General features: G+C 48.8%; 1 protein-coding gene across 1 annotated transcript; it reads right to left on the bottom strand.

The window, feature by feature from the left end:
• Positions 1-4,865: 4,865 nt before the first annotated feature.
• On the bottom strand, positions 4,866-39,426 carry LOC145351327 (SLAM family member 5-like). Its single transcript, XM_080200948.1, has 4 exons — positions 39,300-39,426; positions 7,511-7,831; positions 5,577-5,861; positions 4,866-4,975 (listed from the first exon to the last, which is right to left on the bottom strand). The coding sequence occupies exons 1-4, from the start codon at positions 39,424-39,426 to the stop codon at positions 4,866-4,868; spliced, it is 843 nt and encodes a 280-aa protein (XP_080057074.1).
• Between the last annotated feature and the right edge of the window lie 32,663 nt (positions 39,427-72,089).

Raw genomic sequence — 72,089 nt, forward strand, 5'->3', positions numbered from 1 at the left:
TGGTCACTGGTACTGTAGCTTGTTCGTGGGGTCAGAGAGAGAGAAAGAGATTCTTGGTTGTGCAGCACTCTTTATACTCTGTTGGCTCTCACGCTCCTTTTGGCCATTACCAATCAATCGATCAGGACTTGATTCCCCCGATCGATTAAGTCCAATCAGGTGCTACCACACCAATCTCTCAGTGTGTCCCCAATGGCCATGTCTGTAGGTGCTGGGGGCACGCAGGGTTCACACCACCCTCCCAAATAAGGAGTTACGGTGCCCTTATGTCTGGTAAACAACCCTGTTTGACCAGAAAGTCTCTTTTGTCCTGGAGATGACCCATACCCTGTTTATTCACTGGTCTAAGTTGCAGCCTGTTTATCTCTGTCTTTTAGGCTGCAGCCTGTCGCTTTAGTTCTTGCCCGATTGTCCCAGAGCACTTTACAAATCACCATTTTAGATGGCCTGTTTGGCCACAGATCCGAAACTAATACTTTAAATCAGGTCCAACTCAGCAAGGTGTCACCTATAGAATTAGCTTTGATGATCAATGGCAGAATTCTTAAAATGGAGGTTAGCACTGGAGCCAGAGCCACAGTCATCGGGGAAGATGCACTCAACTGCTTCTAGAAAGGTTTGTAATCATTGAGGTTGAGTAATTCGGAAGCTATTTTGTCTACATATACTGGAGAGACGCTGAAGACAGTAGGGTCAGTTATAACAGAAAACAAACAGCACAGTTACCAGTTCTAATGATTGAGGGACACAGACCTTGTCTCATGGGTGAAAACTGGGTTGAAACAGATAAAATTGGACTGGCTGGAGAGATTGCATATTGGGATGTAGGATTTCAAGAGTTATTGTGCAGAAACTCTGAGATTTTCCAGAAGGAACCAGGATGAAAAAAAGTGCTAAAGCCAATTTTTTCTTTCACCCTGAGGCAATGCCTAAATTCTTTCAAGTCTGCAACGTGCTTTATGCACTCCATCATAAAGTAGAAATGGAGCTAGGATGATTGGAAATCTTGGATGTTGTAAGAACTATACAGTTCTCTGAATGGGCTGTGCCTATAGTCCTTATTTTGAAGCCAGATCACATTTCAACAATCTTGATGATTGTAAGTTAACTGTAAAGTGATGAGTTCAGATAGATAGATACTTCATTTCAAGAATCAAGGACCTCTACACAAAATTAGCAGGGGACTTTAAGTAAACTAAGTTAGATCTTAGTTCATGACTGTCAACAGCTGGAGTTGAATGAAGATTCCCAGCAGTTAGTTACCATCAACACTCACAACCAGTTATACCAGTACATGCATATGTCCTTTGGAATCTCTTTGACCTGTGCTGTTTTCCAGTGTACATAGAAAGTTTATTGCAAGACATTCTCAAAGCAGTGATGTCCTAGTTATGGAAGCATCCCCTGAGGAGCACAGGGCAAACCCAGAAGAGGTCCTAAAAAGATTTTAAAAAGCTTATGTCCATTTAAAAGAAGAGAAATGCACTTTCCAGATGGAGGAGGTTACCTGAGCTTCAGGGTAGATGCCAATTCCTTTGGAGGACAAGGTTAAAGTGATAAAGAATGTACTACGGCCTAAAAATGTACTGAAGTAAACATTGTACTTAGGGTTGGTAAATTATTACAGCAGATTCCCACAAAATATGTTTACAATCTTAGCCCCATTGCACCAGCTTTTGAGAAGCATAGGTGATGAAAATGGAGAGAGGCATTCAAATAGGCAATTGCAAAAGTAAAGCAAGCCTTACAGTTATCAACACTGCTTGTACATTTTGATCCAACCAAACCATTGGTCGTTACCTTTGACACATCATCATATGACATGGGAGCAATCGTGTTCCACAGGATATCAGATGGAACGGAGAGGCCAATCATATTTGTGTCAAGAACCTTATCAAACGTTAAGAAAAAGTATTTTCAAATTGGCAAAAGAGAGATTGGAGATAATTTATGTAGTGAAGAAGTTTCATTCATACATTTCACCATAATATCAGATCACAATCCGCTTTTGGGTTTATTCTGAGAGGATAAACCACTGCCACCAGTCACCTCTGAGATGGTAGAGGGATGGACTTTATTGCTGGCTGCATACTGCTACTCTTTCCAACGTAGGCCAGGGGTGTAGATATTGAATGTGGATGCACTCAGCTGCCTTCTTCTGCTGCAGACAGTACCATCACCACCTGTGCCACAAGAAACAGCGTTGGTGCTGCACCCGATCAAAACTTTGCCTGTCGCAGCTGCCCATAGAAAAACGGGACTAAAAGGGATCTAATATTGTTAAAAATTAAGAGGATGGTGTTACAGGGTTGGCAAAATAATAAGTCAGAGCAATAGGACCTTACCTGCAGCATAATATGGAGCTAAAGTGTGAGGACAGCGTGTTATTGTGGGGGACTTGTGTTATTGTCCACTCCAGGGGGGACCACTTTTATTACAAGAATTGCACAATGTGAAGCCCAGGCAAATTAGGATGAAAACACAAGCCCAAAGTTACATCAATAAAGACATTGAAAGGATGCTCAGGCAGTCTCTGAGTTGTGAAAGCCAGCAGTCACTGCCAGCATACGGGAGTTGCCGCGTCGGCTGCACGTAGACTTTGCAGGACTGTTTATGGGACATATGTTCCTTGTCCTGCTGAATTCTTATTCAAAGCGGCTGGATGTCCAATTGATAAAGTCACCTTCCTGACATTCTCAGCCTTGTCACAGGGCAGATTGTCAGTGATTGTCCTCTGACTGGCGACTGCTACAATCTTGCTGTGAGCAGCTGGGAATTCTGTGATGTTCCCAATGGGATGTCATGGGCAGCTCTCTGGAAATGGCCCAGAATCAGAATGTCTTTCAGACTGTTGGAAAACACCTCTCCTCTCCCTCCTCTCACACACTTCTTCTCCTCTGTCTCCTCCTCAGCCCGTTTCCTCTTTTTCCTCATCCATCCGGCTCAGAGACAGATCCCTCAGTCCCTCCTCGAAGCTCTGTGAGGGAGGCAGGAGTCACAACAAGTTATGACTGTGCATCCAGATGCTGGTTTTTGGGTGCTTCAAGCAGCGAGGTTGTACGGAGGGAGAGGGGGTGAGAGAGAGAGGGAGAGGAGAGGGCAGGGGAGCAGGGAGATGAGAGGGTGATGAAGTGAATGAAGAAAATGGAGAGGGAAGAAGAAGGAACAGCAGTAGGGGAGGGAAGTTCAGAGCAGTGAGGAGATGAGGAAAGGGAAGGGTTCTCTGATATGGGGGAGAGATGGGGAGGGAGAGGAGAAGAAACGGGGGGAGGGGAATGGGAACAGAGGGTCAAGACAGGAGGAAGCAGGCAAAAGGAAAAGGGATGTGGGAAATTGAAGGTGATGGAAAGTGAAGCAATGTGGGGGAGAGGGATACGAGTCTACAGAAAGGATCACCTACCATTTTGAATTTGCCCCTGGGTTCTCCTGGCCCCCAGCTCAGTGCCTGATAGAAGAGAGAAGGACGGAGGTCAGTGATCCCAGTCCTAACACAGAGCTGGATCCCAGTCTCTATCTTTCTGTCTGTTCTCTTTCTCTTATCCTCTCTCTCAATCACTTGCTCTGCATTCAAAATCCCTCTCATTCGCCAACTCTCAACCATCATCTCTCTCTCTCACTCTTTCTCTCCCCATCAAACTCATTTATTAGCTCTATCTTTCCTGTCTCACAATTATTCTCTCTCAATCATTATCTGTCTCATTCTATCTCTCCCTGTCTCTGCCTCCCTCAATCTCACAGTCTCTTTCCCTCTCAATCTCCCTCTCTCTTTCTGTCTCCCTGTTTCCCTTTCTTTCTCCCTGAATCTCTGTCTCTCTTTTTCTTTCTCTGTCTCTCCTCCTGTCTGAATTTTTTGGCTGAGCACCAAATTCTTTGTCTTTGCTTGCTGCAGCGGCAGGACACGGACAGCTGGAAAATTCTCATCTAAGTCTCTCCTATCTTGGTCTTTCTGTCTCTTTCTCTCCAATCCTGTCTATCTCAATCTCTCTCTCTCTTTGACTCTTTAACTCTGGCTCTCTTACCCACTCAATCTCTCATTCTGCCTCCCCCTCTATATCATTCACAATCTCTCTCAGTCATCTCAATCTCTTCCTCTCTCTGTCCCCTTCAATTACAATCTCTCTCGCTTTATCTCTCTTTGTCTCTTCCTCTTTCCACTAACTCCATCTTATTCTCTCTCTCTCTCTCTCTCTTTACCTCTCTCTGTCTTTCTCTAGCTCTGTCTCATTCTGTCTTTAAGGGGTGATCTTATAGCGGTCTATAAAATAATGGGGGTGCAGGTCAGTTAGATAGTCACCATCCTTCCCAAAGATAGGAGAGTCTAAAACTGGAGGGCATAGGTTTAAGATTAGAGGGGAGAGATACAAAAGGGTCCAGAGTAGCATTTTTTTTAAACAGAGGGTGGCGAGCATCTGGAACAAGCTGCCAGGGGTAATAGTAGCGGTGGGTACAATTTTGTCTTTTAAAAAGCATTTAGACAGTTACATGGTTAAGATGGGTAAAGAGAGTTATGAGCCAAACGGTGACGATTGGGACCAGCTTGGTGGTTAAAAAGAAGGGTGACATGGACATGTTGGGGCAAAGGGCCTGTTTCCATGCTGTAAACCTCTATGACTCTATGAATCCTTGTTCCTCTCTCTCTCTCCCTCTGTCTCCATCAGCATACCCATGAATATTGAAAAGTAACACTCAGTATTATGTCTCTATCTCTTCTCCCTTCCTCTAACTCTCATTCTGTTTTTTATCTCTGACTCTTTCTCTAGCTGTCTCATTCTGTTTCTATCTTATCTCTCTCTGCCTCTGTCTCCATCACAATATCCATAAATATTGAAGAGTAACAGTACGATTCAGGAATGAGTTGCTAATACTCAACGTTTGCTGATCACGTGGACGATGACAATGATCGAGAGAAGAATAGTCAGAATGATGACAGAGCTGATGATCTTCACAGTATACGGAAAGCCGCAGGATGGTTCTGCTGGAGAAGGAGAAGGGAAACAATCACTGTTAAAGGGACATATTTCACAGCTCAGTGAAACTATTCATGGTTCATCAATTCACGGCCCATCACTTCACACTCACTGTCTGAGAGTAATAAAAGCTGAGAAAGTGACACAGAGATACAGAGCAGTGGGTGCATGGTGGCACAGTGGTTAGCACTGCTGCCTCACAGTGCCAGGGAGCCGGGTTTGATTCCCGGCTAAGATGACTTGGTGGAGTTTGCACATTTTCCCCATGTCTGTGTGAGTTTCCTCTGGGTGCTCCGGTTTCCTCCCACAGTCTGAAAGCTATACTGATTAGGTGTATTGGCCATGCTGAATATTCCCACAGTGTATCCAAACAGGTGTCGGAGTGTGGCGACTAAGGAATTTTCACAGTAACTTCATCGCAGTGTTAATGTAAGCCTATTTGTGACACTAATAAATGAACTTTAAAGTAAAGCTCCCTCTATCCTGTCCACATCAAACACACACAGGACGTTACAAAATAGAGCCATTTAACATTTGAATGAAGTTGCTTCTTTCTCTTGCTGTGATACTCACTGAGTACAGTTACATTTTTCTCTTTCTCTGACTCACCAGGTTTGTTTCCATTGCAGACATGACTCAGTTTGATGTGTGCAGTGTCTTCACTGACTGGGTTCCTGGTCTCACACTTGTACACATTGCACTCGATCTGTGCTGTGAAATGAAGCTGTAACTCCTGTCCATTTTCAGAGAGATGATGGATGCTGTCATTCCTCAGTGCTTCTTGTCCCCTCCACCAACTGAAGCTGGTGTTGTCGCCTGTGTTCACTGAGCAGCTCAGGGTGATGTTACAGTTCTCCATGATCTGATAGCTGATCTTTGTTCCTGTCACAGGCTCTGACATTCAGATTGAGAGACAAAAGATACATGAGGAAGGAATGTCGGCCCTTGTGGGTCACCTCAATATCCAGCATCCTCACACCCGCTTCAGACCCTCACAAGACAACTCTGAACCCCACTCAACCCTCCATTTTAACAATTCCGCTCAGAGTGTGGGATCATATCCTGGGAATTCTCTCTGGATCAGTCTCATTGGTGACTCCAGTATGTAGTCCCTGTGATCCTTATTATCTGGAGGGCACCCTCTGGATCTGCTGGGGAATTGGTTAAAGAAGATCAGCCTGGGCTCACAATAGAGAGACTCTAGAATTATGATAGAGTTGTCACTGTGAACCCTGTTCAGGGAGATAGTGATATTGTGGAAATGTCACTGGATCAGTAATCCAGAGACCCAGAATAAAACTCTGCTGATGTTGGTTCAAATCCCACCATGGCAGCTAATAGAAATTAAATGAAATTTATAAAATCTGGAATTGAAAACTTATCTCAGCAATGGTGAACATGAAACTGCCATTGATTGTGGCAAAAACCCATCAAGTTCATAATGTCCTTTAGGGAAGGAAATCTGCTGTCCTTACCTACATGTGACTCCAGATCCAAAGCAATGTGGGTGACTTTTAACTGCCCCCTGAAATTGTCAAACAAGCTGCACAGTTCAAGGGCAATGAAAGATGGGAAATATAGTCTGGCCTTGTCAACGACACTCACATCCCATGAAAGAATAAAATATCCCTGACGAATGGAATATATTAGAGGCTGTCCTCTCTGATCTCAGTAACATCTGGACTAGGAGATGGTGGTTGAAGCAACAATTCATTTATTTACGTGGGGCAGGTGAAGGATTATACATGACGGTTAAAATCATTAGTGTGTTTGATATGGTAGATACTGAGAGGCTGTTTCCCCTTCCCTGCCCCGCTTGGAGACAGTAGAATTAGAGGGGTAACAATTTCAGGGTAAGGGGTGTTATAGGATACCTAAGGGGCTTGACAGGATAAATGCTGAGAGTACGTTTCCCCTCATGGGAGAGTCTAGGACCAGAGGGCATCGTCTCGGGATAAAGGATCACCAATTTAAGGCTGAGGTGAGGAGGAATTTCTGCTCTCAGAAGGTTGTGAGTGTTTGGAGCTCCTTGCCACAGAGAGCTGTGGGGAAAGATTCCTTGTGTATATCTAACGCTGCAATAGATCGATTCTTGATTAAGCGAATCGAGGGTTATGAGAAAAGGACAGGAAAGTGGCTGTGAGGAATATCGGGTCACCGATGTTGCAGTGAATGATGGAACAGGCTTGAAGGGCTGAACGACTGACTCCTGTTGCTATTTCTCATGGTCTTGTGGTCAGCCTATTCCAGACTGAGAAGAGGAGGGAGCGATTTCTCACAGGGTTTGGAAAATTCGGAATTCTCTCCTCTCGGGAGCTCAGGTTCCTCACTCGATGAGGATATTCAAGACCAAGATGGAGAGATGTTTTGACAGAAGTCAGATTGAGGGATTTGGGAATCGGATGGGATGATGGAGTTGATGTAGCTGATCCAACAGGATCTTATTGAATGGTGGAACAGGCTCAAGGAGGTGAATGTCCTCCTCTTATTCCTATCTTTCAGTGAGCAGTGAAGCTCAGTCCATCCAATAGAATCTCACTTACCGTACACATCCAGTTTGAATCTCTCTGTAACTTCCACTTCTGAATTCCCTGTTACAACCGTCTCATAATCCCCGGTGTCCGCTCTCTGTAAGTCACTGATTTGTAGGCTGAAGTTCCCAGGATGAAGTTTTATCCGTTTCCTGTAATCCTCAGCACCAAAATATTCAACATCGCCCTTCATGTATCTTGCTATTCTGAGTCTGGGTGAAGATCGTTTCCAGAAAACCTCTTCAATCTTCGATCCATGTGGATTCTCCGGAGTCAGATAGACTGACTGACCCAGGGATCCATTCACAGGGAGGCGGGCAGCCTGATTCTGAACTGAAGTTTAACAAGAGCAGACAGTCAGTGAGTGCAGAATGAGACCAGCTCAGTGCCTGGAGGATATTTCAATTCAGAGCACAACACCGTTCAGGAAGAGGCCATTCAACCCATCGTGCCCATGCTAGTCCTATGACAGTGATCTTATTAATCTCATTCCCTTCTCCTTCTCCCATCTCCCTGTAAATTTACCACCTACAGTGAATTTCTCCAATTCCCCCATTTGAAAGTTGTTATTGAATCTGCTTCCACTGCCTTTCAGGCAGCACCTTCCAGATCACAGGAACTTGCTGTGTAAAAACATTCCTCCTCACCCTCCTCTCTGCTTCTTTTACTGATTCTCTTCAATCTGTGTCTCTTTGTGTTTACTGACCCTCCTGTCACTGGAAACACTTTCTCCTCATTCACTCCATCCAAACACTTCCTGATTTTGAACACCTCAATTCAATCTTCCCTTAACCTTCTGTGCTCTAAGGAGAACAATCCCAGTTTCTCCCAGTCTCTCTGCATTGACTGAAGCCCCTAATTTCCTCGACCTGTTACAATAAATTTTCCACATCCTCTCTGAGGATTTCAGAGTGTTCTCAGGAGAATTTCGACATTAAAATCCCAAATGAGGAAGCAAAACAGAACCGAGAGAGAGAGAGAATCACAAACACTGAATAAAACTCACAGATTGATATGGAGAGAGCCAGCGAACAGCAGATTAACCATTTCCCGAACTCCATCTTCCTTCAGTAACAGGAGTGAGGGGTGACTCTGAGAGATTGGAGACGATCTTGGGGGAATGGGGTTTTGGATGTGACGATGGGACAGGAGAGACAGATCAGAACCCAACAGCCCAGTCACCACTTTCCCTTTACTCCCTACTGGACTGCTAACAGTGAGGTAGATAGTTGGAGTGGGATTTGGTTGGATGGTGGGCTAGGGGAGGCTGCACTCAGATCTGACAGGGTCTCACTATCCAGTCAGTATTGGAGAGCAGACCGGTCATTCGATTGTGTAAAGCAGACGATAGAACTAGGGTAACACAGGAAACCAGGCTGGGAGGAAGTTATTTTGAAATTAGATAGAGGCACATACTGGTCAGAGTTGCGAGTAAAAAAGTGAGTGGAGCTGGATCACACCATATTCCTGCTTTGCCTGGGGGGGTGAGGGCAGCTCCATCTGCAAACTATCAGCTCCTGAGACTCCAGCCTTTTATCTAGGCCGACCCTCAGTCTACCATGTGGGCATTGGTCATGCATGAGGTGAGTCCATGTACCAATCTTCAGAAGACAGTGCAGAGGGGGTAGCAAGTGTTGTACATGGAGAGTTTGGGAACAGGATTCAGGGGCTTTGGAGTGAGGGCAGGGTGAGAGGGTTGTCATCCTGGTTTATGGCTGTGTAAGGGTGAGGGTTAAGGGTCAGCGATCAGGACTCTTTTTCAAGGTTTTTAAATGAGGGGTTTTGAGGTCAGGTTTCGAGGCTCAGAGACACCTCAGTCTGGGAGCATGGTGTGACATCAGTCTGGGGTCAGGGTGTGTGGACAAGGGTCAGAGATTAAAGTCACAATGTGCGTCTTGGGGGCCAGAGGGTGTGTTAGCAGTGTGTAGTGTAGGGTTAGAGTTCACCGACACGTGCAGTAAGGGGTCAGAGATCACTGACCGAGTGGACAGTCAGGGGTCAGAGTTCACTCACCATGTGTAGTCAGGGTTAAGAGTTCACCGATAGTGTTTGCAGTCTGGGGTGAGGGTTAGCTGCCAGGTTGTGCTGCCAGAGGTCACTGCCAGTGGGTGTAGTCAAAGCCCAGAGTTTAGGGTCAGGATTCAGGGGTCAGATATGATTTATGCCCTCCTGTCTTGAGTGGTAACCCCTGGTGTTGTTTTGGATCAAATGCTGTTTGAACAGCCAGTGTGAGGGCCGAGGGTGTGTAGGTCACATGTACTGAGGCAGAGTTTACTGCTTGGAGGGTGCGTGATGAGAGCTGGGAGGGATCATGGGGTCCAGCCAGCCTGAGGAAGATGGGGTGGGCCCTGAGTGATAGGGAGTGAGGCTACAGGGAGCAGGGCTGTTGGATGTTGAGGTCAGATAGGAAGAAGAGATGGAGGAGCCTCTGAGAGAGTGACTGGCTGGAGGAAGGTGAAGGCAAAAGAAATTGAGGAGTAGTTGGTGATGAGGGGGAAGAGAAATAATCAACTACAACCCTCCCTATTGCTATAACCTTCTTCAGCCTCTACAATGCTTCCTATCTCTGTAACCTCCTCCAGCCCCTACAATGCTTCCTATCTCTGTAACCTCCTCCAGCGCCTACATCCTCCCTATCTCTGTAACCTCCTCCAGCCCCTACAGCCCTCCCTATCTCTGTAACCTCCTCCAGCCCCTACAACCCTCCCTATCTCTGTAACCCCCTCCAGCCCCTACAACCCTCCCTATCTCTGTAACCTCCTCTGCCTCTACAACCCTCCCTATCTCTGTAACCTCCTCCAGCCCCTACAATCCTCCCTATCTCTGTAACCTCCTCCAGCCCCTACAACCTTCCCTATCTCTGTAACCTCCTCCAGCCCCTACAACCTTCCCTATCTCTGTAACCTCCTCCAGCCCCTACAAACTTCCCTATCTCTGTAGCCTCTTCCAGCCCCTATAACACTAGCTATCTCTGTAACCTCCTCCAGCCCCGAAAACCCTCCCTACCTCTGTAACCTTCTCCAGCACCTACAACCTTCCCTACCTCTGTAACCTCCTCCAGCCCAAACAACCTTCCCTATCTCTGAAACCTCCTCCAGCCCCTACAAACCTTCCAATCTCTGTAACCTCCTCCAGCCCCTACAACCCTCCCTATCTCTGTAACCTCCTCCAGCCCCTACAACTCTCCCTATCTCTGTAACCACCTGCAGCCCTTACAACCTTCCCTATCTCTGTAACCTCCTCCAGCCCCTACAACCCTCCCTATCTCTGTAACCTCCTCCAGCCCCTGCGACCTTCCCTATCTCTGTAACCTCCTCCAGCCCTTACAAGCTTCCCTATCTCTGTAACCTCCTCCAGCCCCTACAACCCTCCCTATCTCTGTAACCTCCTCCAGTCCCTACTACCCTCCCTATCTCTGTAACCTCCTCCAGCCCCTCCAACCCTTCCTATCTCTGTAACCTCCTCCAGCCCCTACAACCCTCCCTATCTCTGTAGCCTCCTCCAGCCCCTACAACCCTCCCTATCTATGTAACCTCCTCCAGCCCTTACAGCCTTCCTTATCTCTGTAACTGTCTCCAGCCTCTACTACCCTCCCTATCTCTGTAAACTCCTGCAGCCCCTACAATCCTCCCTAACTCTGTAACCTCATCCAGCCCTTACAACCTTCCCTATCCCTGTAACCTCCTCCAGCCCCTACAACCTTCCCTATCTCTGTAACCTCCTCCAGCCCTTACAACCTTCCCTATCTTTAACCTCCTCCAGCCCCTACAACCTTCCCTATCTCTGTAACCTCGTCCAACCCTAACAACCTTCCCTATCTCTGTAAGCTCCTCCAGCCCCTACAACCTTCCCTATCACTGTAACCTCCTCCAGCACTTCCGACCCTCCACATCTTTGTAACCTCCTCCAGCCCCTACAACCGTCCCTTACTCTGTAACCTCCTCCAGCCCCTACAACCTTCCCTATCTCTGTAACCTCCTCCAGCCGCTACAACTTTCCCTATCTGTGTAACCTCCTCCAGCCCTTACAACCTACCCTATCTCTGTAACCTCCTCCAGCCCTTACAACCCTCCCTACCTCTGTAACCTCCTCCAGCCCGTACAACCTTCCCGACCTCTGTAACCTCCTACAGCCCTCACAACCTTCCCTATCTCTATAACCTCCTCCAGCACTTACAACCTTCCCTATCTCTGTGACCTCCTCCAGCCCCTACAACCCTCCCTATCTCTGTAGCCTCCTCCAGTCCTTACAACCTTCCCTATCTCTGTAACCTCCTCCAGCCCTTACAACCCTCCCTATCTCTGTAACCTTCTCCAGTCCCTACTACCCTGCCTACCTCCGTTACCTCCTCCAGCCCGTACAACCCTCCCTATCTCTGTAACCTCCTCCAGCCCCTACAACCCTACCTATCTCTCTAACCTCCTCCAGGCCCTACAACCCTCCCAATCTCTGTAACCTCCTCCAGTCCCTACTACCCTCCCTATCTCTGTAACCTCCTCCAGTCCCCACTACCCTCCCTATCTCTGTAACCTCCTCCAGCCACTACAACCCTCCCTATCTCTGTAACCTCCTCCAGCCCTTACAACCCTCCCTATCTCTGTAAACTCCTCTAGCCCCTACAACCCTCCCTATCTCTGTAACCTCCTCCAGCACTTACAACCTTCCCTATCCCTGTAACCTCCTCCAGCCCCGACAACCCTCCCTATCTCTGTAACCTCCTCCAGTCCCTACTACCCTCCCTATCTTTGTAACCTCCTCCAGCCCTTACAACCTTCCCGATCTCTGTCACCTCCTCCAGCCCCTACAACCTCCCCTATCTCTGTAACCACCTCCAGCCCTTACAACCTTCCCTATCTGTGTAACCTCCTCCAGCCCTCACAACCTTCCCTACCTCTGTAACCTCCTCCAGCCCTTCCGACGCTCCCTATCTCTGTAACCTCCTCCAGCCCCTACAACCTTCCCTTTCTCTGTAACCTCCTCCAGCCCCTACAACCTTCCCTATCTCTGTAACCTCCTCCAGCCCTTACAACCCACCCTATCTCTGTAACCTCCTCCAGCCCTTAAAACCCTCCCTACCTCTGTAACCTCCTCCAGCCCGTACAGCCTTCCCGACCTCTGTAACCTCCTACAGCCCTCACAACCTTCCCTATCTCTATAACCTCCTCCAGCACTTACAACCTTCCCTATCTCTGTAACCTCCTCCAGCCCCTACAACCCTCCCTATCTCTGTAGCCACCTCCAGTCCTTACAACCTTCCCTATCTCTGTAACCTCCTCCAGCCCTTACAACGCTCCCTATCTCTGTAACCTTCTCCAGTCCCTACTACCCTGCCTACCTCCGTTACCTCCTCCAGCCCCTACAACCCACCCTATCTCTGTAACCTCCTCCAGCCCCTACAACCCTACCTATCTCTCTAACCTCCTCCAGGCCCTACAACCCTCCCAATCTCTGTAACCTCCTCCAGTCCCTACTACCCTCCCTATCTCTGTAACCTCCTCCAGTCCCCACTACCCTCCCTATCTCTGTAACCTCCTCCAGCCACTACAACCCTCCCTATCTCAGTAACCTCCTCCAGCCCCTACTACCCTCCCTATCTCTGTAAACTCCTCCAGCCACTACAGCCTTCCCTATCTCTGTAGCCTCCTCCAGCCACTACAACACTCCCTATCTCTGTAACCTCCTCCAGCCCCTACTACCCTCCCTATCTCTGTAAACTCCTCCAGCCACTACAACCCTTCCTATCTCTAACCTCCTCCAGCCCCTACAACCTTCCCTATCTCTGTAACCTCCTCCAGCCCTTACAACCCTCCCTATCTCTGTTACCTCCTCCAGCCCTTACAACCTTCCCTATCTCTGTAACCTCCTCCAGCCCTTGCAACCCTTCCTACCTCTGTAACTTCCTCCAGCTCCTCCAACCCTTCCTATCTGTGTAAACTCCTCCAGCCCTTACAACCGTCCCGACGTCTGTAACCTCCTCCAGCCCCTACAACCCTTCCTATCTCTGTAACCTCCTCCAGTCCCTACTACCCTCCCTATCTCTGCAACCTCCTCCAGCCCCTCCAACCCTTCCTATCTCTGTAACCTCCTCCAGCCCCTACAACCCTCCCTATCTCTGTAGCCTACTCCAGCCCCTCCAACCCTCCCTACCTCTGTAACCTCCTCCAGCCCTCACAACCCTCCCTATCTCTGTAACCTCCTGCAGCCCCTACAACCTTCCCTATCTCTGTAACTGCCTCCAGCCCCTACTACTCTCCCTATCTCTGTAAACTCCTCTAGCCCCTACAACCCTCCCTATCTCAGTAACCTCCTCCAGCCCTTACAACCTTCCCTATCCCTGTAACCTCCTCCAGCCACTACAACCCTCCCTATCTCTGTAACCTCCTCCAGTCCCTACTGCCCTCCCTATCTGTGTAACCTCCTCCAGCCCTTACAACACTTCCTACCTCTGTAACTTCCTCCAGCTCCTCCAACCCTTCCTATCTGTGTAACCTCCTCCAGCCCTTACAACCTTCCCGACGTCTGTAACCACCTCCAGCCCCTACAACCCTCCCTATCTCTGTAACCTCCTCCAGTCCCTACTACCCTCCCTATCTCTGTAAGCTCCTCCAGCCCCTCCAACCCTTCCTATCTCTGTAACCTTCTCCAGCCCCTACAACCCTCCCTATCTCTGTAGCCTCCTCCAGTCCCTACAACCCTCCCTATCTCTGTTACCTCCTCCAGCCCTTACAACCTTCCCTATCTCTGTAACTGCCTCCAGCCCCTACTACCCTCCCTATCTCTGTAACCTCCTCCAGCCCTTACAACCCTCCCTATCTCTGTAAACTCCTCTAGCCCCTACAACCCTCCCTATCTCTGTAACTTCCTCCAGCCCTTACAACCTTCCCTATCCCTGTAACCTCCTCCAGCCCCGACAACCATCCCTATCTCTGTAACCTCCTCCAGTCCCTACTACCCTCCCTATCTTTGTAACCTCCTCCAGCCCTTACAACCTTCCCTATCTCTGTCACCTCCTCCAGCCCCTACAACCTCCCCTATCTCTGTAACCTCCTCCAGCCCTTACAACCTTCCCTATCTCAGTAACCTCCTCCAGCCCTTCCGACCCTCCCTGTCTCTGTAACCTCCTCCAGCCCCTACAACCTTCCCTATCTCTGTAAACTCCTCCAGTCCCTACAATCGTCCCTATCTCTGTAACCTCCTCCAGCCCTCACAACCTTCCCTATCTCTGTAACCTCCTCCAGTCACTACAATCTTCGCTATCTCTGTAACATCGTCTAGCCCTTACAACCTTCCTTATCTCTGTAACCTCCTCCAGCCCCTATAACCCTCCCTATCTCTGTAATCTCCTCCAGCCGCTACAACCTTCCCTATGTCTGTAACCTCCTCCAGCCCCTACAACCCTCCCTATCTCTGTAATCTCCTCCAGCCCTCACAACCTTCCCTATCTCTGTAAGCTCCTCCAGCCCTTACGACCCTCCCTGTCTCTGTAAGCTCCTCCAGTCCCTACAACCCTTCCTATCTCTGTAACCTCCTCCAGCCCCTACAACCTTACCTACCTCTGTTACCTCCTCCAGCCCGTAAAACCCTCCCTATCTCTGTAACCTCCTCCAGCCCTTAGAACCCTCCCTATCTCTGTAACCTCCTCCAGCCCCTACAACCTTCCCTATCTCTGTAACCTCCTCCAGCCCCCACAACCCTCCCTGTCTCTGTAACCTCCTCCAGTCCCTACTACCCTCCGTATCTCTGTTACCTTCTCCACCCCTTACAACCCTCCCTATCTCTATAACCTTCTCCAGCCCCTACTACCCTCCCTATCTCTGTAACCTCCTCCAGCCCTTACAACCTTCCCTAACTCTGTAACCTCCTCCAGCCCGCACAACCTTCCCTATCTCTGTAACCTCCTCCAGCCCCTACATCCTTCCCTATCTCTGTAACCTCCTCCAGCCCTTAAAACATTCCTATCTCTGTAACCTCCTCCAGCCCCTACAACCTTCCCTATCTCTGTAACCTCCTCCAGCCCCCACAACCCTCCCAGTCTCTGTAACTTCCTCCAGTCCCTACTACCCTCCGTATCTCTGTTACCTTCTCCAGCCCTTACAACCCTCCCTATCTCTGTAACCTCCTCCGGCCGCTACAACCTTCCCTATCTCTGTAACCTCCTCCAACCCTTACAACCTTCCCTATGTCTGTAACCTCCTCCAGCCCTTACATCCTTCCCGACCTCTGCAACCTCCTCCAGCCCTCACAACCTTCCCTATCTCATAACCTCCTCCAGTCCCTACAAGCTTCGCTATCTCTGTAACATCCTCTGGCCCTTACAACCTTCCCTATCTCTGTAACCTCCTCCAGCCCCTATAACCCTCCCTATCTCTGTAACCTCCTCCAGCCGTCACAACCTTCCCTACCTCTGTAACCTCCTCCAGCCATTACGACCCTCCCTATCTCTGTAAGCTCCTCCAGTCCCTACAACCCTTCCTATCTCTGTAACCTCCTCCAGCCCCTACAACCTTCCCTATCTCTGTAACCTCCTCCAGCGCCCACAACCCTCCCAGTCTCTGTAACCTCCTCCAGTCCCTACTACCCTCCGTATCTCTGTTACCTTCTCCAGCCCTTACAACCCTCCCTATCTCTGTAACCTTCTCCAGCCCCTACAACCTTCCCTATCTCTGTAACCTCCTCCAGCCGCTACAACCTTCCCTATCTCTGTAACCTCCTCCAGCCCCTTCAACCTTCCCTATCTCTGTAACCTCCTCCAGCCCTTACAACCTTCCCTAACTCTGTAACCTCCTCCAGCCCTCACAACCTTCCCTATCTCTGTAACCTCCTCCAGCCCCTACAACCTTCCCTATCTCTGTAACCTCCTCCAGCCCTTACAACCTTCCTATCTCTGTAACCTCCTCCAGCCCCTACAACCTTCCCTATCTCTGTAACCTCCTCCAGCCCTAACAACCATCCCTATCTCTGAAAGCTCCTCCAGCCCCTACAACCTTCCCTATCTCTGTAACCTCCTTCAGCCCCTACAACCTTCCCTATCTCTGTAACCTCCTCCAGCCGCAACAACCTTCCCTATCTCTGTAACCTCCTCCAGCCCTTACAACCTTCCCTATCACTGTAACCTCTTCCAGCCCTTACATCCTTCCCGTCCTCTGCAACCTCCTCCAGCCCTCACAACCCTCCCTATCTCTGTAACCTCCTCCAGCCCTTACAACCTTCCCTATCTGTGTAACCTCCTCCAGCCCCGACAACCCTCCCTATCTCTGTAACCTCCTCCAGTCCCTACTACCCTCCCTATCTTTCTAACCTCCTCCAGCCCTTACAACCTTCCCGATCTCTGTCACCTCCTCCAGCCCCTACAACCTCCCCTATCTCTGTAACCTCCTCCAGCCCTTACAACCTTCCTATCTCTGTAACCTCCTCCAGCCCTCACAACCTTCCCTGCCTCTGTAACCTCCTCCAGCCCTTACAGCCTTCCTATCTCTGTAACCTCCTCCAGCCCTTCCGACGCTCCCTATCTCTGTAACCTCCTCCAGCCCCTACAACCTTCCCTTTCTCTGTAACCTCCTCCAGCCCCTACAACCTTCCCTATCTCTGTAACCTCCTCCAGCCGCTACAACCTTCCCTATCTGTGTAACCTCCTCCAGCCCTTACAACCCACCCTATCTCTGTAACCTCCTCCAGCCCTTACAACCCTCCCTACCTCTGTAACCTCCTCCAGCCCGTACAGCCTTCCCGACCTCTGTAACCTCCTACAGCCCTCACAACCTTTCCTATCTCTATAACCTCCTCCAGCACTTACAACCTTCCCTATCTCTGTAACCTCCTCCAGCCCCTACAACCCTCCCTATCTCTGTAGCCTCCTCCAGTACTTACAACCTTCCCTATCTCTGTAACCTCCTCCAGCCCTTACAACCCTCCCTATCTCTGTAACCTTCTCCAGTCCCTCCTACCCTGCCTACCTCCGTTACCTCCTCCAGCCCCTACAACCCTCCCTATCTCTGTAACCTCCTCCAGCCCCTACAACCCTACCTATCTCTCTAACCTCCTCCAGGCCCTACAACCCTCCCAATCTCTGTAACCTCCTCCAGTCCCTACTACCCTCCCTATCTCTGTAACCTCCTCCAGTCCCCACTACCCTCCCTATCTCTGTAACCTCCTCCAGCCACTACAACCCTCCCTATCTCAGTAACCTCCTCCAGCCCCTACTACCCTCCCTATCTCTGGAACCTCCTCCAGCCCTTACAACCTTCCCTATCCCTGTAACCTCCTCCAGCCACTACAACACTCCCTATCTCTGTAACCTCCTCCAGTCCCTACTGCGCTCCCTATCTGTGTAACCTCCTCCAGCCCTTACAACACTTCCTACCTCTGTAACTTCCTCCAACTCCTCCAACCCTTCCTATCTGTGTCAACTCCTCCAGCCCTTACAACCTTCCCGACGTCTGTAACCACCTCCAGCCCCTACAACCCTCCCTATCTCTGTAACCTCCTCCAGTCCCTACTACCCTCCCTATCTCTGTAACCTCCTCCAGCCCCTCCAACCCTTCCTATCTCTGTAACCTTCTCCAGCCCCTACAACCCTCCCTATCTCTGTAGCCTCCTCCAGTCCCTACAACCCTCCCTATCTCTGTTACCTCCTCCAGCCCTTACAACCTTCCCTATCTCTGTAACTGCCTCCAGCCCCTACTACCCTCCCTATCTCTGTAACCTCCTCCAGCCCTTACAACCCTCCCTATCCCTGTAACCTCCTCCAGCCCCGACAACCCTCCCTATCTCTGTAACCTCCTCCAGTCCCTACTACCCTCCCTATCTTTGTAACCTCCTCCAGCCCTTACAACCTTCCCTATCTCTGTCACCTCCTCCAGCCCCTACAACCTCCCTTATCTCTGTAACCTCCTCCAGCCCCTACAACCCTCCCTATCTCTGTAATCTCCTCCAGCCCTCACAACCCTTCCTATCTCTGTAACCTCCTCCAGCCCCTACAACCTTACCTACCTCTGTTACCTCCTCCAGCCCGTAAAACCCTCCCTATCTCTGTAAGCTCCTCCAGCCCTTAGAACCCTCCCTATCTCTGTAACCTCCTCCAGCCCCTACAACCTTCCCTATCTCTGTAACCTCCTCCAGCCCCCACAACCCTCCCTGTCTCTGTCACCTCCTCCAGTCCCTACTACCCTCCGTATCTCTGTTACCTTCTCCAGCCCTTACTACCCTCCCTATCTCTATAACCTTCTCCAGCCCCTACTACCCTCCCTATCTCTGTAACCTCCTCCAGCCCTTACAACCTTCCCTAACTCTGTAACCTCCTCCAGCCCGCACAACCTTCCCTATCTCTGTAACCTCCTCCAGCCCCTACATCCTTCCCTATCTCTGTAACCTCCTCCAGCCCTTAAAACATTCCTATCTCTGTAACCTCCTCCAGCCCCTACAACCTTCCCTATCTCTGTAACCTCCTCCAGCCCCCACAACCCTCCCAGTCTCTGTAACCTCCTCCAGTCCCTACTACCCTCCGTATCTCTGTTACCTTCTCCAGCCCTTACAACCCTCCCTATCTCTGTAACCTTCTCCAGCCCCTACAACCTTCCCTATCTCTGTAACCTCCTCCAGCCGCTACAACCTTCCCTATCTCTGTAACCACCTCCAGCCCCTACAACCTTCCCTAACTCTGTAACCTCCTCCAGCCCTCACAACCTTCCCTATCTCTGTAACCTCCTCCAGCCCCTACAACCTTCCCTATCTCTGTAACCTCCTCCAGCCCTTACGACCCTCCCTATCTCTGTAAGCTCCTCCAGCCCTTACAACCTTCCCTATCTCTCTAACCTCCTCCAGTCCCTACAACCCTTCCTATCTCTGTAACCTCCTCCAGCCCCTACAACCTTACCTACCTCTGTTACCTCCTCCAGCCCTTACAACCTTCCCTATCTCTGTAACCTCCTCCAGCCCTTAGAACCCTCCCTATCTCTGGAACCTCCTCCAGCCCCTACAACCTTCCCTATCTCTGTAACCTCCTACAGCCCCCACAACCCTCCCTATCTCTGTAACCACCTCCAGCCCCTACAACCTTCCCTTTCTCTGTAACCTCGTCCAGCCCCTACAACCTTCCCTATCTCTGTAACCTCCTCCAGCCGCTACAACCTTCCCTATCTCTGTAACCTCCTCCAGCCCTTACAACCTTCCCTATCTCTCTACCCTCCTCCAGCCCTAACAACCGTCCCTATCTCTGTAACATCCTCCAGCCCCTATAACCCTCCCTATCTCTGTAACCTCCTCCAGCCCCTAGAACCTTCCCTATCTCTGTAACCTCCTCCAGCCCTTACAACCATCCTATCTCTGTAACCTCCTCCAGCCCCTACAACCTTCCCTATCTCTGTAACCTCCTCCAGTCCCTACAAGCTTCGCTATCTCTGTAACATCCTCTAGCCCTTACAACCTTCCCTATCTCTGTAACCTCCTCCAGCCCTTACAACCTTCCCGACCTCTGTAACCTCCACCAGTCACTACAATCTTCGCTATCTCTGTAACATCCTCTAACCCTTACAACCTTCCCTATCTCTGTAACCTCCTCCAGCCCTTACGACCCTCCCTATCTCTGTAAGCTCCTCCAGCCCTTACAACCTTCCCTATCTCTCTAACCTCCTCCAGTCCCTACAACCCTTCCTATCTCTGTAACCTCCTCCAGCCCCTACAACCTTACCTACCTCTGTTACCTCCTCCAGCCCTTACAACCCTCCCTATCTCTGTAACCTCCTCCAGCCCCTACAACCTTCCCTATCTCTGTAACCTCCTACAGCCCCCACAACCCTCCCTATCTCTGTAACCACCTCCAGCCCCTACAACCTTCCCTTTCTCTGTAACCTCGTCCAGCCCCTACAACCTTCCCTATCTCTGTAACCTCCTCCAGCCGCTACAACCTTCCCTATCTCTGTAACCTCCTCCAGCCCTTACAACCTTCCCTATCTCTCTACCCTCCTCCAGCCCTAACAACCGTCCCTATCTCTGTAACCTCCTCCAGCCCCTATAACCCTCCCTATCTCTGTAACCTCCTCCAGCCCCTACAACCTTCCCTATCTCTGTAACCTCCTCCAGCCCTTACAACCATCCTATCTCTGTAACCTCCTCCAGCCCCTACAACCTTCCCTATCTCTGTAACCTCCTCCAGCCCCTACAACCTTCCCTATCTCTGTAACCTCCTCCAGCCCTAACAACCTTCCCTATCTCTAAAAGCTCCTCCAGCCCCTACAACCTTCCCTATCTCTGTAACCTCCTCCAGCCCTTCTGACCCTATCTTTGTAACCTCCTCCAGCCCCTACAACCTTCCCTTTCTCTGTAACCTCCTCCAGCCCCTACAACCTTCCCTATCTCTGTAACCTCCTCCAGCCGCTACAGCCTTCCCTATCTCTGTAACCTCCTACAGCCCCTACAACCTTCCCTATCTCTGTAACATCCTCCAGCCCTTACAACCTTCCCTATCTCTGTAACCTCCTCCAGCCCTAACAACCTTCCCTATCTCTGAAAGCTCCTCCAGCCCCTACAACCTTCCCTATCTCTGTTACTGCCTCCAGCCCCTCCAACCCTTCCTATTTCTGGAACCTTCTCCAGCCCCTACTACCGTCCCTACCACTGTAAACTCCTCCAGCCCCTACTACCCTCCCTATCTCTGTAAGCTCCTCCAGCCCTCACAACCCTCCCTATCTCTGTAACCTCCTCCAGCCCTTACAACCTTCCCTATCTCTGTAACTTCCTCCAGCCTCTACAACCTTCCCTATCTCTGTAACCTCCTCCAGCCCCTACAACCTTCCCTATCTCTGTAACCTCCTCCAGCCCTAACAACCTTCCCTATCTCTGTAACCTCCTCCAGCCCTAACAACCTTCCCTATCTCTGTAACCTCCTCCAGCCCCTACAACCTTCCCTATCTCTGTAACCTCCTCCAGCCCTTCCGACCCTCCCTATCTCTGTAACCTCCTCCAGCCCCTACAACCTTCCCTATCTCTGTAACCTCCTCCAGCCGCTACAGCCTTCCCTATCTCTGTAACCTCCTCCAGCCCCTACAACCTTCCCTATCTCTGTAACATCCTCCAGCCCTTACAACCTTCCCTATCTCTGTAACCTCCTCCAGCCCTAACAACCTTCCCTATCTCTGAAAGCTCCTCCAGCCCCTACAACCTTCCCTATCTCTGTTACTGCCTCCAGCCCCTCCAACCCTTCCTATTACTGGAACCTTCTCCAGCCCCTACTACCGTCCCTACCACTGTAACCTCCTCCAGCCCCTACTACCCTCCCTATCTCTGTAAGCTCCTCCAGCCCTCACAACCCTCCCTATCTCTGTAACCTCCTCCAGCCCTTACAACCTTCCCTATCTCTGTAACTTCCTCCAGCCTCTACAACCTTCCCTATCTCTGTAACCTCCTCCAGCCGCTACAACCTTCCCTATCTCTGTAACCACCTCCAGCCCCTACAACCTTCCCTAACTCTGTAACCTCCTCCAGCCCTCACAACCTTCCCTATCTCTGTAACCTCCTCCAGCCCCTACAACCTTCCCTATCTCTGTAACCTCCTCCAGCCCTTACGACCCTCCCTATCTCTGTAAGCTCCTCCAGCCCTTACAACCTTCCCTATCTCTCTAACCTCCTCCAGTCCCTACAACCCTTCCTATCTCTGTAACCTCCTCCAGCCCCTACAACCTTACCTACCTCTGTTACCTCCTCCAGCCCTTACAACCTTCCCTATCTCTGTAACCTCCTCCAGCCCTTAGAACCCTCCCTATCTCTGGAACCTCCTCCAGCCCCTACAACCTTCCCTATCTCTGTAACCTCCTACAGCCCCCACAACCCTCCCTATCTCTGTAACCACCTCCAGCCCCTACAACCTTCCCTTTCTCTGTAACCTCGTCCAGCCCCTACAACCTTCCCTATCTCTGTAACCTCCTCCAGCCGCTACAACCTTCCCTATCTCTGTAACCTCCTCCAGCCCTTACAACCTTCCCTATCTCTCTACCCTCCTCCAGCCCTAACAACCGTCCCTATCTCTGTAACATCCTCCAGCCCCTATAACCCTCCCTATCTCTGTAACCTCCTCCAGCCCCTAGAACCTTCCCTATCTCTGTAACCTCCTCCAGCCCTTACAACCATCCTATCTCTGTAACCTCCTCCAGCCCCTACAACCTTCCCTATCTCTGTAACCTCCTCCAGTCCCTACAAGCTTCGCTATCTCTGTAACATCCTCTAGCCCTTACAACCTTCCCTATCTCTGTAACCTCCTCCAGCCCTTACAACCTTCCCGACCTCTGTAACCTCCACCAGTCACTACAATCTTCGCTATCTCTGTAACATCCTCTAACCCTTACAACCTTCCCTATCTCTGTAACCTCCTCCAGCCCTTCTGACCCTATCTTTGTAACCTCCTCCAGCCCCTACAACCTTCCCTTTCTCTGTAACCTCCTCCAGCCCCTACAACCTTCCCTATCTCTGTAACCTCCTCCAGCCGCTACAGCCTTCCCTATCTCTGTAACATCCTCCAGCCCTTACAACCTTCCCTATCTCTGTAACCTCCTCCAGCCCTAACAACCTTCCCTATCTCTGAAAGCTCCTCCAGCCCCTACAACCTTCCCTATCTCTGTTACTGCCTCCAGCCCCTCCAACCCTTCCTAATTCTGGAACCTTCTCCAGCCCCTACTACCGTCCCTACCACTGTAAACTCCTCCAGCCCCTACTACCCTCCCTATCTCTGTAAGCTCCTCCAGCCCTCACAACCCTCCCTATCTCTGTAACCTCCTCCAGCCCTTACAACCTTCCCTATCTCTGTAACTTCCTCCAGCCTCTACAACCTTCCCTATCTCTGTAACCTCCTCCAGCCCTTACAACCTTCCCTATCTCTGTAACCTCCTCCAGCCCTAACAACCTTCCCTATCTCTGTAACCTCCTCCAGCCCTAACAACCTTCCCTATCTCTGTAACCTCCTCCAGCCCCTACAACCTTCCCTATCTCTGTAACCTCCTCCAGCCCTTCCGACCCTCCCTATCTCTGTAACCTCCTCCAGCCCCTACAACCTTCCCTATCTCTGTAACCTCCTCCAGCCGCTACAGCCTTCCCTATCTCTGTAACCTCCTCCAGCCCCTACAACCTTCCCTATCTCTGTAACATCCTCCAGCCCTTACAACCTTCCCTATCTCTGTAACCTCCTCCAGCCCTAACAACCTTCCCTATCTCTGAAAGCTCCTCCAGCCCCTACAACCTTCCCTATCTCTGTTACTGCCTCCAGCCCCTCCAACCCTTCCTATTACTGGAACCTTCTCCAGCCCCTACTACCGTCCCTACCACTGTAACCTCCTCCAGCCCCTACTACCCTCCCTATCTCTGTAAGCTCCTCCAGCCCTCACAACCCTCCCTATCTCTGTAACCTCCTCCAGCCCTTACAACCTTCCCTATCTCTGTAACTTCCTCCAGCCTCTACAACCTTCCCTATCTCTGTAACCTCCTCCAGCCCCTACAACCTTCCCTATCTCTGTAACCTCCTCCAGCCCTTACAACCTTCCCTATCTCTCTACCCTCCTCCAGCCCTTACAACCTTCCTATCTCTGTAACCTCCTCCAGCCCCTACAACCTTCCCTATCTCTGTAACCTCCTCCAGCCCTTCCGACCCTCCCTATCTCTGTAACCTCCTCCAGCCCCTACAACCTTCCCTATCTCTGTAACCTCCTCCAGTCCCTACAATCGTCGCTATCTCTGTAACATCCTCCAGCCCTTACAACCTTCCCTATCTCTGTAACCTCCTCCAGCCCGTACAACCTTCCCTAACTCTATAACCTCCTCCAGCCCTCACAACCTTCCCTATCTCTGTCACCTCCTCCAGTCACTACAATCTTCGCTATCTCTGTAACATCCTCTAACCCTTACAACCTTCCTTATCTCTGTAACCTCCTCCAGCCCCTATAACCCTCCCTATCTCTGTAACCTCCTCCAGCCGCTACAACCTTCACTATCTCTGTAACCTCCTCCAGCCCCTACAACCCTCCCTATCTCTGTAATCTCCTCCAGCCCTCACAACCTTCCCTATCTCTGTAACCTCCTCCAGTCCCTACAACCCTTCCTATCTCTGTAACCTCCTCCAGCCCCTACAACCTTACCTACCTCTGTTACCTCCTCCAGCCCTTACAACCCTCCCTATCTCTGTAACCACCTCCAGCCCTTAGAACCCTCCCTATCTCTGTAACCTCCTCCAGCCCCTGCAACCTTCCCTATCTCTGTAACCTCCTCCAGCCCCCACAACCCTCCCTATGTCTGTAACCACCTCCAGCCCCTACAACCTTCCCTCTCTCTGTAACCTCGTCCAGCCCCTACAACCTTCCCTATCTCTGTAACCTCCTCCAGCCCTTCTGACCCTATCTTTGTAACCTCCTCCAGCCCCTACAACCTTCCCTTTCTCTGTAACCTCCTCCAGCCCCTACAACCTTCCCTATCTCTGTAACCTCCTCCAGCCGCTACAACCTTCCCTATCTCTGTAACCTCCTCCAGCCCCTACAACCTTCCCTATCTCTGTAACATCCTCCAGCCCTTACAACCTTCCCTATCTCTGTAACCTCCTCCAGCCCCTATAACCCTCCCTACCTCTGTAACCTCCTCCAGCCGCTACAACCTTCCCTATCTCTGTAACCTCCTCCAGCCCCTACAACCCTCCCTATCTCTGTAATCTCTCCAGCCCTCACAACCTTCCCTATCTCTGTAACCTCCTCCAGCCCTTACGACACTCCCTATCTCTGTAAGCTCCTCCAGCCCTTACAACCTTCCCTATCTCTCTAACCTCCTCCAGTCCCTACAACCCTTCCTATCTCTGTAACCTCCTGCCCCTACAACCTTACCTACCTCTGTTACCTCCTCCAGCCCTTACAACCCTCCCTATCTCTGTAACCACCTCCAGCCCTTAGAACCCTCCCTATCTCTGTAACCTCCTCCAGCCCCTACAACCATCCCTATCTCTGTAACCTCCTCCAGCCCTAACAACCATCCCTATCTCTGAAAGCTCCTCCAGCCCCTACAACCTTCCCTATCTCTGTAACCTCCCCCAGCCCCTACAACCTTCCCTATCTCTGTAACCTCCTCCAGCCACTACAACGTTCCCTATCTCTGTAACCTCCTCCAGCCTTTACAACCTTCCCTATCTCTGTAACCTCCTCCAGCCCTTACATCCTTCCTGGCCTCTGCAACCTCCTCCAGCCCTCACAACCTTCCCTATCTCTGTAACCTCCTCCAGTCCCTACAAGCTTCGCTATCTCTGTAACATCCTCTAGCCCTTACAACCTTCCCTATCTCTGTAACCTCCTCCAGCCCTTACAACCTTCCCTATCTCTCTACCCTCCTCCAGCCCTAACAACCGTCCCTATCTCTGTAACATCCTCCAGCCCCTATAACCCTCCCTATCTCTGTAACCTCCTCCAGCCCCTAGAACCTTCCCTATCTCTGTAACCTCCTCCAGCCCTTACAACCATCCTATCTCTGTAACCTCCTCCAGCCCCTACAACCTTCCCTATCTCTGTAACCTCCTCCAGTCCCTACAAGCTTCGCTATCTCTGTAACATCCTCTAGCCCTTACAACCTTCCCTATCTCTGTAACCTCCTCCAGCCCTTACAACCTTCCCGACCTCTGTAACCTCCACCAGTCACTACAATCTTCGCTATCTCTGTAACATCCTCTAACCCTTACAACCTTCCTTATGTCTGTAACCTCCTCCAGCCCCTATAACCCTCCCTATCTCTGTAACCTCCTCCAGCCGCTACAACCTTCCCTATCTCTGTAACCTCCTCCAGCCCCTACAATCCTCCCTATCTCTGTAATCTCCTCCAGCCCTCACAACCTTCCCTATCTCTGTAACCTCCTCCAGCCCTTACGACCCTCCCTATCTCTGTAAGCTCCTCCAGCCCTTACAACCTTCCCTATCTCTCTAACCTCCTCCAGTCCCTACAACCCTTCCTATCTCTGTAACCTCCTCCAGCCCCTACAACCTTACCTACCTCTGTTACCTCCTCCAGCCCTTACAACCCTCCCTATCTCTGTAACCTCCTCCAGCCCTTAGAACCCTCCCTATCTCTGTAACCTCCTCCAGCCCCTACAACCTTCCCTATCTGTGTAACCTCCTACAGCCCCCACAACCCTCCCTATCTCTGTAACCACCTCCAGCCCCTACAACCTTCCCTTTCTCTGTAACCTCGTCCAGCCCCTACAACCTTCCCTATCTCTGTAACCTCCTCCAGCCGCTACAACCTTCCCTATCTCTGTAACCTCCTCCAGCCCTTACAACCTTCCCTATCTCTCTACCCTCCTCCAGCCCTAACAACCGTCCCTATCTCTGTAACCTCCTCCAGCCCCTATTACCCTCCCTATCTCTGTAACCTCCTCCAGCCCCTACAACCTTCCCTATCTCTGTAACCTCCTCCAGCCCTTACAACCATCCTATCTCTGTAACCTCCTCCAGCCCCTACAACCCTCCCTATCTCTGTAACCTCCTCCAGTCCTAACATCCTTCCCTATCTCTAAAAGCTCCTCCAGCCCCTACAACGTTCCCTATCTCTGTAACCTCCTCCAGCCCCTACAATCCTCCCTATCTCTGTAATCTCCTCCAGCCCTCACAACCTTCCCTATCTCTGTAACCTCCTCTAGCCCTTACGACCCTCCCTATCTCTGTAAGCTCCTCCAGCCGTTACAACCTTCCCTATCTCTCTAACCTCCTCCAGTCCCTACAACCCTTCCTATCTCTGTAACCTCCTCCAGCCCCTACAACCTTACCTACCTCTGTTACCTCCTCCAGCCCTTACAACCCTCCCTATCTCTGTAACCTCCTCCAGCCCTTAGAACCCTCCCTATCTCTGTAACCTCCTCCAGCCCCTACAACCTTCCCTATCTCTGTAACCTCCTACAGCCCCCACAACCCTCCCTATCTCTGTAACCACCTCCAGCCCCTACAAGCTTCCCTATCTCTGTAACCTCCTCCAGCCGCTACAACCTTCCCTATCTCTGTAACCTCCTCCAGCCCTTACAACCTTCCCTATCTCTCTACCCTCCTCCAGCCCTAACAACCGTCCCTATCTCTGTAACCTCCTCCAGCCCCTATAACCCTCCCTATCTCTGTAACCTCCTCCAGCCCCTACAACCTTCCCTATCTCTGTAACCTCCTCCAGCCCTTACAACCATCCTATCTCTGTAACCTCCTCCAGCCCCTACAACCTTCCCTATCTCTGTAACCTCCTCCAGCCCTAACATCCTTCCCTATCTCTAAAAGCTCCTCCAGCCCCTACAACCTTCCCTATCTCTGTAACCTCCTCCAGCCGCTACAGCCTTCCCTATCTCTGTAACCTCCTCCAGCCCCTACAACCTTCCCTATCTCTGTAACATCCTCCAGCCCTTACAACCTTCCCTATCTCTGTAACCTCCTCCAGCCCTAACAACCTTCCCTATCTCTGAAAGCTCCTCCAGCCCCTACAACCTTCCCTATCTCTGTTACTGCCTCCAGCCCCTCCAACCCTTCCTATTTCTGGAACCTTCTCCAGCCCCTACTACCGTCCCTACCACTGTAACCTCCTCCAGCCCCTACTACCCTCCCTATCTCTGTAAGCTCCTCCAGCCCTCACAACCCTCCCTATCTCTGTAACCTCCTCCAGCCCTTACAACCTTCCCTATCTCTGTAACTTCCTCCAGCCTCTACAACCTTCCCTATCTCTGTAACCTCCTCCAGCCCCTACAACCTTCCCTATCTCTGTAGCCTCCACCAGCCCTAACAACCTTCCCTATCTCTGTAACCTCCTCCAGCCCTTACAACCTTCCTATCTCTGTAACCTCCCCCAGCCGCTACAACCTTCCCTATCTCTGTAACCTCCTCCAACCCCTACAACCTTCCCTATCTCTGTAACCTCCTCCAGCCCTTACAACATTCCTATCTCTGTAACCTCCTCCAGCCCCTACAATCTTCCCTATCTCTGTAACCTCCTCCAGCCCTTCCGACCCTCCCTATCTCTGTAACCTCCTCCAGCCCCTACAACCTTCCCTATCTCTGTAACCTCCTCCAGTCCCTACAATCGTCGCTATCTCTGTAACATCCTCCAGCCCTTACAACCTTCCCTATCTCTGTAACCTCCTCCAGCCCGTACAACCTTCCCTAACTCTATAACCTCCTCCAGCCCTCACAACCTTCCCTATCTCTGTCACCTCCTCCAGTCACTACAATCTTCGCTATCTCTGTAACATCCTCTAACCCTTACAACCTTCCTTATCTCTGTAACCTCCTCCAGCCCCTATAACCCTCCCTATCTCTGTAACCTCCTCCAGCCGCTACAACCTTCCCTATCTCTGTAACCTCCTCCAGCCCCTACAACCCTCCCTATCTCTGTAATCTCCTCCAGCCCTCACAACCTTCCCTATCTCTGTAACCACCTCCAGCCCTTACGACCCTCCCTATCTCTGTAAGCTCCTCCAGCCCTTACAACCTTCCCTATCTCTCTAACCTCCTCCAGTCCCTACAACCCTTCCTATCTCTGTAACCTCCTCCAGCCCCTACAACCTTACCTACCTCTGTTACCTCCTCCAGCCCTTACAACCCTCCCTATCTCTGTAACCACCTCCAGCCCTTAGAACCCTCCCTATCTCTGTAACCTCCTCCAGCCCCTGCAACCTTCCCTATCTCTGTAACCTCCTCCAGCCCCCACAACCCTCCCTATGTCTGTAACCTCCTCCAGCCCCTACAACCTTCCCTCTCTCTGTAACCTCGTCCAGCCCCTACAACCTTCCCTATCTCTGTAACCTCCTCCAGCCCTTCTGACCCTATCTTTGTAACCTCCTCCAGCCCCTACAACCTTCCCTTTCTCTGTAACCTCCTCCAGCCCCTACAACCTTCCCTATCTCTGTAACCTCCTCCAGCCCCTACAACCTTCCCTATCTCTGTAACATCCTCCAGCCCTTACAACCTTCCCTATCTCTGTAACCTCCTCCAGCCCTAACAACCTTCCCTATCTCTGAAAGCTCCTCCAGCCCCTACAACCTTCCCTATCTCTGTTACTGCCTCCAGCCCCTCCAACCCTTCCTATTTCTGGAACCTTCTCCAGCCCCTACTACCGTCCCTACCACTGTAACCTCCTCTAGCCCCTACTATCCTCCCTATCTCTGTAACCTCCTCCAGCCCTTACAACCTTCCCTATCTCTGTAACCTCCTCCAGCCCCTACAACCTTCCCTATCTCTGTAACCTCCTCCAGCCCCTACAACCCTCCCTATCTCTGTAACCTCCTCCAGCCCTTACAACCTTCCCTATCTCTGTAAGCTCCTCCAGCCCCTACAACCCTCCCTATCTCTGCTAGCTCCTCCAGCCCTTATAACCTTCCCGACCCCTGTAACTTCCTCCAGCCCCTCTAACCCTTCCTATTTCTGGAACCTCCTCCAGCCCCTACTGCCCTCCCTATCTCTGTAACCTCCTCCAGCACCTACAACCCTTCCTATTTCTGTAACCTTCTCCAGCCCCTACAACCCTCCCTATCTCTGTAACCTCCTCCAGCCCCTACAACCCTCCCTATCTCTGTAACCTCCTCCAGCACCTACAACCCTTCCTATTTCTGTAACCTTCTCCAGCCCCTACAACCCTCCCTATCTCTGTAACCTCCTCCAGCCCTTACAACCCTCCCTATCTCTGTAACCTCCTCCAGCACCTACAACCCTTCCTATTTTTGTAACCTTCTTCAGCCCCTACTACCCTCCCTATCTCTATAACCTCCTCCAGCCCCTACAACCCTCCCTATCTCTGTAACCTCCTCCAGCCCCTACTACCCTCCCTATCTCGGTTAACTTCTCCGTCCCTTACAACCTTCCCTATCTCTGTAAGCTTCTCCAATTCCAATCTCTTGAGCATTGCCTGATTCCTATTGCACCACCACAAGCAGCCGTGCCTTCAGCTGCCTGGAATTCCCTCCCTAAACATCACCAACTATCACTCTCTCTTTGCCTCTTTCTCTCTCTCTCTGTCCTTTTCATTCTCTGTCACCATCCTGTCCGTCTCGCTCTTTGTCAGTGTGACTGTCCTGTCTCTGTCTCTCTATCTGTCTCACTCCCCATCACTATCCTGTCTCTCTCTCTCTCTCTACCTGTCTCATTCTCTGTCACTGTCCTGTCTCTCTCTCTCTCTCTTTTGCTTATTCTGCCTTTTTGTATGTCACTCCATCTTTCCCCATGACTCTCGCTCTCTCTGTCTCTATTTTCCCCCTCTCTGCTGCTCAGTTTGCCTCTCTCTCTGTCTCTGCATCTTTCTTTCTCTCTCTCTGGCTCTTGCTTCCTCTATTTCTTCTTTTTTCTGTTCCTCTCTCTCTCCTTCTCTCACTCCCTCCTCCATTAATAGGGCCCTTTACTCCTCACTCTGTGAGCAAGCTTGTGGTCACCAGTCCTGAATATCTGCTTCTGTGAAGGGTTTTGTGAAGGGTAGGTCGTGCCTCACAAACCTTATCGAGTTTATTGAAAAGGTGAGCAAAGAGGTGGATAAGGGTAAGGCAGTTGACGTGGTGTATATGGATTTTAGCAAAGCGTTTGATAAGGTTCCCCATGGTAAGCTACTGCAGAAAATGCAGATGCATGGGAATGAGGGTGATTTAGCAGTTTGGATCAGGAATTGGCTCGCTGATGGAAGACAGAGGGTGGTGGTTGATGAGAAATATTCAACCTGGAGTGCAGTTACAAGTGGTGTACCTCAAGGATCTGTTGTGGGGCCACTGCTGTTTGTCATTTTTATAAATGACCTAGATGAGGGTATAGAAGGATGGGTTAGTAAATTTGCTGACGACACTAAAGTTGGAGGAGTTGTAGACAGTGCGGATGGATGTTACAGTTTGCAGAGGGACGTAGATAAGCTGCAGAGCTGGGCCGAGAGGTGGCAGATGGAGTTTAATACGGAAAAGTGTGAGGTGATTCACTTTGGTAAGAATAACAGGAGTACAGAATATAGGGCTAATGGAAGGAGTCTTAGTAGTGTTGATGAGCAGAGAGATCTTGGGGTACATGTGCATAGCTCCCTGAAAGTTGGCACCCAGGTTGATAAGGTTGTTAAGAAGGTGTACGGTATGTTAGCTTTTATTGGTAGAGGGTTTGAATTTCGGAGCCGTGAGGTCATGTTGCAACTGTACAAAACTCTGGTGCGGCCGCACTTGGAGTATTGCGTACAGTTCTGGTCGCCGCATTAGAAGAAAGATGTGGAGGCATTGGAAAGGGTGCAGAGGAGGTTTACCAGGATGTTGCCTGGTATGGTGGGAAGGTCTTATGAGGAAAGGCTGAGAGACTTGAGTTTATTTTCATTGGAGAGAAGAAGGTTACGAGGTGACCTGATTGAGGCATACAAGATGATCAAAGGATTGGATAGGGTGGACAGTTGAGAGCATTTTTCCTCGGATGGTGATGGCTAACACGAGGGGACATAGCTTTAAATTAAGGGGTGTTAATTATAGGATGGCTGTCAGAGGTAGGTTCTTTACTCAGAGGGTAGTAAGGACGTGGAATGCCCTGCCTGCAGCAGTTGTGGACTCGCCAACTTTAAGGGCGTTCAAATGGTCAGTGGATAGGCATATGGATAATCTTGGAATAGTTTAGGTTAGAGGGTCATTAGATTGGTTCCACTGGTCAGCGCAACATCGAGGGCCGAAGGGCCTGTACTGCGCTGTAATGTTCTATGTGTCCAAATCAAATATGATTTGGTTTCTCTTACCAAGTCTTGCAATGATTAACTGAAGGTGCTGTGTATGTGCAGAACGATACCCTGTCCATAGTGTACTGCATTCTCCTGGGGAAGTAATTTGGGAAAAGGCACTTCAGGCTCCACTCTTTCAGTGACATGAACTCATTGATAAACAAATCAGGGGAAGTGGTTTTGGCCTTACCTTCCTCGATGGATCTCTTCCACTTGTGCCATACCTGTCCTGGGAGTGTTTGATGAAACCAGTGCAGAGGGAACTTTACTCTCTATCTAATGCTGGGCTGTATCCATTTTGGGACTGTTTGATGGAGACAGTGTAGAGGGAGCTTTACTCTGGATCTAACCCCGTGCTGTACCTGTCCTGGGAGTGTTTGATGGGGTCAATGTAGAGGGAGACTTACTCTGTATCTAACCCCGTGCTGTACCTGTCCTGGGAGTGTTTGATGGGGACAGTGTAGAGGGAGATTTACTCTGTATCTAACCCCGTGCTGTACCTGTCCTGGGAGTGTTTGTTGGGGACAGTGTAGAGGGAGATTTACTCTGGATCTAACCCCCTGCTGTACCTGTCCTGGGAGTGTTTGATGTGGTCAGTGTGGAGGGAACTTTACTCTGTACCTAACCCGTGCTGTACCTGCCTGGGAGAGTTTGATTGGGACAGTGTAGAGGGTGATTTACTCTGTATCTAACTCCGTGCTGTACCTGTCCTGGGAGTATTTGATGGGGACAGTGTAGAGGGAGATTTACTCTGGATCTAACCCCTGCTGTACCTGTCCTGGGAATGTTTGATGGGTACAGTGTAGAGGGAGCTTTACTCTGTATCTAATCCTGTGCTGGATTTGTCCTGGGAGTGTTTGATGGGGACAGTGTAGAGGGAGATTTACTCTGTATCTAACCCCGTGCTGTACCTGTCCTGGGAGTGTTTGATGGGGACAGTGTAGAGGGAGATTTACTCTGTATCTAACCCCGTGCTGTACCTGTCCTGGGAGTGTTTGATGGGGACAGTGTAGAGGGAGCTTTACTCTGTATATAACCCCGTGCTGTACCTGTCCTGGGAGTGTTTGATCGGGACAGTGTAGAGGAAGATTTACTCAGAGTTGTACTTGTGCTGGGAAGGCAGGGATGTAATGCTGGAACTGTAGATAACACTAGATAGGTCAGAGCTGGAGTTTTATGCACAGTCTGGCCATCACATTACAGGAAGTCCATAATTGTTCTGGAGAGATTGTAGAGATTTACAGGAATGTGGCCAAAAGTGGAAAATTTCAGCTATGAGGAGGGATTGGGTAGGGTGAGGTTATGTTCCAAGGTATATAGATTTCAAAGTTAGCTCACAAGATTTCACTTTTTTGAAACAAAAACAATATTTGTTTTATTAAGAAAAGACTTATACAATGGAATCCTACAAACTTGACATTGTCGACTTTATAACCACATCCACAGGAGGTTATAAAGAAGGACCTCAGGGGTAGTAATTCCTGGATTACTCACAATGCCATGTGCTAATGAGAATAGGATTAGGAGGATAGAGCAGATGAATAAGTGGTTGAGCAGCTGGTGCAGGGGGCAGTGATTCAGATGTTTGGAGCATTGGGAACTGTTTTGGGGTAGGGGAATGGGTTGCACCCGAACTAGAGAGGGACCGATATACTGATGGGAAGATTTGCTACATCTTTTTGTGAGGGTTTAAACTAGTCTGGCAGGGTGGTGGAACACTAAAGAGTAGTGAGACAAAGGTGGGACACCGAGGCTCATACAGAGGGCAAATTAAATAGACAAGGCAAGCAGGAACATTGTGGGAAATGGGGGAAGATTGATGAATTAACTACAATTATTTTGATATAAGAGATCTGACAGGTAAGGCAGATGAACTCAGGGCCCAGATGGGGACGTGGAACTGGAATATCATAGTTATTATAAAAACATGGCTGAGGGAGGGACAGGACTGGCAGCTCAATGTTCTGGGGTACAAATGCTATAGGAAGGATAGAAGGGGAGGCAAGGAAGGAGGTGGAGTTGTGTTTTTGATTTGGGAAAACATTACAGCACTAGTTAGAGAGGATATTCCTGAGAGATCATCCAGTGAGCTTGTATGAGTGCAACTGAGAAATAAAAAGGCATTGATCACTTTGATGGGATTGTATCAAAGAACCCCAATTCTTGGTGTACATTGAAGAGCAAATATGTAGGGAGATTGCAAATATCTGCAAGAATAATAGAGTTCCAATTATGGGGGATTTTACCTTTCCAAACATAGAATGGGGCTGCCATAGTATTAAAGGTTTGTTAAGTGTGTGGCACACTGGTTAACATTGCTGCTTCATAGCACCAGGAACCTGGGTTCAACTCCAACCTGGGGTGACTGTCTATCTGGAGTTTACTTGTTCTCCCCATGTTTGCATGGGTTTCCTCTGGGTGCTCTAGATTCCTCCCACACTCCAAAGATATGCAGGTTAGGTTGAGGGGCTAAATTGCCTCTTAATGTCAGAGGGACTAGCAGGATAAATGGGGTTGGGGGATTAGGACCTGGGTGGGATTGTGGTCGGTTCAGTTGGTGGACAAGGATGGGTCTGGTCCACAAGTTAAAGTTTTAAATTGGAGTAAGGCCAATTTTGATGATATTAGACAGGAACTTTCAAATGTTAATTTGGGGGAGGTTGTTTGCAGGAAGCTACGAAACTTGGGGAAGTAAATAGTGATGTCTTGAACAGCATCTATATTACAGAAGAGGTGGTGCTGGACATTTTAAGACACATTAAAATAGATAAATCCACGAGACCTGATCAAGTGTATCCCAGGAGATTTTTGTATCATCGACAGCCACGGGTGAGGTGCCAGAAGACTGGAGGGATGTAAATGTTTTGACATTATTTAAGAAATATAGCAGGGAAAAGCCAGGGAGCTACAGATCAGTGAGCCTAATGTCAATATTAGGTGGGTTGTTGAAAGGGATTCTGAGGGATAGGGTTGACAGGCATTTGGATAGACAAGGATTGATTAGGGATAGTCAGCACTCTTTGTGCATAGAAAATCGTGTCTACCAAATTTGATAGAGTTATTTGAAGAGGCTATCAGGAAAATAGATGTGGGCAGTGCGGTGGACGTTGTCTGCATGGGCTTTAACAAGGCCTTTGACAAAGTACTGCATGGTAGACTGGTCAATAAGGTTAAAACACATGGGACCCAGGGAGAATTAGCCAATTAGATACAAAATTGGCTTGCTGGTGGGAGACTGAGGTTGTGGTCGAGGGTTGTTTTTCAGACTGGAGACCTGTAACCAGCAGTGTGCCGCAAGGATCGGTGCTGGATTCATTGTTTTTTTGGTCATTCATATCGATGATTTGACTGAGAATATAGGAGGCATGGTTTGTAAGTTTGTGGCTGACACCAGAATTGGTGGTGGAATGGACAGTGAAGAAAGCTATCTAAGATTACAATGGGATCTTGATCATCTGGGCCAGTGGGCCAAGGAATGGCAGATGGAGTTTAATTCAGATAAATGCAAGCTGTTGCATTTTGATAAGACAAACCAGGACAGGACTTACACAGTTAATGGAAGGGCCTGGGGAGTGTTGTCGAACGGAGAGACCTAGAGGTGTAGGTACATCGTTCCTTGAAAGTGACGTCACAGAAACTGTTTGGCACACTTGTCTTCATTGGTCAGAACACTGAGTACAGGACTTGGGACTTCATGTTACAACTGTACAATATATTGGTAAGACCATATTTAGAGTACGGGGTACAATTTTGGTTGCCTTCCTGTTGGAAGGATGTTATTAAACTGGAAAGGGTGTGAAAAAGATTTACAAGGAGTTACCAGGAATGGAAGGTTTGAATTATTCGGAGAGGTTGGATAGGCTGGGACTTTCTCTCCCTGGAGCGTAGGAGGATGAGGGGGTAACCTTATAGAGGTTTATAAAATCATGAGGGGCATTGATAAGGTAAATAGCCAAGATCTCTTCCCCAGAGTAGGGCAGTGCAAAACTGGAGGGCAAAGAGCTAAGGTGAGAGGGGAAAGATTTAAACAGGGCCTGAGTGGCATCTTTTTTACACAGAGGGTGGTGTGTATATGGAATGAGCTGCCAGAGGAAGGACATTTAAAATACATTTGGACAGCTATTTGGATAGGAAAGGTTCAGAGGTTATGGGCCAACCACAGGCAGAAGGGACTAGTTCAGTTGAGGGCTCTGAAATTCAGTCTGTGTGGAGATTCCAGTGAGCATCCCACCAGGAAAACACAAGGGGGGAATTTTCCCATCCCGCCCGCCTCAGGAATCGGAGCGGGGGAGGGGCAAAGGTCCATTGACCGTGGATGGCAATTTCCGGTTTTGGGGCAAGCGAGATCGGAAAATCCCACCCACAATTTTTCTTCCTCAATATGGGATGGTCCCTCTTGGAATATCCAACCATACGTTTTGTTCCACCTTCCTGTCATTCCCCCTGTCGTCTGCTGTTGGGATCTTGCTGTGCATGTCTGGGCATTCCGTATTTTGCTGATGGGTGTAGACTGCTCCTTGAAAATATCCCGGAACACTTTCAGCGGCTGTTGGGAAACACTTCTCTCCCTCCTTCTCCTCCTCCGAAGTTTGTTTCCTCCTTCTCCTCATCCATCCAGCTCATGGGCAGGTCCCTCTGTCCCTCCTCAAAACTCTGTGAGAGAGACAGGAGTCACAACAAGTTATGGCAGCGCACCCCCAGAAGCTGGTTTCTGTATGTGGCTGAGGGGCTGTACGGAGTGAGAGAGAAGAGAGTGAAGGGGGGGAGGAGGGGAGGGGAGGGAAAGGGCAGGAGGGGGAGGGGAGGGAGAGAATGGTGAGTTCAAGTGTTGAAGGAACAGAAGGAGAATAAGAGAGAGAGGAGAGGGGCAGAGAGAGGAGGGAAGAGTGCGGGGAGGGGAGGGAGAGGAGAAAGGGAGGGAGTGGAGGGAAATTGAGGGAAGGGGAAAGCATGTGGAAAGGGAATGGGGAGGGAGGGGATGGGGGGTGGGGTACTGAGGGGAAGGAGAAGAAGGGAGGTGGGAAAGGAAGGAGGAAGAATGGGAGGGGGAATGGGAAGAGAGGGAGGGGGTGGGGAAGGGATGGCTAGGGGAGGGAGGGGGAGGGGAGGGGGGAGGATGTAGTTTGGGGAGGGATGGGGGAAGGGGCGGCGTGGCTAGGGGTGGAACGGGGAAAAATGATGATTTATTAAACAAAGCAATAACTATTTCCCAATAAACTCACCACAGATACAGGTCTAGTCCCCCTGACTCCCCCAGGCTCACGCTACGGGTTCCACCCACCTGGGCCCGTGTCTGCTCCCTAACACCCGATAGACCGAGAGTCATGTAACCCGTGGATGGTCTCACCTATAAGGGGTCATGCTAGCACATATATCCCCCCCTCATGTTTCCTTAGAATTATACACAATAAAACCTCTTATTTACCACTCTGTACAGCCAAAATGGAATTTCCAGAAAGGGGGCAAATTGGCAAAGTTCATCAAGTCAGTCTATTTGGGACTTTTGGAGGATTGCAGAGTGCCTCAGCTTCCCAATCAGTTCCTCCAAGTTTTGAAGTAGTATTCTGCAACAGTGGTAGACAGATTGACAGATTCCAATGTTGACCCAGTGCCGATGTCTGGAGTGTTGGCCCTGTTCCTCTACTTCAGTTGACAATCGAGATGGTCCTTGGGGTCCCCTATTGTCCACTCAGTTGCTACCACACTTGAAACTATCATTGGGTCCACACATACTTAGCTGTGGGAGGTACAGCTTCCTGCTTCCTATATGGTCCATGTATTTCCTCACTTTTCAGCCCTCTGGGCTAGTCCTTACAATGTCCATGCTGGATTTGCCTAGAATTTTTAGAAAAAAACTAAGTCATCCATTATAAATGACCTCTCACTGCCAGGACCAATACAACATAAAAATTAGGAGCAGGAGTAGGCCATTCAGCCCCTCAGTTATTGGTGACTCCAGTATGTAGTCCCTGTGATCCTTATTATCTGGAGGGCACCCTCTGGATCTGCTGGGGAATTGGTTAAAGAAGATCAATCTGGGTTCACAATAGAGAGACTCTAGAATTATGATAGAGTTGTCACTGTGAACCCTGTTCAGGGAGATAGTGGTATTGTGGTAATGTCACTGGATCAGTAATCCAGAGACCCAGACTAAAGTTCTGTTGACATCTGTTCAAATCCAACCATGTAAGAAGCCTCACAACACCAGGTTGAAGTCCAACAGGTTTATTTGATAGCAAAAGCCACTAGCTTTCAGAGCACTGCTCCTTCGTCAGCACTGTGAAAGTTAGTGACTTTTGCTACCAAATAAACCTGTTGAATTTGAGCCTGGTGTTGTGAGACTTCTTACTGTTTTTACCCCAGTCCAACACTGGCATCTCCACATCAAATCCAACCATGGCAGCTGATAAAAGTTCATTCAATTAATAAAATCTGGAACTTATCTCAGTAATGGTGAACATGAAGCTGCCATCGATTGTGGCAAAAACCCATCAAGTTCATAATGTCCTTTAGGGAAGGAAATCTGCTGTCCTTACCTACCTGTGACTCCAGATCCAAAGCAATGTGGGTGACTTTTAACTGCCCTCTGAAATTGTCAAACAAGCTGCACAGTTCAAGGGCAATGAAAGATGGGAAATATAGTCTGGCCTTGTCAACGACACCCACATCCCATGAAAGAATAAAATATCCCTGACGAATGGAATATATTCGAGGCTGTACTCTCTGATCTCAGTAACATCTGGACTAGGAGATGGTGGTTGAAGCAACAATTCATTTATTTACGTGGGGCAGGTGAAGGATTATACATGACAGTTAAAATCATTAGTGTGTTTGACAGATGCTATTTCTCAGAGGGTTTAGAAGATTTGGAATTCTCTCTTCCAGAGTTTTCAGGCTTCCCACTTGATGAGGATATTTGAGACTGGACAGATGTTTTGACAGAGGTCAGATTGAGGGATTTGGGAATCGGATGGAATGATGGAGTTGATGTAGCTGATCTGTTAGGATCTTATTGAATGGTGGAACAGGCTCAAGGAGGTGAATGTCCTCCTCTTATTCCTATCTTTCACTGAGCAGTGAAGCTCCGTCCATCCAATAGAATCTCACTCACCGTACACATCCAGTTTGAATCTCTCCATAGTTTCCCCTCCTGAATCATTTGTTACAATAATCTCATAAACGCCAGCACCTTTCTCTAAGCCACTGATTTGCAGTTCCCAGGATGAAATTTTAACCATTTCTTGTCCACATCAGCACCAAAATGTTTAATTATTCCATTTGCATATGGTGCTTTTTTTGCATCAGGTGAAGATCGGATCCAGAGAAGCTCAATATCTATCAATCCATGTGGGAGCTTTATAGACAGGGAGACTGACTGATCCAGGGATCCATTCACAGGGAGACGAGCAGCCTGATTCTGAACTGAAGTTTAACAAGAGCAGACAGTGAGTGAGTGCAGAACAAGGCCAGCTCAGTGCCTGGAGGATATTTCAATTCAGAGCACAACACAGTTCAGGAAGAGGCCATTCAACCCATCATGCCCATGCTAGTGCTTTTACAGTACAATCAAATTCATTCTATTCCCTGGTCTGCCTCCCATCTCCTTATACATTTACCCCCTTCAAAATATTTCTCCAATTCCCCCATTTTGAAAGTTGTTTATTGAATCTGCTTCCACTGTCTCTCATGCAGTGCCTTCCAGATCACAGGAACTCGCTGTGTGAAAACATTTCTCCTCACCCTCCTCTCTGCTTCTTTACTGATTCTCTTCACTCTGTGTCCATCTGGTTACTGACTCTCCTGTCACTGGGAAATCTTGCTCCTCAATTACTCCATCCAGACACTTCCTGATTTTGAACTCTTCACTTCAATCCCCCTCTTCAACATTCTCTGCTGTAAGGAGAACAATTCCAGCTTCTCCCAGAAGCTCCTATCGACTGCAGTCCCCCCGTTCTCCAGGACTGCTAACACTGAGGTATATAGTTGGAGCGAGATTGGGTTGGATGGTGGGCTAGGGGAGGCGTCACTCAACTCTAACAGGGTCTCACTATCCGATCAGTGTCATGTCATAGGCAGTGGTGCAGCAGACAACAGACACTGGGTGAAGCCAGGAAACCAAGAAGTAATTTTAAAATTAGATAGAGCCATGCGCTGACGTCCAGGCCACAGTTATTGAGTGAGTGGAGCTGAACACACCATTCTCCTGCTTTCCTGGGAAGGGGTAGGGAGAAAATGGGGGACTGGAAACTGATGTTCCGTCTGCAAACTGCAGAGTTCTCTCAATCTTCCCCCTACCTGAGACTTCAACCCATAATCTAGGCCGATTCTCAAACTGCCATGTCGGGACTGGGGGAGGGTGTGGGGTGAGTCCGTGTTCAGAAAAAAGTGCAGAATCATAGAACCCTACAGGGCACAAAGAGGCCACTCTGCCCATCGAGTCTGCACCGACCACAATTCCACCCAGGCCCTACCCCCACATCCCCACACGTTTTACCCACTAATCCCTCTAACCTACACATCTCAGGACACTAAGGGGCGATTTTAGCATGGCCAATCAATCTAACCCGCACATCTTTGGACTGTGGGAGGAAACCCACGCAGACACGAGAAGAACGTGCAGACTCCACACAGACAGTGACCCGAGCTGGGAATCGAACCCAGGTTCCTGGAGCTGTGAAGCAGAAGTGCTAACCCGTATACTTCTGTGCCGCCCCAGAGGCTGAAGGGGCAGCGAGAATTGTGCAGTGGGTTTTTCGGAGCAGGATCTAAGGGCTGTGTGTTGGACGGTAAGCGGGCTGTCATCTTGGTTTGTGCCTGCCGAAGGATAAGGATTAAGGGTCAAAGTTTGGGACTCACATTCAGGGTTTTTAAGTCAGGGATTTTGGGGTCAGGTTTCTGGGGTCAGAGCCACAGTCAGGAGCATGGTGTGACATCAGTCTGGAATCAGGGAGTGTGCACAGCGGTCAGAGTGTGGCCTGGAGCCAGTGTGCATGGTTGTGATGTGCAGTCTGGGGTCAGAGTTCACTGACACCGAGCGCAGCCAGGGACCAGAGTTCACTGACCATGTGTGCAGTCAGAGGTCAGAGTTCGCTGACTGCGTCTGCAGTCAGAGGTCAGAGTTCGCTGACTGTCTGCAGTCAGAGGTCAGAATTCGCTGACTGTGTCTGCAGTCAGAGGTCAGAGTTCGCTGACTGTGTCTGCAGTCAGAGGTCAGAATTCGCTGACTGTGTCTGCAGTCAGAGGTCAGAGTTTGCTGACTGTGTCTGCAGTCAGAGGTCAGAGTTCGCTGACTGTGTCTGCAGTCAGAGGTCAGAATTCGCTGACTGTGTCTGCAGTCAGAGGTCAGAGTTCGCTGACTGTGTCTGCAGTCAGAGGTCAGAGTTTGCTGACTGTGTCTGCAGTCAGAGGTCAGAGTTCACTGACTGTGTCTGCAGTCAGAGGTCAGAGTTCACTGCCAGCATGCGCAGTCAGGGTTCACTGCAAGGCTGTGCAGTCAGGGGTCAGAAGTCACTGCCTATGTTCGTAGTCAGGCATTAGTTTTGGGGTCAGAGTTGAAAGCACACCTTGGGTCTTGGGCGGTGACCTCTGGTGATGTTTTGGATCAAGTAATGATTGAACAGCCCATGTGAGACAAGAGATTATACATCCCATGTGCTGAGACAGAGTTCACTGATTGCGGGGTGGGTGATGAAGTGAATCATGGGGCTTAGCCAGAGATGATTAGACGAGGAAGATGGGGTAGGGCCTGAGTGATAGGGAGTGAGGCCAGAGGGAATGGGGCTTGTGGGTGAGGAGGCCGGATAGGAGGAAGAGATGAAGGGGTCTCTGGGAGAGCAAGGGGCTTGAAGATCTGTGAGGCAAAACTGTTTGAGGAGCAGCTGGTGATGAGGGAGGTGAGGAATAATCAACTACAACCCTCCCCATGGTAGTTTTCCCCCTAGAATGAGCGATCCTTCAGGGGGCATGTGATTTGCTCAAACTAATAGAGTGTGAGTGCAGGAACCTGGGCCAATTGAGAGTTGGGCATATTCTCCCAGGGCATTGTTGGGAATGGACCTGTACCGTTATGCTGTTTAAATCTACATAGTTCTCAGTCAATAAACCTTTTAGTTTGTTACTTGCCACATCAATTCACCTCGAGTTGCTACATTCCCTATCTATGTAACCTTCTTTAACTCCTACACCCCTCCCTGTCTTTGTAATCTCCTCCAGCCCCTACAACCCTCCCTATCTCTGTAACCTCCTCCAGCCCCTACAACCCTCCCTATCTCTGTAATCTCCTCTAACCCCTACAGCTCTCCCTGTCTCTGTAATCTCCTCTAACCCCTACAGCTCTCCCTGTCTCTGTAATCTCCTCCAGCCCCTACAACCCTCCCTATCTCTGTAATCTCCTCCAGCCCCTACAACCCTCCCTATCTCTGTAACCTCCTCCAGCCCCTACAGCTCTTCCTATCTCTGTAACCTCCTCCAGCCCCTACAGCCCTCCCTATCTCTGTAACCTCCTCCAGCCCCTACAACCCTCCCTATCTCAGTAATCTCCTCCAGCTCCCAACTATTCTATATGTCTGTAACGGCCTCCAGCACCTGCAACCATCCCTATTTCTGAAACTACTTCTGGTGCCTACAACCCTCCGAGATCTTTGCACTCCTCCAATTCTGGCCTTTTGAATATCCTACTGATTCCCATCGCTCCACCATTGGCAGCTGTGCTTTCAGCTGCTGGGACCCTAAGTCAGGAATTGCCTCCTAAACCTCTCCATCTCTATCTTTCCTCTATCTGCCTCTAAGTTTTTCTCTCTCTGTCTGCCTTTAGTTCTATCTCCCTCGCTCTCCAGTACTGCTTCCATTTCTCTCTCTCTTCTTTTCTATCTTTGTCTCTCTCTCTGTCTGTTTCTTTCCTACCTCCAGAAATCACTGTCTCTGCATTTCTATTTCTCTCTGTTTACCTCTTGCTTCCTCTATCCATTTCTCTTTCTGTCACTCTCTCTTTCCTTCTTTCACTTACTCCTCCTTTAATAGTCCTGAATATCTGCTTCTCTGTCTCATAGAGAATCTTGAAATGATGAACTGACAGGGCTGTGTAAATTCAGAACTATCCATTACGTTCTGCATATTACTGGGACTAGTTTGGGCAAAGGCAGTTTAAGCTTCACTTGTTCAGCTATAAGAACTTGTTGTCTGAGAAACACAGCATAGGAAGTGGTTTGGCCCTCATTTCCTCAACGGATCTCTGTATACTGCCTAGTTTTTCTGTATCTAACCCCGTGCTGCTCCTGTCCCGGAAGTGTTTGATGGGGACACTGCAGAGGGAGTCTTGCTCTGTATCTGACTCCATGCTGTACCTATCCTGGGAGTGTTTGATGGGGACAGTGTAGAGCGAGATTTACTCTGTATCTAACTCCGTGCTGTACCTGTCCTGGGAGTGTTTGATGGGGACAGTGTAGAGGGAGATTTACTCTGTATCTAACTCCGTGCTGTACCTGTCCTGGGAGCGTTTGATGGGGACAGTGTAGAGCGAGATTTACTCTGTATCTAACCCCGTGCTGTACCTGTCCTGGGAGCGTTTGATGGGGACAGTGTAGGGGGAGATTTACTCTGTATCTAACCCCGTGCTGTACCTGTCCTGGGAGTGTTTGATGGGGACAGTGTAGAGGGAGATTTACTCTGTATCTAACCCCGTGCTGTACCTGTCCTGGGAGTGTTTGATGGGGACAGTGTAGAGCGAGATTTACTCTGTATCTAACCCTGTGCTGTACCTGTCCTGGGAGTGTTTGATGGGGACAGTGTAGAGGGAGCTTTACTCTGTATCTAACTCCGTGCTGTACCTGTCCTAGGAGTGTTTGATGGGGACAGCGTAGAGGAAGATTTACTCTGTATCTAACCCTGTGCTGTACCTGTCCTGGGAGTGTTTGATGATATTGCAAACTGAATGCTGGGTAAATATACCCTGGCTAACATGACCAGTTTACAGTGACCCTTTATAACTCAGGCCCGTTACACAGTGACAGAGACAAAAGGGGCAAGAGACAGGTGAAGATCTAACACAACATTATTGAACTCTTTATCAAGGAAAAACAATATTTATCAGACTCTACTATTTTACTTTAATAAACTTTATCAAACTCTATCAATCTCTTCACAGGACGCTTCAGTAAACAGTCTTAAATCTCTAAGTGAACAGTTACTAATTTACATTGGCTAGCAACTTCTGACACAAATTTCCAAGGATTCGCTACGCCTTATCCACGTCCTATCACTGAATTAGAACTCTTTGTCTGAAAAGACTGGAAATATCTGTTCCATAACACTGGGACAGGGTATTCCTCATTCTTTGAGAGTTATCAGAGATTTCAGGCCCTGTAGGTTTGGCCTTCCCCTCTTGGGTCTTCTAGGCCTGGTTAGGCAGATGACGCTCACCACGGGATACAAAGAACTGGAGATGCTGAGCTGCTCTCAGCTGCCTGTCTGAAAACGGTGTTGAAGAAGATTTTAAAAAAAGCAGAAAAATAGCAGAAAGCGCTCGGGCTCCAAGTTAACCCTTTTAGCGCCACTTTTCACACCTACCTCAAACATTCTGCAGCCTGAGTCCAATACTGGGCGGCACGGTAGCACAGTGGTTAGCACTGCTGCTTCACAGGCCCTGGGTTCGATTCCCGGCTCGGGTCACTGTCTGTGTGGAGTTTGCACATTCTCCTCGTGTCTGCGCAGGTTTCCTCCGGGGGCTCCAGTTTCTCCCCACACTCCAAAGATGTGCAGACTAGGTTGATTGGCCATGCTAAGAAATTGCCCCTTAGTGTCTAGGGATGCGTAGGTTAGTGTGATTAGTGGGTATAGTATGTAGGGATACGGGGGGTAGGGCTTGAGTGGGATTGTGTTCGGTGCAGACTCGAAGGGCCTCTTTCTGCCCTGTTCTATGATTCTAACACTAGCATCAGGTGGGAGCAGGGTAATCTAATGATGTGACTATTTTCCATATCTGGAGGTTGCAGAACATGGTTTTGAACTTTGAATTGTCAGGTGCTCTCCTTGCCATATTATGGCCGTAGACTCCTATTGAGCTGGGTGTCACCAAATCTGCGTAGCCTTCTTCATTCTGAAACAATGTGGCCATTCGCACCTGGCCAGGCAGTTCCAGGCCCACCTTATTTTGATGGGAAGTTGATAGCCCACGGCTTGGCTGCATGAAGACTATTTGTTCCAGCTCTGCAGTTTGCAAATGGCAGAGTCCAGCTCAGTTAAAACTTGACTTCCTCATGTCGAGTTTCCGTCCATGAAGAAATGTCGGTATTTCTCTAACAATCCTGGAGGTGATATGTCTCCTGAGCTCGATGAGGACCCTGTAAAGGGATTTTTGCTCTGCATCTAACCCTGTGCTGTACCTGTTCTGGCAATTCTGACGGAGCTTTTTGGTGTTCAGCCTTTGAAGTTATTACAATGTTGCTCCCCTTGAAGTAGCCAGACCAATTCACGGAGTTTTTCAAACAGCTGTTTAGTCAAGCTATGTAGTGCTGACTGTCAAATGTCAGCTGCGACCAGCCAGAATTCAGAAAAACATAGTTTCAGCTTTGATTACAAGTAATTAACATATGCTAATCAAGGTGTAGGAGTTATCTTGACCCACTCACAACTATTGATTGAGGTTAAATCATGCATAAGATACAAACGTTAAACACCAATAACTACCATAACATTCTTTTTTAGTTATAAAACCTAATCAGCATGAAGACTCAATTATGTTTGTTGATCTGATTAATTATTCATATAAGCTATCCTTGATGTCCCAGCTTGTTTCTGAGTTTGTGGATCTCAATCACCCCTCTCAAGTCCAGCTGTGTGATTTAATGAATTCTCTCAGTCTAGAGGCCTCGATGCTTATCTGGATCAATTTTAATAAAGACCTTTTTTTTCTCATAGCTGTTTATGTTATGTTTCAACTTGTGAGATTATTAAACATTTTAGCCCCCACTTTGGCCATTGGGTGACCATCCAAAAAGGCCAATACAATGTTGAGAATGCTTCTCTGAATCATCCAGATGTTGAGCGGAATCCTAAACTTCTGTGCTATAAATTTCAGCTTCTAGTTTTCCCCATTCTTCTTTCTTACAGGGAGACACGGGAACCCTGTACCTGCAGTCATCCCCATCCTGATTATTTCTCACCAAGTAGTTTGGCTGTTTCCTGCCATTTCCAGAACACACATGTCCCACCAATGGCGCCTTTCTGATTGTTTAAATGTGGTGGCAGTCTGGGTTTGTCTGCTTCACTTGCCTATGTGTCCAATGGGTCTGTTCTTTGGAGCACCTGATATATAGCACCTGTCATAGATAGAGGAGGGCACTCATAATGTTAAATGGCATCGCGGGCTTGTTGGGCCAAAGGGCCCGCTGACCGTGCTGTGTTGTTCTTTGTTCTATATTCAGGGGGATTTCCAAAGACTTCCACATGGTTAACTGGAATCACTTTCTTGGGTGTCATGTCAACATGCAATGAGTCGTCCCACCAGGCACCAAAGAAGATGTTTTACTGTACGCGTAAAACTCTCCCACAGTCAATGACTCTGTCCCTTGCAGACAAAAGCTATAATTGCTTTCACATAGTAAACCCCCAGAGATTATCCCTGTCTCTGGGGTGATTATTCCCCACTGTGTAGATTTTGATTTGATTTGATTTATTATTGTCACATATTTTAGTTTACAGTGAAAAGTATTGTTTCTTGGGCATATATAGACAAAGCATAACATACATAGAGAAGGAAAGGAAAGGGTGCAGGATGTAGTGTTGCAGTCGTAGCTAGGGTGTAGAGAAAGGTGGGCCTAGACTACTGTAAATACCTCCTTCAGTGGTAAAATATCAATGATTATCTCGCTGGTGTTCCCTGGAGGCTCGAGAGTTTAACAAGCACACACTATGTAATACTCTGATTCTGCAATACCAAATGTCAGAACTAACCTCATCTATCAGGTTTCTGGTGAGATTATCACACCCGCCTATCCTTTAATGTGGGCCTCAGTTATGTCATAAAATGTTTTTAAGTGTCTCTCCCCTTTAGGTCTGCAGCAGTCAGTTTCATGAGCTCCATTCCCTTTCCAACTTCCGTGGCAACCCAGAGAAATAGCTACTCAGGTCAAACAATTGTACTGAACTAACTACCGAGATTGCACACGCGAACAATCACCAATATCTCCCGGTATACTCCTTTTTTCTCATAGCCATGATTCATGTCACTGGGATGATCATGGCATGTTGAATGTGATATCGTTAAGAAACCTGACATGTTATGGGCTACCCTTCGCTAATCCCGTCCTCTTGCAACAGAATTTTAGTTTTCCCAATACATCTGGGAGGGGCTTTACCGTGTTTGGATATTGGGTAGATTTTTGATAACCACAGGGTGTTAAGGTTATAATATCTAACATCAACACAACTACCTCTATCTATTATAGATCTACATTGTTCTTGACAATGCTAGCCCTCAAAGCTAGGTTCCGGGACATTGCATAAGACCCTTGTCAGGCCTCATTTGGAGTACTGTGCGCAGTTCTGGTCGCCTCACTATAGGAAAGACGTAGAAGCTATTGAAAGGGCACAGAGGAGATTTACAAGGATGTTGCCTGGACTGGGAGGCATGCCTTATGAAGTTAGGTTGAGGGAGCTGGGACTCTTTTCCCTGGAGAGACGAAGGTTGAGAGGCGACCTGATAGAGGTTTATAAAATGTTGAGAGGAATAGATAGGGTGGATTCTCAGAGGCTATTTCCCCGGGTTGAAATGGTCGCTACGAGAGGACACAGGTTTAAGGTGCGGGGAGGAAAGTACAGAAGTGATGTTAGGGGTAAGTTTTTCACTCAGAGGGTGGTGACTGAATGGAATCGGCTGCCGTCAGTGGTGGTGGAGGCGAACTCACTGGGGTCTTTTAAAAGACTTCTGGCTGAGTATATGGGGTTTAATGGGATTGGGGGGTATAGATAGGTCTATAGATTGGTAGGTGTTGATGTGATCGGCGCAACTCGTGGGCCGAAGGGCCTGTTTGTGCTGTAGTGTTCTATGTTCTATAATTATCTCCACAAACCCAGTTTTTGAATTGTGTATCCCTTTAACACCCAAATTGCTATCTGAGTTCTTTTCATCTCTGAGTCCCATCTCCCACCTTATGAAAACGCTGCCCCTTTTTAAACCTCTCGAGGATCATCTCCCCATGGGGAAGGCTATAGTACTGGCTTCCAATCCTATTTTCCCATCCTTTCTCAGATAATCTATCATCTCAAAAGTTAGTTAATCCGGTATTCAGATTCTGGCTTTCTTCATCCACTCTCTTCTTCCAATCAGGTGAACTGAGTGAAGCGGGATGCCCTGAGAGTGGTTGTGTAAAACCTCAGGCGTGGATGGACTGTACGAGGTAAGTAATAGGTGATACATGTACACTTGTAGATACAAAGACAGGAAGTCAGTGGAAGCATTATACTCTGTTAAAAATGTACGAGGATCTCAACAAACCTGACAGTCACCCGACTGGGGCAGCACGGCAGCTGTCTGGGGTGTGTGTCACCTTCCACATTCAATGTCGGTGCCTCCCATGATTCCACAATAGTTGTTCCCCACCAGGCATAGAATTGTAGAATCCTACACTGCAGGAGGAGGCCATTTGGCCCATCAAGTCTGCACCGACTACAATCCCACTCAGGTCCTATCCCCATAACCCCATGTATTTACTCTAGCTAGTCCCCTGGATACTAAGAGGCAATTTAGCATGGCTAACCCACCTGATCTGCACATCTTTGGACTGTGGGAGGAAACTGGAGTACTCAGAGATAGGGCACACAGAAATGGGGAGAACATGCAGACTTTGTACAGACAGTGACCCAAGCCGGGAATCGAACCTGGGTCCCTGGCGCTGCAAGACAGCAGTGCTAGCCACTGAGCTACCGTGCTGCCCCAGTCGAGTGACTCTCAGGTATGTTGAGATCCTCGTACATTTTTAACAGAGTATAATGCTTTCACTGATTTCCCGTCTTTGTATCTACAAGTGTACATGCATCACCTATCATATTTACCTCATATGGTCCATCCACGCCTGGGATTTTTCACAACTCTTAGGGCATCCCACTTCACTCTGTCCACTTGATTGCTCTGGGCTCAGATTTTACTCTTTAAATTGACTGCTATGTACAACAGTACCCAGCTGAGAGTATAATCAAAGATAATACTCACCAAACTGAATTGCCGCCCTAGCTGGCCTGAGTGAATCCCATCCCATTGCCAATCTGCTGTGGGACATTTTGCTGTTCAGCCTTTTTATTTATTTCTTTTTTTTAGTTTTCAAACAGCCAGACCAAATCATAGAGATTTTCACACAGCTGCTTAACATGCAAGCTATATAGTTAAGATCCTGGAAAGCCAACTAGTGGCCAGCCAGAGTACAGAATTCAGGATTACACAGTGGATATAGTTCCAGATTTGATTACAAGTCATTAACATATGCCAATCATTGAGTTATCACTATCCACTAACAATTATTGATTAAGGTTACATCATGCATAAGATACAAATGTGAAACACCAATCACCATCATGGAACATCTGATTAATTACAATACCTAATCAGTTAAATGTTTGATCAAGTAAGCTGCAGGTTATTGCAGGTTATCCTTGACATCCCAGCTTATGTCCAGATGTGCAGGTACCAATTTCCTCTTCCTTGTCCCAGTCTGATTGAATGAATTATTTCAGACAAGCCTTTGTTAGATAAACAAACTTATACCCTATGATTTCCTCCCTTGTAACTAGGCCTTGACACTTAACTGTGTTGGTTTTTATAAAGGTTTCTCTTATAACAGCTTCTGTGATTTATAAGCTTGCATGATGATTCAGCCCTCAGGCTTGAATATGTTATCTGGTCCTCAACATAACGATGTGTGTTTGACTTGTAGATGTTAATTATCCTCCCCATGTCTACGATCTCTTATGTTTGATGAATAGTTCCCAGGTTAGGGAGGTTTGATAGATGTCAACCTTGTTGCCGCCTCTGTCATCTTTAGGCCATTTGGTTTTCTGAACAGTTCCACATTGTTTTAAAATCTGTGAACTAGCAGCCTGCAGTGTTCTGCTCTTGGGCACTTACATCTAACCGTGATTTGATTTTTCTGCTAAACTGAATCTTTCAACTCGTTCAATGAGGCTGATTATTAATATGGCCACCAGCCTCCTTCAATGGTATTTGGCAACTAAAATCTGCACCTTATCATCCATCAACCAGTGGATTAGCTGGAAGATTTGTACTATTCTTGAAACATCCTTTTAAAGCTTCAAAGGTTCATAACCACATCACGTGAATCGCTTCTGGTCACCTTACAGAAATATTACTCATGTGACTAACCAAAGTTCACATGCATTACTGCTCTCAAAGAGGAAGTTGAGAGTTTTGTATAATTTGTTTGTTATTCAGAGGTATTAGGAGATCAACAACAATCTCAAGAGCAGGTCTAATCTCCGACAAGGTTCAAACTGAAGAGGAACTGGTTTGGCAATGCCAATTGCTATCATCTCTAAATGATTTTTCAGAATCATCTCCAGAAGTACCAACTTCTTTAGTCCCCAGTGTTGTGATTACTACAATGGAAGATTTAGTTGAATTAGAGTGGCCTGATGATTGACTATATGCTGCTTTACTGAGTGAGAATGGTTTAGACTTATTTCTAAGGGAAGAAGTGTCCACTGAAGTTCCAAATCGCACTTCAAGGATAAAGGGCAGCCAAATTCTAGAAAATTGTATACGCCAAAGAGGCCTCCTCACTTTCTTATTGACTGTGTATGATGATTAATGATGCATAAAACTATTTCTAGAGTAGTATTGATCTTATTTATAACACTGTAGCAACCTGTTGTCATGACCACAGAAATAAAGAGTGAGCGGTGTTATATACTAAAAAGTGTGGATGTTGTTTTAAGAGCTGATCATATGATTTGACATTAGGATGGATACTTAGGCTGCTGTTTTACTTTTACTCCTGTACTTGACGCGGAACTAAGAACAGCTTTCAATAAAACCTGGTGGCATGGTGGTTAGCACTGCTGTCTCACAGTGCCAGGGACCTGGGTGCGATTCCCTGCTTGGGTCACTGTCTGTATGGAGTTTGCACATTCTCTGTGTCTGCGTGGGTTTCCTCCGGGTGCTCCTGTTTCCAGTCCAAAAGATGTGCTGATTAGGTGCATTGACCATGCTAAGTTCTCCCTCAATGTACCCAAGCACAGTGTGCCGAAGTGTGGTGACTAGGGGATTTTCACAGTAAGTTCATCGCAGTGTTAATATAAGCCTACTTGCAACTAATAAATAAACTTTACTTTTGTTGTGCATTAATTTAATCTATGTCTGCAACTGATAAAACCCACAGCCCTAAAATAGTTAGGACATTACATATGGAATGAATCAAATTGGCTGATGACTGAGCTCATTAATAATGAGATTCTCCATAGGGGGCCAACATTCATCATTCTCTCGTTACATCTGACTGAAGATTGTTGCAAATGCTTCAGCTTTACCTTTTGCCCAGACGTGCTGTGTCATTGCAGCTGGGGATATTTATGAATCTATCTCCTCCAGTGTTTAATTGTCCACCACTATCCACAGCAGGATGTGGCAAGACTGCAGAGCTTAGATCTGATCTGTTGTGGTGGGATCGCTAAGCTCTTACTTGCTGCTTATGCTGCTCAGCACATATGGTAACATGGTCCCTTTAAGGGAACCAATCAGAAGTGTGGTTCTGGCATCTAGGGGTCAGTTGAAGCCAGGGAGTTATCTAGTGTAGACCTTTCATTAAGTGCTATTGGACCCTATTCCTGTAAATAGTTATTTCCTGAAAATAAATCCCTTTGTTGATTGGAACCAAATAATCACCTCCAGTTTATTACACTAGCAATATGGAAAAAACATATTGGTTGTCAGGAGATTGCAGTATGCTGTTAGAAGAGGAGGAAAGTGATCATTGAGGCCACAGAGAAACGGTGCAGAAGCCACTGACATGCCTTTACTTGGGAAGTCAGTGATCACGTGATTTGATGTTGTCATTAGGATATGTGCTTAGACTGCTGTCTTACTTTCACTTTTGTACTTGATGCAGAGCAGAGAAAAGCTTTCCAGAACATTGAATATGCCAAAGAGGAATAGACACCCTCCTCACTTACTGATTGTGTATGATGATTAATGATGCATATACTCTGTCTAGAGTAGTATCGATCCCATGTATAACATGTGACCCACGGCTGTGTGCCTGTTGTAGGGCTGTTGGTGTTCAGCTTGTTATAGAATTTGGAAGTAGCCAGATGAAAAAGTTTGGAATTTAAAATAGCCCGTGTATTTGCAAGTGAGCAAGGGCTCCAAATGACACAATCCAGAATAGTGGATAAAAAATTATACAAACTTATATACTTCCAGTTTCAATTACAAGTAACCAGTATATATCAATCAGAGGCATACATTTGTATAAAAGTTATCTATGTCCACTCACAACTATTGATTAGGTTTACATAAGGTTATAATTGTCCAATTACAACTTGTGCACATCTACCGAATTATAATATCATCGAATAATGACAATTATTTCTGATGAATAGTATATCAAACTCCAATTTCCTCCCATTTCCTTGTTCTTTGTTCTAATGGACACACATGAGCTGCAGCTGTACATCATTCAGTTAAATTCTTGTGTGCATACTGTTGACAAAAGCCACCCTTGCAAATAGGGGTTTATTGTCCTTGACGCTTATTTGGATCTGCTTTATTCAATCAATACCTGTGGTTTTCTCAGTATACAAAGAACAAAGAACAACCCAGCACAGGAAACAGGCCCTTTGGCCCAATGACCCCACGCCGCCATTTTAACAAAGCATTTTCCTACGCCTACCTTGCCCAGTGTGTATGCTAATGGTACCCCTATTGTAACCAGATTCAGGGGAGAATAGTGTAGGGTCAATTTGGTACACCAATCAGCCGAAGAGCACATCTTTGGGGTGTGGGAGGAAACCGGAGCACCCGGAGGAAACCCATACAACCACAGGGAGAATGCGCAAACTCCCACAGACACCGGCCCAAATCCATGTATCTGCGCAGCTAGCAGTGATAGTCACTGAGCTGTTGTGGTGCCCATCTGCTGGTCCAGGTTTAAGCAGACAACACGACGCGAAGTACTAGGCCACTCTCGAAACATCCAAGAGCAGCCCACGCACGACCCACCGTGTGCATGCCCCTCGTTTGATAACAAGGTGGACCGACACACCTGCGGATTAAAAGAGACAAAACATTAACATGTAGTATTACATTTCCAGTATCATCCCGAGGCTCTGGTCCTTTTTAAAATTGTTGCCTATAACCCTCCATCCCTGTGTCACTCATGTGCCTATCTAAGTAAACCTTAAACAAGTCCAGCGTGTCTGCCTCCACCACCTTACTTGGTAGTGCATTCCATACCCCCACGACCCTCTGTGTGAAAAACCTCCCTCTAGTATCCATATTATACTTCTCCCCTCTCACCCTTAGCTCGTGTGATTACTAACCTTTCTGCTGCCCCTTTTGGCCATTGGGTGACCACCCAGAAAAGCCAATATAAGAATACCTCTCTGTGTCCTTTAGATGGTCAGTCATCCAGCTGTCAGGAGGTATCCTAAACTATCCTGCTGTAACGATCAACTTCTAACTTCCTACTTCTTCCTTTTTACAGGGTGCCATAGGAGCATGGTGACGTACTGTCAGAACTGGCAATTTAGCAGATCTTTCTGGATAACAGCACATCACGGTGGCCCATAATAACATCATCCCTGTCCCTATGATCTCCCCCATCCTGATTATTTCCCACCAGTTAATGAGAAAGTTTCCTTCCATTCCTGGAACAAAATATGTCTCACCAGTGGTGCATCCCAATTGTTTCAGTCTGGTGGCAGCCTGGGTAGTTAGGTTCTGCTGTATTTGTCCATTATGGGTCCGTTCTTTGATTTGATATTCATGGGCAGTTTCGAAAACCCCCAACTTGATTTTCGGGTTTGCTAATAACACCACCATAGTGGGTCGGATGTCAAACAATAATGAGATACAGGAATGAGATACAGAAGCTGGAGAACTGGTGTGGTGACAATAATCTCTCCCTCAATGTCAACAAAATGAAGGAGATTGCCATCGACTTCAGGAAGCATGAAGGAGAACATGCCCCTGTCTACATCAATGAGGACAAAGTGGGAAGGGTCGAGAGCTTCAAGCAACAACCTGTCCTGAACCCCCATGCTGACACTATCGTTAAGAAAGCCCACTTTCTCAGAAGACTAGGGAAATTTGGCATGTCTGCTATGACTTTCACCAACTTTTACAGATGCATCAAAGAAAGCAATCTTTCTGGTTGTATCACAACTTGGTATTGCTCCTGCTCTGCCCAAGACTGCAAGAGACTACAAAGGGTCCTGAGTGAAGCCCAATCCATCACGCAAACCAGCCTCCCATCCATTGACTCCGTCTACACTTCTCGCTGCCTCGGCAAAGCAGCCAGCATAATTAGAGACTCCACGTACCCCAGGCATTCTCTCTTCCACCTTCTTCCATCGGAAAAAAAGATACAAATTTCCGAGATCACACACCAGCCAACACAAGAACAGCTTCTTCCCTGCTGCCATCAGACTTTTGAATGGACCTACCTTGTATTAAGTTATTCTCTTTCTGTACCCTATCTATGACTGCAACAATACATTCTGCACTCTCTCATTGCCTTCTCTATGAATGGTATGCTCTGTCTGTCTAGCGCACAATACACGTGACAATAATAAATCAAATCAGATCAAAAGCCTTTTGTCTGCTTTAACTAAGACCTATGATTTTCTCAGTCTAGCAGCTTACAGCTGATGTAATTTTTAGACTCATTTGAATATCAATCCTTTCAGGGCCAAGATATCGAAAAGTGGCAATTTTTCTTTGTTGCATATGAAATTACTGCAGAGGAATTAAAGGTGATTCTACTCATGGTTTGTGGCCCATAAACTGATAGTCTCGTGACGAGCTGATTGAAGCTTTGGATCTTTTGAGCAGATAGTGGCGCTGGTCAAAGACCATTTTCACCCTGACACTTGATAATATGACCTAAGTTCCATTCTGCAGTGAGGGAAATAGCGATGATCTCTGTGTTCATGGCGTGATTGTGATATTTAGCAGGGCACTGTGAGTTCGACCCAGCATCGAGAGAGACTCTTTGGCCTGCGGGATCAACAACCTCTTTATACAAGAGAAGAAGCTGGCCGAACCTAAGATTTCTTTGGAGATGGCGAAGCACGTAGCAGGAAGTGAGTGAATTGCAGGGTGTGCCTAGCGAGGTGAGTCATTTGTGGGCAGGAAATGGCTGTGCTGCGAGGAACAGCTTGAAGGAGGGCACAGCGAATCAGACAAAGGGTAGCAGCACAAACTATGCAACTGTGTTTTTGATGTGGGGGGAACATCCTCAGCAAACGCGCTAGCGTAAAAATTTCAGATGCGAAAGGAAGAGTCATTTGCAGGCTGGGTGCAGAGCAAGGCAGACAGCACAGGGCACGCAGGGAAAAGAAACAACCGTTAAGACAATACTGCTTCATCAGCTGGATGAGAAACCTGAAAAGGGATCCGAAAGTTACAGGTCAAATCAGGTCCAAATTATCAATGTACTGAGATTGGCCTGCAGATGGAGGTCAACACTGGAACCCCAGCCACAGTCATAAGTGAACAAGCATTCAGATATGTCCAGGAAGGTCAGCAATCCTTGATTTGTAGGCTATCTTGTCCACTTATATGGAAGGACATAAGAACATAAGAAATAGGAGCAGGAGTAGGCCATCCAACCCTTCGAGCCTGCCCCACCATTCAATAAGTTCACGGCTGATCTGAAGTGGATCAGTTCCACTTCCCCATCTGCTCCCCATAACCCTTAATTCCCTTGTCTATCAGAAACCTATCTGCCTGTGACTTAAATATATTTAGCGAGGCAGCCTTCACCACATCAATGGGCAGAGAATTCCAGAGGCTCACCACCCTTTCAGTGAAGAAGTTCCTCCTCAACTCCGATCTAAACTGCCCCCGCCCCCCCCCCCCCCCCCCCCCCCCGCCTTATTTTGAGGCTGTGCCCTCTAGTTCTGCTATGTTGAAAAAGTTAGAGACAACCTCAGTACTGGTATCTTATGAGGCATATGTCCCTTTAAGAGAGCAGGTCAGGTCAAGCTTCATCCTGGGCAGAGCTTGCTACGTCAGTCTTGTACTGACTGCTATTGTTATGATGTTGAATAAAACATTCCAGTTTGATTTACAACTATTTACCATGTGCTCTCTTTATAACCCATAATTAGGCCTCAAACATAATACTCAGATAGACCGATTTCCCATCTCTAGGATAGGAGACCTTTTAGCCAAATTTTAGCAGGAGGCTTTTAGTACATCGAGTTGGATTTATGTCACATGTACCAGCAGCTGGAACTTGAAGAAGACTCTCAGGAGTTGGTCGCTGTTAACGCCCACAAAGTGTTACATCGGAATTACCCATTTGGCATCTCGTTGGACCACGCTATAGTTGAGTGTACTACGGAAAGCCTGTTACAAGGAACCCCCAAAGTAGTAGCACTTGGCTGATGTGTTAGTTACAGGAGCATTTCCCAAGGAACACAGGGAAAACCTGGAGGAGGTCCTCAACAGGTTTAAAGAATCAGATATCCGAATGAAATGAGGAAAATGCATTCTTCAAGTGGATGAAGCGACATACCTTGGGTTCAAGCTAATAGAACATAGAACACTACAGCACAAACAGACCCTTCGGCCCACAAGTTGCGCTGATCACATCTATATCTACCAAGCCATAGAACTACCTGTAACTCCCAATCCCATTAAATCCCATATACTCATCCAGAAGTCTTTTAAAAGACCCCAGCGAGTTCGCCTCTACCACCACCGATGGCATTCTACTCACTCACCACCCTCTGAGTGAAAAACGTACCCCTAACAGCTCCTCTGTACTTGCTTCCCAGCACCTTAAACCTGTGTCCTCTCGTAGCGACCATTTCAGCCCTGGGAAATAGCCTCCGAGAATCCACCCTATCTATTCCTCTCAACATTTTATAAACCTCTATCAGGTCACCTCTCAACCTTCGTCTCTCCAGGGAGAAGAGCCCTAGCTCCCTCAACCTATCTTCATAAGGCATGCCTCCCAATCCAGGCAACATCCTTGTAAATCTCCTCTGCACCCTCTCAGTAGCTTCCACATCCTTCCTGTAGTGAGGCGACCAGAACTGCGCACAGTACTCCAAGTGGGGTCTGACAAGGGTCTTATAAAGTTGCAGCATACAAAAGTTTTGCAGCCCCTCAAAGATAAGGTTAGAGTTATAAAAGAAATATGTAGCCCAGAAGATAACAGAGATAAAGTCCTTCGTAGGGCTGCTAAATTATTTTGGGGAATACCTACAGAGTGTGTCCAGGACTCTGGACCCACTAGCCAGCTCCAGAAGAAGTGATGGAAACGAGGAGAGGTGCAAAAAGCCCTGTTTACTAAAGTAAAGCAAACCTTACAGTCATCAACATTGCTCGTGCATTTTGTCCCAATTTTGGGACGCACCATGTGTCCTGCTATTGCGAGGTGGCACAGCGGCACAGTGATTGGCTCTCCCCAGCTTGGCTCGCTGTCCGTGTAGAGTTTGCACGTTCTCCCCATGTTTGCATGGGTTTCTTCCAGGTGTTCTGGTTTCCTTCCAAAGTCCAGAGATGCGTGGGTTAGATGGATTGACAAATTGTCCTTTAGTGTCAGGGGGACTAGCTAGAGTAAATACATGGGGTTATGGGGATAGGGCTGAGGTGGGCATGTGGACTCAATGGGCCAAATGGCCTCCTCCTGCACTGTATGATTCTCTACAGTTCTACATCAAACACCACCACTTGGGTAATGCCAGCTGAATTATTAATGGAACGATGTTTGCGAGCTTGGCTAGAATTGGTGATTCCAGGTTTGTTGGGGAGGATGGAGGCTAGGCAAGCCTCCAGAGGGAACACCATGGCCGGAATTTTACTGCCTCGCCCACCTCAGAATCGGAGCAGGTGAGTCTCGCGGAACAGCATTCTCCATTGGCATCAGGCAGGATCTTACGAGCATTGGGCTGGCGAGGCAGTAAAATTCCAGCACGTGACTCGAAGAGAGGGGCCTACATTTGAAGTTGATGACCTAGTGGCGAGCAGCTTTAGCACTAGGTCAGGGTGGATGCCAGGAAGAACGGTGGAGAAAACAGGACCAGTGTTGGGAAGTGCAGGGTCGTCATGTCAGGAATCGTGTGGGTCGCTTGAGGGAGAGATGAGTCTGACCCAGGGAACCACAGCAGATATGGAACCAGGGATCCCTGCAACCTTTGTGGAACCTCCTGCTTTGCTAGCCAAGGAGGACAATGACACCAGGGAAGTTGTGGATCAGGTGCTGATGAGTCTGCGGAATCTGGATCGTTGGTTGCTGAAGTCCCTGGAACTGAATTGTGGGGTTCAGCAAGAATTCAGAAATCTCCGCAGCGGCCGACTTTATGAGGCAACTTTAGTCTCTCCTTGTGTTGTTACATCTGTATGCCTGTGTATAATAATACTTTCTTTCTGTTTCCATTTGCAGGTAGCTCAGGAGTGAGAGGGGGAATGGAGCGTGGTAACATGACTCCATCAAGAGCACAGGAACATAGATAATTAGGAGTGCGCTGTAGTCAGCCATTCGGCCCTTTGAACCTGCTCAGCCATTCATTATAATCATGGCTGATCATCCAACCTAACAGCCATCACTCCCATAGCTTTTAAAATAATAGAATCCATACAGTGCCCAACGAGCCTGATGTAACACCAATCCCTCCTATCTCCACAACCCCACGTATTTACCCTGCCAAACCCCTTGACACCAAGATGCAATTTTGCATTACCAATCAATCTACCCCATTAGTCACTGTCTACCATGCACAGCAATGTCCCATTTATTCCTAATTGCTGCTTCATGACTGCCAATCCATTTTCTATCCATCTCAATATACTACCCCAATCCCACGCACTTTAAATTTGCACACTAATCTCTTACGTGGGGCTTTGTCGAAAACGTTATGAAAGACCAAATAAACCACATCCACTAACTGCCCCTCATCAAATCTACCAGATATATCCTTGAAGAATTCCAGTAGATTTGTCAAGCATGATTTCCCTTTCGTAAGTCCATACCGAACACGTCTGACCCTATCATTGTTTACCAAGTGCTCTGCTATAAAATCTTCAATAATAGATTCTAGAATTTTCCCCACCATTGACATTAGGAAGACTGGTATATAACTCCCTAACACCCATTCTCTACTAATGCTGATTTCCTTCAGTTTGTTCCTTTCACTAAATCCTGCGTTCCCCAACATTCTTGATATATTATTTGTGTCCTCCTTTGTGAAGACTTAACAAAAGTACATATTTGGTTGGTCAGATATTTCTTTTTCCTTACCATTTATTCCCCTGTTTCTGACTGTAAGGGACCTACATTCGTCTTCATCAATCTGTTTCTCTTAAATACCTATACAAACGTTTACAGTCATTTTTTTGTATTCTCTACGAGCTTACTCTCATACCCCATATTCCCCCTTTTCATTCAATTCCTTTGTCCTCCTTTGTTGTTCTAAACTGCTCCTAATCCTCAGGTCTGTTGTATTTTTTCTGGTCAATTTGTGAGCCTCTTCCATGGATTGAATACTATCTCTAATTTCCCTTGTCAGTCATGGTTTGGCCAACTTTTCTGTTTTAGTTTTGTGCCAGACAGGAATAACCAATTGTTGCAGTTTACCAGTATGCTCTTTGAATGTTTGCTATTATCAGTTCACTGTCATCCCTTCCAGTAATGTTTCCTAATCCATCATAGCCAAATCACATCTCGTAGCACCGTAGTCCTCTTAATATCATATCCTCTATTAAGATTCAGGACCCTCATCTCAGAATCAACCTCATTATTCTACATCTTGATGGAAAATTTTCTCACATTGTTGTACTGGAGAATTTCTTGTTTCCCAAGTTGTGATAATTAAACTTAACAAAGTTTGCTTTTCTAAAAATCAACTAGTTTTTATTATCACAAAATTCCATGCAGTATAGATAGAGGGTATAGATAAACAGAGGTAAGCTATTTCCTATGTTAGAGACACACAGTACGAGGGGCCATGGGCTTAAGGTGAGGGGGGAGAGGTACAACACAGATATTAGAGGGTAGTGGGGGTATGGAACACTCTGCCAAGTAAGGTGGTGGAGGCAAGCACGCTAGAGTTGTTTAAGAGTAACTTAGACAGGCACATGAGTGGGTTGGAGATGGGTGGATATAGGAGATTGTTTTAAATAAGGTTCATTGGCATTGGGGCGTCCCTGGTAAGGTAAATGGATATGGTATGATGATAATGTTTTTTCTCTTTTCATCCACAGGTTTTAAGTCAGTCCGCCTTGTTGTCCAACGAGGGGCATACACGTGATGGGTCCTCTTGGTTGTTTGAGATTGGCCTAGTGCTTCATGTCGTTAGTGTGTGCTTAAACTGGACCAGATGCTGGGCAAGACGACAGCTCAGTGACTATCACTGATTGCTGTGCAGACACATGGATTTGGGCCAGTGTCTGTGGGAGTTTGCGCATTCTCCCCGTACTTGCGTGGGTTTTCTCCGGGTGTTCCAGGTTCCTCCCACGCCCCAAAGATGTGCTGTTAGGCTGATTGGCAGTAATAAATTTGCCCTAAATTCGTTTCCCTCAATGTGGATTGCCATAAAACAATAGACAAGGGTCATGGGTGGAGGGGGGGACTGGTAGTGTTAAAATGGCGGCGCGGGCTCGTTGGGCCGAATGGCCTGTTTCCCGGGCTGCTTTTGTTCTTTGTTTTTTGTATATGGCTGAATCTTGGAAACAGAGAGCAGTCCGCACTAACTGCTGATTCTATCCCAAGACTGTGCCCACTTGAAGGGTTAATTCAATAATTATATCTTTTCTTATCAGTTTACATGATTTTAGTAATACAAGCAGTGGTACATCGAACAAAACAAATTCTGTGACTCCCTCATCCCCGACCTTATCTAATGTCTCGTATGTTATCTCACAGTACATGGAGTCAACCTTATCAAAACAGACTGAGGCCAAGCATTTGGCCTTCTCTGGTTGTAGTCATTTCTTTGTTCAGATTCAGTCAGTTTTGCAGGGGTCTGGCATTTTGAAATGGCTTTGTCTGCTGTCCTTATTTCATACTGGATACTTGACCATTTCTGGTCATGCCACTGCGTCATTCGTACACTGTCACAACGTTCACCACGAATGATCCGAGTTTGAGCTTTCATAAGAACATAAGAAATAGGAGCAGGAGTAGGCCATCTAGCCCTTCGAGCCTGCGCCGCCATTCAATAAGATCATGGCTGATCTGTCGTGGCTCAGTTCCACATTCCCACCCTCTCCCCATAACCCTTAATCCCCTCTCCTATCAAAAACCCATCAACCCGCGTCTTAAAAATATTTAGCGAGGCAGCCTCCACCACTTCAACGGGCAGAGAATTCCAGAGACTCACCACCCTTTGAGTGAAGAAGTTCCTCCTCAACTCCGTTCTAAACTGCCCCCCCCCTTTACCTTGAGGCTGTGCCCCCTAGTCCTACTATCCTTTCTGAGCGGGAAGAGTCTCTCCACCTCTATCCTATCCATCCCATTCATCATCTTATACGTCTCAATGAAGGGGGACTGAGTGGTAGGGGATGGGGATATGGCTGAGGTCTTGAATAACTTTTTTGTTTCGGTCTTCACGGAGGAGGACGTGAATAATTTGCCGGGTGTTAGAGATGGAAAGGTGGTAGGACTGGAGGGTCTTAATGACATTACTGTTACTAGAGAGGTGGTGCTCGACAGACTGGAGGGACTGATTGTGGACAAGTCCCCAGGACCGGATGGAATGCATCCGAGGTTTCTGAAAGAAATGGCGGAGGTGATAGTGGATGCCTTGGTGGTTGTTTTCCAGATGTCGCTGGATTCCGGGGAAGTGCCGGAAGATTGGAAAACGGCTAATGTTATGCCGTTGTTTAAGAAGGGTGCCAGGCGAAAGGCAGGGAATTATAGGCCGGTTAGTTTAACGTCTGTTGTAGGTAAAATGTTAGAATCCGTCATCAAGGAGGAAATAGCGAGGCATCTTGAGAGGAATTGCTTGATAGAGCAGACGCAGCACTGTTTCGTTAAAGGGAAGTCGTGTCTGACAAATTTACTGGAGTTCTATGAGGATGTGTCTAGAGCGGTGGATAGAGGAAAGCCGGTGGATGTGGTCTTTCTTGATTTTCAGAAGGCGTTTGAAAAGGTACCTCACAAGAGGTTATTGCAGAAGGTCAGGGGACATGGAGTTGGGGGTAGGGTGTTAGCGTGGATAGAGGATTGGTTGTCAAATAGGAGGCAGAGAGTGGGGGTCAATGGGTGCTATTCGGATTGGCGGATGGTGACTAGTGGAGTGCCCCAGGGGTCGGTGCTGGGGCCTCAGCTATTTACCATTTATATAGATGATCTGGAGGAGGGAACCGAGTGTAAGGTGTCAAAATTTGCTGATGACACCAAGATTGGTGGAACGGCAAATTGTGCGGAGGGTGTGGAGAGTCTGCAGAAGGATCTAGATAGGCTGGGCGAATGGGCCAGGAAATGGCAAATGGAATTTAATGTTGGCAAGTGCGAGGTGGTCCACTTTGGTAGAAATAATGGTAGGAAGGACTATTACTTACGTGGCGAAAAACTGCAGCAGGCGACGGTGCAGAGGGACCTCGGGGTCCTTGTGCATGAGTCGCAAAAACCCAGCCTGCAGGTGCAGCAGGTGGTCAGGAAGGCGAATGGGATGCTGGCCTTCATAGCGAGGGGGATTGAATATAAAAGTAGGGAGGTCTTGCTGCAACTGTATAGGGCATTGATGAGGCCGCAGCTGGAATACTGTGTGCAGTTTTGGTCGCCGTACTTACGCAAGGATATTTTGGCCTTGGAGGGAGTGCAGAGGAGGTTTACTAGGCTGATTCCGGAGTTGAGGGGGTTGAGCTATGAGGAGAGGCTGAATAAACTAGGCTTGTACTCATTCAAACGTCAACATTTCCGTATTGTGGTTTTTGGCACCTACTTCCTTTTCATAACTGATCTTTTGTCCTGCTGACTTGCACGGCGAGCTGCTCCCGGTTCGTTCAAATCTTCCCACAATGTTCCACTGGATACCAATCCTGGGAATCTCCTTGTTGTTTCTGCTGATACTTCATGGAATGAACGGTAAGGATTGATTCTCCACTCTGTGGGAGATGATCATAGTTGACATTTTTCGAGACACACCCTACGACAGCCGATAAAGAAACTGAGAAAATGTGAGGAGCTGTTGAGGATCTTGAGTCCCACATTACAGCTTCTTTTATTTGTAGATCACCTTGACTTAAGGACAACATCATAATTTGTATCAGAGGAAAATTCTCAATCGGAATGTGCCTCTGGGCCAGCTAAGGTGATGTTAGTGACATGAGGCTCAGTCAAAGCAGCAAATTTCAATGAGTGTCTTAAGGCAGCAGAGAGAGAAAGGGAGAGAGAGAAAGTGAGACTGAGAATCTGAGATGATGTGGATGTGCCGGCGTTGGACTGGGGTAAACACAGTAAAAAGTGTGACAACACTAGGTTTTAGTCCAGGTTTTAGAAAAAGAGAGACCGAAAGGTCATCAGGGAGAGCGAGAGAGAGAGAGAAAAGCAGAGAGACAAAGAGAGGGAGAAAAAAACAGAGAGGGAGAGAGAGAAAGTGAGACAGAGAATCAGAGATCGAAAAAGACAGACAGAAATGTCATCAAGGGAGATAGAGATAGAGAGAAAAGCAGAGAGACAGAGAGAGGTGAAAAGAGTGACAAAGAGATTCAGAGAGAGAGAGAGAGAGGCATACAGATAGACATGCTCGCAGGACAAGTACAGCACATGGTTAGATACAGAGTAAAGCTCCCTCTACACTGTCCCCATCAAACACTCCCAGGACAGGTACAGCACGTGGTTAGATACAGAGTAAATCTCCCTCTACACTGTCCCCATCAAACACTCCCAGGACAGGTACAGCACGTGGTTAGATACAGAGTAAAGCTCCCTCTACAATGTCCCCCACTGCCAGCATTGGAACTGAGCAGTGTGTGTGATGCTTGTGTCTGAAGGGAGTGAGGCTGACTATTCCTGCCTGTTGCTTAGATAGATCGAGCAAAGAGCAGGCAGGAATTGGTCGAATGGCCTCAGTCTGTACTGCGAAACAGCGAGCACACAGAAACGGAAATCTGATTTCAAAATCAGCCTCTTGCAGCTGATGTGATGACACTCCATCCGGCTCCCCTTGGCACCATCCTCCTCCCCCCTCACACCCAAAGTCAGAGACTCACCAATGATTGCAACCACATCGGCCAGCATGTGTCCCTCAGACATTCTGTCTAGTCCAGCCTGCATAAAAACAATGGAGTTAGATCAGGCAGGTGGAGAGAGACAAGGGGGGCACAGGGTGGGGTGGGGGCAGGGGGATGGAGGGGACGGGGCAAGGGGGAAAGGGGTGGGGGCAGGGGGGAAAGGGGCAAAGGGGTGGGGGCAGGGGGGAAAGGGGCAGGGGCAGGGGGGAAAGGGAGGGGGCGGGGGGAAAGGGGCAGGGGTGGGGGGGAAAGGGGTGGGGGGTGGGGGAAGGGGCGGGGGCAGGGGGGAAAGGGGCAGGGCAGGGGGAAAGGGGCGGGGGCAGGGGGAAAGGGGCAGGGGCAGGGGGAAAGGGGCGGGGGCAGGGGGAAAGGGGCGGGGGCAGGGGGGAAAGGGGCAGGGGTGGGGGGAAGGGGCGGGGGCAGGGGGAAAGGGGCGGGGGCAGAGGGGAAAGGGGTGGAGGGTGGGGGAAGGGGCGGGGGTAGGGGGAAAGGGGCGGGGATGGGGGGAAGGGGCGGGGGTAGGGGAAAGGGGCGGGGGCAGGGGAAAGGGGCGGGGGCAGGGGAAAGGGGTGGGGGCGGGGGGAAGGGGCGGGGGTAGGGGAAAAGGGCGGGGGTAGGGGAAAGGGGCAGGGGCAGGGGAAAGGGGCGGGGGTAGGGGAAAGGGACGGGGGTAAGGGGCGGGGGCAGGGGAGAAATGGGTGGGGGGTGGGGGAAGGGGCGGGGAGCAGGGGGGAAAGGGGCGGGGCAGGGGAAAGGGGCGGGGGCAGGGGAAAGGGGCAGGGGAAAGGGGCGGGGGTAAGGGGCGGGGGCAGGGGAGAAATGGGTGGGGGGTGGGGGAAGGGGCGGGGAGCAGGGGGGAAAGGGGCGGGGCAGGGGGAAAGGGGCGGGGGCAGGGGGGAAAAGGGTGGGGGCGGGGGGAAGGGGCGGGGGCAGGGGGAAAGGGGCGGGGCAGGGGAAAGGGGCGGGGGCAGGGGGGAAAAGGATGGGGGCGGGGGGAAGGGGCAGGGGGAAAGGGGCGGGAGTGGGGGGAAGGGGCGGGGGCAGGGGGGAAAATGATGGGGGCGGGGGGAAGGGGCAGGGGGAAATGGGGCGGGGGCAGGGGGGAAAGGGGCGAGGGCGGGGGGAAAAGGATGGGGGCGGGGGAAAAGGGTGGGGGCGGGGGGAAAGGGGCGGGGGCAGGGGGAAAGGGGCGGGGGCGGGGGGGAAAGGGGCGGGGGCAGGGGGAAAGGGGCGGGGGCAGGGGAAAGGGGCGGGGGCAGGGGGAAAGGGGCGGGGGCAGGGGAAAGGGGCGGGGGCAGGGGAAAGGGGCGGGGGCAGGGGGAAAGGGGCAGGGGTAGGGGGGAAAGGGCGGGGGCGGGGGGGAAAGGGGCGGGGGCAGGGGGAAAGGGGCGGGGGCAGGGGAAAGGGGCGGGGGCAGGGGAAAGGGGCGGGGGCAGGGGGAAAGGGGCAGGGGAAAGGGGCGGGGGCAGGGGGAAAGGGGCGGGGGCAGGGGGAAGAGACAGACTGTGGCAGAGAAGCAAAGAGGCAGAGAGGTTTAGGGAGGGAATTACAGGGCTTTGGCGCCTTCTCTTCCTGTTCCCCCATTACTATCCCCACCCCCCGCCTCACCAGTCCTGTTCCCAGCTCATCCCTGCACCCCTCACCACTGCGTTTGATAAGCTCACTTGAAGTGATAGAGCCATCAGGGGATAGTGAGCAGCCATTTGGGGAGATTAACCAAATGGTAATATCCCTGGGCTAGAAATCCTGAGGTTTAAGTCAATGTTCCAATGACATGAGTTCAAATCCTGCCACAGCAGCAGTGGGGAGAATTTGAATTTGTTTAATTAATAAATATGGAATTAAAAACCTTGGCAGTTCCAGGTTCCACTCTCAGTCCAAGGATTGAGCGCAAGAATCCAGCTAACACCTCAGCAGTCACAAGCTGGGAATTCGGAGCAGAGTAACTCACCTCCTGACTCCCTAAAGCCTGTCCATCATTTTCAAGGCACAAGTCAGGAGTATATTCCTCATCTGCAGCACCAAAAACACTCAAGCAGATCAACAGCATCCAGGACAAAGCATACGCGATTGTTACCCTTCCCAAAAACATTCACTCCCTCTACCACCGTCACCCAGTGGCAGCCGTGTGTACCATCTACAAGATGCACTGCAGCAACTCACCAAAGTTCCTTAGGCAGCACCTTCCAAACCCACCACCACTTCCATCTGGAAGGACAAGAGCAGCAGATATTGGAAACGCCACCACCTGGAGATTCCCCTCCAAGTCCCTCACCTTCCTGACTGGGAAATATATCACCGTTCCTTCACTGGGTCAAAATCCTGGAACTTCCTCCCTAACAGCACTGTGGGTGTACCTACACCTCAGGGACTGCAGCAGTTCAAGAAGGCAGCAGCTCGCCATCACCCTCTCAAGGGGCAACTGGGAATGGGCAATAAACTCTGGCCTAGCCAGTAATACCCGCATTCCACACATGAATTGTTAAAAATCGTCTGGGGGAAGACATTAAATCGACTCCCGTTGGCCTTGGCGAGTGGATGGGAAAATCAGTGTGGGATGAGGAGCAGGAAAATGCCGCTATTTTAATACTAATCCCTCAGTCAAAATCACAAAAAAAAATCAGGTGGTCATATTTAGATATGCCTGGTGTTGCTCCTGACATGCTCTCATGCACTCTGCATTGAACCCGGTTTATCCCCTACTTGGTGAGAATGGTAGAGTGGGGATATAATGGGCCATGAGGTTACAGTTTGTACTGGATTACAGTTCTGCTGCTGTTGATGGCCCACAGCGCCTTATTGTTTTCCAGTCTTGAATTGCTAGATCTGTTCAAAGTCTCTGTTGCATTTAGTACGGTGATAGTGCTACACAACACAATGGAGGGCATCCCTAATGTGAAGATAGGACTTTATCTCTACAAGGATTATGCAGTGACTATGCGGGGTGTGTGGGGTTCTTAATTATGCTGACTGCTTTGCGGAGGCAGCGGGAAGTCTAGTCAAAGTCAGTGGATGGGAGGCTGGTTTGTGTGATGGATTGGGCTACGTTCATGACCTTGTGCTCTTTCTTGCGCTCTTGGGCACAGCAGGAGCCATCCCAAGCCATGATACAACCAGCTCCAGGGTCCTGGAGTTTGCACATTCTCGTGTCTGCGTGGGTTTCCTCCGGGTGCTCTGGTTTCCCTCCACAGTCCAAAGATGTGCGGGTTCGGTTGATTGGCCATGCTAAGAAATTGCCCCTTAGTGTCCAGGGATGTTAGAGGGATTAGTGGGTTTTATATGTAGGGATATGGAAGTAGGGCCTGGGTGGGATTATGTTCGGTGCAGACTCGATGGGCCAAAGGGCCTCTTCCTGCACTGTAGGGTTATATGATCCTATGAAAGAGTGCCTTCATAGTCATAGAGTCATAGAGGTTTACAGCATGAAAACAGGCTCTTCGGCCCAACTTGTCCATGCCGCCTTTTTTTTAAACCCACAATTGCACGCATTTGGCCCATACTCCTCTTCCCGTCGTACCCATGCAACTATCTAAATGTTTTTTTAAAAGACAAAATTGTACCCGCCTCTACTATTACCTCGGGCACCTTTTTCCAGACACTCACCACCCTCTATGTGAAAGAATTAACCCACTGGACACTTTTGTATCTTTCCCCTCTCACTTTAAACCTATGCCCTCTAGTTTTAGACTCCCTTACTGTTGGGAAAAGGTATTGACTGTCTAGCTGATCTATGCCCCTCATTAATTTATAGACCTCTATATGATCGTCCCTCAGCCTTCTACACTCCACTGAAAAATGTCTCAGTCTATTCAGTCTGTCCTTATAACTCAATCCGTCAACTCCCAGTTGCTTTCTATGGTGCATCTATAAAAGTTGATGAGAATCACAGCTGACATGCCAAATTTCCTTAGTCTTCTGAGAAAATAGAGGCGTTGGTGGGCCTTCTTAACCATAGTGTCGGCATGGGGGGACCCGGACAGCTTGTTGGTGATCTGGATGCCTAAAAACGTGAAGCTCTCGACCCTTTCTACTTCGCGTGTAGACAGGGGCACGTCCTCTACACTTCCTGGAGTTAATAACAATCTCCTTCATTTTGCTGACATTGAGGGAGAGATTATTGTTGCCGCACCAGTTCACCAGATTCTCTATCTCATTCCTGTACTCTGTCTCGTCATTGCTTGAGATCCGACCCGCTACGGAGGTGTCGTCAGCAAACTTGAAAATCGAATTGGAGGGGAATTTGGCCACGATTGTTTTTTCATCAGTGGGAGTTCAAACTCAAACCTCCCACACTCTCTGCAATGCAGAAGCCACAATCGTGAATATCATTAAAAGCTTGGGGGGGGGGGGGGGTGGGGTGGGGGGTGCGAGGCCCATTCACGATGGCGTCTGACAGTTCTGGCCTTCTGCATATGCTCTGTGGCCCCGAACTGTCAGACTGCAGTTTGCTGGCCAGCTCAATCGCTAGCCAGCTCGGGTCCCCTTGCGACACCCCCACATTTTGATCGTGGCCCGCACAAGCGTTCCCGGGCCAGCCCTAACCCCATCATCCCCCTCAACCTCCATCCTGGAGCACCGCAATCTCCAGCACCCCCGACCCCAGCAGACACCCCACCGCTCACGACCTCCTCACGGGAGGCAAACCCTCCGCATCAGGAGGCAGACCACCCCGGCAGACTATACACCCCCACCCCCCACAAACCTGCCCCGATCGCTGGCCTCCCTCCAACCCTGACCAATCCCAATGGAGAGTGGCAGAGGCACCCCCCCCCACCCCCACCGATTGCCCCTAAGCCCTGCCCACAGTAAGCCCTGTGCCTTGTCATGTCCGATGTCAAGGTGCCCCCTGAGAATGGGCACTTTGCCCCTTGGGCAGTGCCGGGGTCACAGGCTGGCGATTCCAGGGTGCCCATGCCTGGGGACACAGTACCCCCCCCCCACTACCCAACCCCTGGATGGGGGGGCCCTGATTGCCCCCACACCCCCCCCACAACACCAACACCACCACCACGTCCCCCCCGCCCCCCCTCCCCCCCCCGCGCCCCTCCCCAGCACCACCACCGCCCCACTTCACTCCAGCTGTGTCCCTCACTAGGGAGATACAATTGGGTCCAGAGAATTCAATCCCGGGCCCAATAATCACATTTAAATTATATTGAAATAGATTACAATTACTTACCTAGTCTTCCCGCCGATTTCCAGTGTGGTCTCGATTAGCCTGCTCTCCGGCGGTGGAAGACACTCATACATCAGGGACACATGCAAAAATCCCGTGAATCAGCACACATGGGAATTTCCCAACCCATCAAAAAGCTACCTAGAGAATCACCCCCACAGTCTTTCTCTTGGAGTAATATCTGTACACTGACTGTTGTCTCTCAGTCCCTCTCTCTCAGGGAGATATCTGTACACTGACTGGTGTCTCTCAGTCTCTCTCTCTCAGGGAGGTATCTGCACACTCACTGGTGTCTCTCAGTCCCCCTCTCTCAGGGAGATATCTGTACACTGACTGGTGTCTCTCAGTCCCTCTCTCTCAGGGGGATATCTGTACACTGACTGGTGTCTCTCAGTCCCTCTCTCTCAGGGAGATATCTGTACACTGACTGGTGTCTCTCAGTCCCTCTCTCTCAGGGAGATATCTGTACACTGACTGGTGTCTCTCAGTCCCTCTCTCTCAGGGGGATATCTGTACACTGACTGGTGTCTCTCAGTCCCTCTCTCAGGGAGATATCTGTACACTGACTGGTGTCTCTCAGTCCCTCTCTCTCAGGGGGATATCTGTACACTGACTGGTGTCTCTCAGTCCCTCTCTCTCAGGGAGATATCCGTACACTGACTGGTGTCTCTCAGACCCTTGCTCCAGGATAACACTGCTTTCTCTCTCTTTCTAGCATCCTCAAATGAAGGGTCATGTCCTAATTCGAACACAACCCTTGTGAACGGGACATTGAAGAACTCGGTGACATTACCAGGCATCAAATTGGAGAGCATTTCATTGGCCATTTGGAAATACTGTAAATTCAATGAAAGCGAAGGGAAAATATTGTGTCAAAAGAATGCAAGTGACTCATATGACTGTGAACGAGGGACTGGAAAGAGACTGGAATTTCACAACAATTTATCACTTACCATCAATTCTCTAGATTACTCTGACTCTGGTTTGTATTATTTAATTGCGCAGTCCATCTGGAGACGGGATGCGCATCTGATTGAGCTCCATGTTAACAGTGAGTGTCCAATTTTTTAAGTCCTCCCTTTCTCCATCAGGAAAATCACAATTACAAACGCCCTCTGTTTCAGCTTCACCGATCCCAGCTCTCAGAGAGATACCTTTACACTGATTGGTGGCTCTCAGTCTCTTTCTTTCAGGGAGATATCTGTACACTGACCGGTGTCTCTCAGTCTCTTTCTCTCAGGGAGATATCTGTACGCTGACTGGTGTCTCTCAGTCCCTCTCTCTCAGGGAGATATCTGTACACTGACTGGTGTCTCTCAGTCCCTCTCTCTCAGGGAGATACCTTTACACTGATTGGTGTCTCTCAGTCTCTTTCTTTCAGGGAGATATCTGTACACTGACCGGTGTCTCTCAGTCTCTTTCTCTCAGGGAGATATCTGTACACTCACTGGTGTCTCTCAGTCCCTCTCTCTCAGGGAGTAACACAGGGTGCTGTGGGGGGGGGGGGGGGGGGGGGTCAGGGTGTTGGAGGGGGAGGGGTTGCGGTTACTGAGTGACAGTGTGAGGGAGCTGGGTTAACATCAGTAGAGATACAGTCAGTAGAGATACAGTCAGTAACACAGGGTGCTGGGGGAGCGGGGTTACTGAGCGACAGTGTGAGGGATCTGGATTAACATCAGTAGAGATACAGTCAGTAACACAGAGTGCTGGGGAGAGGGGTTACTGAGTGACAGTGTGAGGGAGCTGGATTAACATCAGTAGAGATACAGTCAGTAACACAGGGTGCTGGGGAGAGGGGTTACTGTATGTGAGGGAGGTGGATTAACACTGTCAGTAACACAGGGTACTGGGGGAAAGGCTACACCTTGGATACTTCAGTCATATTTGAAGTATTTATGTTTCTTTTGCAGCCTCGTCCTCCTGCACATACCGACCCCACATTGTCCTTGTTCTTGGACTGTTTCTCTTCCAGTTCTGCCTGCAGTGACTGAATGGAGTTGCAACTGAAGATTTTTTTTAACCATTTGTTTGCCAGCCCTGAAATGTTCCACAAAGTTGTCCGTTTTTACAGTGAACACAGATGATCTCCAGGACACAGTTACAATCATGCGATCTGGCCATTTTCACTCACTTCATTCCCCACACCCATCCCTGTATCTCCAGCTCAAATACCGCAAATCAGCATCCCCGAGTCTCCCATTAACAAATGGCTGCAGCTTCTTATTGTGTAGACAACTTGAAAACGTCATCTATTGTGTTGAGCTGCTGCTTTGATTGTCATTAAACACCTAGAGGTACCTCACTACAAGAAT

The sequence above is a fragment of the Carcharhinus amblyrhynchos genome, chromosome 13, assembly GCF_965287045.1.
Source record: "Carcharhinus amblyrhynchos chromosome 13, sCarAmb.v2.hapA, whole genome shotgun sequence".
Classification (NCBI taxonomy): domain Eukaryota; kingdom Metazoa; phylum Chordata; class Chondrichthyes; order Carcharhiniformes; family Carcharhinidae; genus Carcharhinus; species Carcharhinus amblyrhynchos.

What these genes read in the sequence shown, in the direction of transcription:
- LOC145351327 (XM_080200948.1), bottom strand. Translation starts at nt 39,426, where the DNA reads ATGGTTAAAATTTCATCCTGGGAACTGCAAATCAGTGGCTTAGAGAAA. An exon ending in ATTCAAACTGGATGTGTACG is followed by an intron (nt 7,832 to 39,299) that starts GTGAGTGAGATT and finishes GTTAAACTTCAG; the next exon opens with TTCAGAATCAGGCTGCCCGC. An exon ending in ATTCAAACTGGATGTGTACG is followed by an intron (nt 5,862 to 7,510) that starts GTAAGTGAGATT and finishes TCTGAATGTCAG; the next exon opens with AGCCTGTGACAGGAACAAAG.